The 72089-nt window shown below is 45.8% G+C and overlaps 1 protein-coding gene and 1 pseudogene across 1 annotated transcript; one reads left to right on the top strand and one right to left on the bottom strand.

Annotated features, from left to right (window-relative positions):
- Nucleotides 1-18897: 18897 nt before the first annotated feature.
- LOC109764474 (DEAD-box ATP-dependent RNA helicase 38-like) lies at nucleotides 18898-22525 on the bottom strand (annotated as a pseudogene).
- Nucleotides 22526-32164: 9639 nt separating this feature from the next.
- Nucleotides 32165-51772, top strand: LOC123494233 (uncharacterized). Its single transcript, XM_045229359.2, has 2 exons — nucleotides 32165-33791; nucleotides 51388-51772. Exon 1 carries the CDS (start codon nucleotides 32768-32770, stop codon nucleotides 33614-33616), a length of 849 nt encoding a protein of 282 aa, XP_045085294.1. The 5' UTR covers nucleotides 32165-32767; the 3' UTR covers nucleotides 33617-33791; nucleotides 51388-51772.
- Nucleotides 51773-72089: the final 20317 nt, after the last annotated feature.

Raw genomic sequence — 72089 nt, 5'->3', positions numbered from 1 at the left:
TAAAGATAACGCCATTGCCAGGTATAACCAGCTCGGGTCAGACCTAGGCTTTAACCTCGGAGCTCGCGACCTGATGCTAGAGTAGCACCATCATCGAAGCCATCAAGTGTTGTCGCCACCACTTTTCCACGGTCCCAGCAGCTATATATGATGCAACCGCCGCCGCTGCGCAATCATCCCTCTGTGTCATGTCGTCGTCCATAATTTGTATCTCACCGCCGAAGTTTTAGTGACCACCGCCATCGTGGAGCCTTAGGAGGCCGCTGCACCCCCTTTGGCCGACCAGATCTGAAACACTACCACCAAACAATGGACCGTAGCACCGTCGGTCGATCAGGAAGTCCACCACCTCACCGGCGTGGTCCACCTTCTAGCAGAGAGTCCAACGCACTCACCATGCCATGAGCGCCAACAGCCAAAGCCATTGTTGTGCAACTCCGGACCATTGGGTGACAGCGACGCACCGATGGTGTTATCTGTCACTGCCACCGGAAGAGGCCGTGCAAAGGAATCCTGCCGATGATCATAGGATGGCTTGGTGTGGACGGGCGCATGCAGTTGCCAATCCGTTCTTAGCGGACCCGGCCAAAAGAACTAGCGCAATCCGAACCTCCGCCAGGCCTCCGGTCTAAAGAGGAGCAGATCGGGCCAGTCGGACATGGCCTCCACAACACATCCCAGTGTCGCGGTAAAACCACCTGGGCCACCAGCCACGGGAGCACGAGATCTGATCAGAGGACCGGCCAGACTAGCATCCCGATCCCGATGCCTTCACCCAGCAAAGTCGCCGCGACGCCCGGACGAGGCCTGCTCAGCCCCGCTGCTGCATCCGTCCAGATGGCCAGGAACCCAAGCGGCCCGCTTGGACCATAGAGACCGGTCCAAATCTACGAGGAACCACAGCTCAACGGACTTAGGGTTGATGTAGCTTGCAACAAGGTGTCCGTCCAGCTCGGCCAACTTGACGAACAAGCGATTTGCAGGGCCTCGGTGGGAAGCCTCCCCTGCTGCCACGCCTCGTTGACAAGGTCGAACGCCATGATCGTGTCCTCTTGCTGCTCCTTGGCCGTGATGTAGTCGTCGGACAGAAAATAGGCGACTCCATTGACAATTCGGGTGACAGAGCAGGAAATGCCACGACCTGCTAATGGCACAGAAGCAGCAGAGTGCACTGGTGCGGAGGCTTAAACATCTTGTAGAGCATAGGCTTTAGGACATCCCCTTATCTAGCCACTGATTTTTGCATCGCGATTCGTGTAAGTACGTTTGTCTTTTTTGTTTCTCCCATATAGAACAACATATGAACTTCAAAATTGGCAGCTCAACAAAACATTCTTACCAGAATGTGAAAAAAAACTTTCAAATTTTTTTGTGCAATATAAATACTAATAAGTACATTTTTAATACAAAAAACTATTTCTGTATATTTATGTTTGACAAAAAAATCTATAAGTTTTTTCCCACATTCTAGTTATAATGTTTTCGTGTCCTGCAAAGTTTGAAGTTCATATGTTGTTTTATTTTGAAGAAAAAAATACGGATATAGTAAGTTAGTTGTCTAGCACGAACTTAAAGCAATGCTGGAGGGTAAGGATAAGGGGTGTCGAGAAGCCTGAGCTTTAACTTAGCAGGATGCCGTAGAGGAGGTCAAGACCACCGGAGGATGAGGAGTGCTGGATCGCCGCATATTCGGTTGAGAGAGCACGAACAAGGCGGCCCGATAATCCTAGACGTACGGGGGTTTTACGAGTCTGTTACGGACCCCCTCTCGCTAATTCGCTCGCCCCCCTAATTTCAGGGGGTGGGGGCCCGGCTGCTAATCCTAAGCCAATCAGTTTGCTCCACATCAGCCTGTACAATAAACCCTGTAAAACAAGCCTGTAGCTCTAGCATTACTCCAAGGCGGCCTGGATGGAAAGGCCTTTGGGCTCGGCTTGGCTGGTTGGTGTTCTCTTCCTCTATAGTTACGTGTTCTTCCTCTAGCCTTCTCTGCTCTCCGATCCCCATTCTCTTGAGATTTCCCCTTGTAATTCAAGTTGTAATGGAATAATCTTGTTCTTATTGATTGAATCCTTAGCGGGTTGTTAACACATCCCATTGACATCGCCCTGTCAGAACTCAAAATACTCTGCCGTAGCCCCCGCTTAGTCCTCCCTCCCTACAACCAAAAGTATTCTACTTGAAGAGAAAAAATGGTTGAACTGTAACTTTTTTTTGGAAAAACTTCCAATATATTCATCTTCAATCATGATAGTACAACGAACACTAGAAATAATAAAAATTACATCAAAATCCGTAGACCACCTAGCGACGACTACAAGCACTGAAGCAAGTCGAAGGCGCCCCGTTGTGATCGTCCCTCCCTCGCCGGAGCTGGTCAAACGTTGTTGTAGTAGACAGTTGGAAAGTCGTCGTGTTAATGGCCCATAGAACCAATGCACCAGAACAACAACCGCCGCAGATGAAGAGTGTAGATCAAAAGGATCCAACCTGAAGACGCACAAACGAAGACGAATAGATCCAAGCAAATCCTCATAAGACAGATCCGCCGAAGACACAACTCCACGCGTCCACCGATGATGCTAGACGCATCACCGGAATAGGGCTAGGCAGGGAGACATTTATTTCATCTTTAGGAGCCGCCGCTGTCTCTCTTTCCTGAGCAGGACACAAACCCTAAGAAAGCTAAAAAAAATCTAAAAATGGAACCCTCCCACCAGCAAGGGCCGAGATCTACTCCGTCTCCATGGTCCAAAGGCCACCGGAGACGGGACGGACCGGCGCCGGTAGGAGGCAGAGAACCCTAGCTTTTTGGAGGCGGCGGCTGGCTAGGGAGACCGTGCCGGGGTTGTACGTGAACGGTTCAACTGCAACTTGGAGAGTTGGTACTACCAATTCCACTTTTTTTTGGCATGTTACGATTAAAAAAAAACTTTATTTCAACCAAATTTGTTGCCAACTCTCAACTTGAGAAAACCAGCTCTCCACAGAACAAATAATCGATCAGCTTTCTACTCTCTGTCACTACTTTTGAACTTTTGGTCTTACAGGAAGATTGCAAAAAGGGAAACAACTTGCAACATTATAAATTAACACATTTAACTCTCCTTAAGAATAAAATTATAAAAATTGGAAACAAAAAGGTGGTGGAAGCAATGCCCAGGATAGCCGGTGCGAGTTGATGCTGCTGGAGATGGACCGTCGGTCTGTCGGTGGCCGCCAAACCAGTCATGCACGCTATTGGCTATCCAACTACCACTGGTACGTTCTATCTCCGAGGCCTGAGTGCAACATGCTACATGTGTAAATGCTCACGTCGTGGCAGTCCATCATCCTCGCCGCGTCGGTGGAAGTTCCGGTTCTCGGGTCATATAAACGCAAGACTGTGTTGGGGAAGGAGGACTGCAACGCTGACTTCACCCGCATCCGCATCACAATCTGCCCATCTTCGAGCACCGCCAGTGGCTTCTCGACATACGCGCGAAAGCGTGACCATAGTGGCGTCCGGGCGAGCGTATGGCCAGGCATGACGATCCTATGCAGCATGGACCAGAGAGACTGATCGGGTTCCACGAGAGACCACAACTGCACGCGGGTGCGGCGGTCGTCGTGGCACACAATGAGACGGCCGTCCAACCCGGCAAGACCAACATCGAGGGTGCCCGCCGGGCCTTTGATGGCGGCCGATCGCCATGCCTCACTGTCCAGGTGGTACCCCATGATCCAGTCGGCGGCGGCGTACTTGTCCATCCGTTCGTCGACAACTAGGAAGTAGGCGACACCCCTCGACTACGGTCGTCTCCCGGCAGGTGGTATACGACTTTGTCAGCGGCGATGCCACCTCGAAAAGAGGTTTGCCTGTTGCCCTCCAGTGCTGCTGGCCGTCGGTGAGGGTTAGGATCTTGCAGACCTGCCCCCGAGGTTGCACCAGGGTGACCACGGCCAGGACCTTGTATTCGCTAGTGGAGGCCACCCGGCCGAGCGAGTACGAGACGACCACACAGTTGCGTGGTGGCGCGGGCCTGGGTAAGACGGAGACGGCACCGGTGACGTGGTCGAGGAGGCGCAGCCGCATGTCCAAGCTGTGGACGCAGACCGCTCGGTCAGGACTCAGGGGGCCGTGGTTGTGGGTTGGGCCGTCGTGGCATAGACGTTTGATCAGGAGGCCGGTGTCCATGTCCAGGACGAGGATGCTGGGGCTTGTCCGGCCATAGCGGTACACGCCGACGGCTCGGCGCTGGCAAGGGTGGCGGTGGTCGTGAGCGGCGATGAAGTCCGGGTGGCAGAGCAAGGACTGCCACGCCCTGCAGACAGCACGGAAGCGGCAGAGCGGCTTGTCGGGGAGGCGGAGCAGGAGGTCGTAGAGCAGGTCCAGGGGCAGGATGCCATCGTTGGTTGTGCCGACGATGGGAAGATGGAGTGGAGCATGGAACGTCGCCGTCGCCGTCGCCATAGATTGGTTCGACATGTGAGGGTGCAAATACTTCTCTCCTGCTTTAATACCCAATAACAGATCAATCGAATCGAACCATAGATTCTGCTGTTCGTTAGGTCTCGTACGTAAGTAAATCTCCCATATTCCCATTGGATTTGTGTGTCCTAATCCAAGTAGAGGAAGCCACCACGACGCTGTTAGGAAATTAAATTAGCTTTGCTAACCTTTTTTCAATAAAAAAGGACGCCGATAACGCGCTGACGTTCACACTAGGGAGGGGTCGCCCCGAACGAATCGTTTGCGCTGGACAGGGGGGACGACCGAACGATTTCGTTCGGCCCAGGAGCTCTCTCAGCCCGAACACTTCCAGAAACTCGTCACTTATCACGAATGCAACAAAAAGCCTAACAAAGACGCCAACGTGAGCCTGTTGCACGAGTGACATAAGAAAAACAGGCCCATTTAGATACTGAAACACGAAAAAAACCTAGAAAAACTCTCTAAGAAAAGTTACCATGTTTTGGCACATACTAAAGTTTGCCATGGCAAGTTGGCAAGTTTGCCATGTTTTTGAACATTTTGAGATGCCATGGTATATCATTCATATTTTTGAACATCTACAAAAGGTTCCCATGTTTTTTAACATCGTAAGTTGCCATGGCAAAGTTTGCCATGTTTTTGAACAACTATAACTTTGCCATGGCAAGTTTACATGTTTTTGAACATGTTAATTAAATAAGTTTTCCATGGCATAAAATGGAGTTTAATTTTTTGCCATGGCAAAAAGTACTACTTTTTAGTACTTTTTGCCATGGAAATAAACTAAAAAAATGACATGGCTACATAAGTATATTTAAGATGCTACATAGTAAAATTTGCCATGTTCTATAAATTTAAATTTGCCATAATATTTGAATTAATATTGACATGCTCTCTACAATAAATTTGCAATGGCAACTTGAACTAAAAATTGCCATGGCGACTTAACCTAATTTTTTCCACGTGAAAATAAACGTATTTTTCACATGACGAAAATGGAGTTAAACTTGCCATGCTAAAAATGGAGTAAAAATTTGCCATGGCAAAAATGGGTTGATTTTTGGCATGGCAAAAGGGGAGTACTTTTGTCATGGAAATAAATTGAAAAATGCCATGGCTATACAAATATATGTACTGTGCTACATAGTTAAAATTGCCATGTTCTGAAAAATGTAAATTTGCCATCATATTTAAAACAAAAACTTGCCATGCTCTTTACAATTTGCCACGGTATCTTAAACTAAAAATTGCCATGGCAACTTAAACTAAAATTTGTTGTGTGAATAAAAGTATTTTTGATAAACTTGTGAATCACTACTAGGAAAATTTTTATAGACAGTAGCATAGTAGTAGCGCTTTTTATAGCAAAAGCGCTGCTACTAATTATCAGTAGCGCTTTTTATAAAAAGCGCTACTACTATGCACATACCAGTAGTGCTATGCACATACCAGTAGCGCTGTTTTAATAAAAAAACGCTACTACTAAAATTGCCAGGCCGTTGCCGGCAGGCCAGGCATAGTAGTAGCGCTTTTATGTATGAAGCGCTACTGCTACGGGACGTAGCACTAGCGCTTTCTACATAAAAGCGCTACTACTACGGGCTCCTTATCCAGCCCAACGGCCCGCGCTCGACGTCTCTCTCACTCCCCCGGCCCTCACGCTCAGTCGTGCCCCTCTCCGCCGTCGTCGCCGCCGCCCTCCCGCGCGCACCGCCGTCCCCCACGCCGGAGCTCTCGCACCGGCCGCCCTCGCCCGCGCCAGCTCTGCTCCCCCGCCGGCCACCCTCCCCCGCGCCGGCCTCCTCCTCCGTCGGCCTCCTCCACCACCGTGAGGTACTCCTCCTCCCTCCTCCCTCTAGGTTATTTAACTTAGGTGAATTTAGTTCATTAGGTTAACTAAGTTAAACTAAGTGAAGTAGCTAGGTTAATTAGGTTTACTAACTAGGTTAATTAGATGTTTTTTAGATGTTTGGTTAACTAGTTTGGTTACTAAGTTGATGTTAATTTGGTTAGGGCTGTTGTGGTACTATTAATTAGATGTTTTTTAGTTAGGTAAGTAGGTTAGGTAACTCATTAAGTAGATGTTAATTTAGGGTAGTGGTGTTTAGTTTATAGAAAAAATTCAATATAGTTTTTTACTGTTTTGAGTAAGTGTTTAGTAGAATTAGTTAGAAAATTAATAGAACTAGTTAAACTAGTTTATTTTTAGTAAGTACTAGTTTATTTTATTTATAGTAAGTGCTTAGTTGAACTAGTTGAATTAATAAAACTAATTTATTTTTAGTAAGAAAATTTAGGTATATGAGATTTGATGATCTAATTAAAATTTTACGATAGAACTAGTTTATTTTTAGCAAGAAAATTAATAGAACTAGTTTATTTTTTTAGTTAAACCAATTATTCCCGCATCGACGTCGACGATGCCTATCCGCATCCTCGTCGTCGACTCGGCGGAGGAGGCCTGCTTGATCAGATGGGCCATTTCCGGGACTGGGCTCCGCCGGGCTGGTACTGGGAGGTGCTACCTTCCGGGGGGTGCAGCTTGGTGAGGAGCCAGCCCTTCGTTGACCCGAACCTTCTTTGGTAGCGGTCGCGTTGGCCAGTGATGGTGCGGAGGCTTGAGGACGCCGCGGAGGTGGTACGTCACCGTGTCAGCGAGGAGGACGAGCACGTCCGTCGCTACATGGTTGCGTTGAAGGGCATGTTCTCCAATACCTCGCAGGTTCTTCAGGGATCTAACTGGAGCTATGATCCTGTGATGGTTCCTTTTCTTTGGGTGTCCACCACCCGCGCCGATACCCGTCGTTCGCTACGGTTTTAGCTGTATTAGTGATGTTATATGTATGATACTATTCGAGGTGTATTAGTGATAATATTCGACGATGTACGGACGAAGGAGATGATTTAGTTTTGCTTATTCAATGCATGCTAATTTGAATACTAATTTATTATACGATTTGGTTTTGCTTATTGAATGCTCATATTGGAAAACTACTCCTACTTTGAATGCTAAAATTGGAGAACACTACGCAAGGCCTATGCATTTGATTAGTTGATAGCTTATAGGGTTTTTGTTTTTGCAGAAATCAAGGAGCCCCTCCATCATCACCGCCGTCGTCCCCGTCACCGACCCCCTCCGACCTAGAGGTGAGACCCCCTCCGTCACCGACCCCCTCCGTCGTCCCCATCAAGTTTGTATGCTCATATGATGTAGATATAAACATGTATATCTTATGTTGCTCAAATAGGATATGTGCTTGCCCAAGTGGCCGACCATGTTTGCAGGTTACACCTCCAATAGTGGCCTATGTTTTGCCCGAGTGTTGATTAATTTTCGTTCCGGAAAATTTCAGGCGCTCGATATGTCCTTTTTTTAGCAAAGGTCATGCCGGATTTTTTCGTGAATTCTGGCATGACTTGTGCTAGAATATGTAGAAAATATCGAGTGGCCCGGATTTTCTAGAAAAATAATTAAACGACATTTCAGGTTGACATTAAGTCTGTTGAGGCTCCATCACCGAAGGTCGAAAATCAGTGAGGGAGTGTATCCACCATATATGAGAGAGGACGAAGAAGCCCGACTGTTGTCGTGAGTGTTGTTTCTCCTTCATTCCCGTGTGCTAGACATTTTGGTGTAATGCACTCGGGAACGAAAGGAGGAGCGACCATCACCATTGGTCGAATGTATACACCACGCGAGCTGAGAGTTTTCAACAAAAAGACTCGACAGACCAAGTCAACCCGTGATGAATAATAATGATCTAATTTAATTTTTGTAGTACATATATAGAATTGTAGAAGTTTAGTCTTTGAATTATGAACGTAGGAAATGTCATCATCGGACGACGAAAGTCTCCCGGGGGAGTGCAGCTGGTGCAACGACGACCGAGGTCTATGCGACAGGCCTCACCTGAACGAAGATCGGCGCTTCAGCATTAAGCTCCTGGAGACCTTGTTGAAACGGTACGCAATGACGACAAGTGTTTTTTAGTAATTAAGCATGACTTCAACTATTTTAATGTGTAATTTTCATCTTTTACAATCCGAGTAGCTTATCCCATGCCATGCAAGACGATATGTCTTGGAGAGGATGGATTTTGAAGACCATGAAAATTTCGAAAGAAAGAAAATTCGCCTAAGGACCCATCATGGTATGGATTTTGAAATAAATCTGCACAATTCTGAGAGCGTAACCCATTTTGGTTGCAAAAATTGGGAAGCACTTTGCAAAATGTATGGTTTTTATGAGGGTATGCTTGTCACCATGGATCTTGGTGATCTTGACATCAACCAAGACAATATGGACATTTGGGTCCTTGTTGATATGCTTCCAATTCTACCGCTATGTGAGTTTCTCAAACATAGTTATTAACTAATTTATATTGTTTATTTCAAAATAGTTGATAGCTTATTTTCATTCCTCAAACAATGTGCGGAAGATGGTAGACAGAACCTACTACACCGATGGCTCTGAGTTAATATATCAGGAAAAAATCATCTGATCGCATTTTGTACTAATCTTGAGAATTACAATATCTATTATCAAACTCCTCCACATTATGGTGAATATTTGCCACTAGTGCACGTGTTGAACCCCGGTAACATCCATGAAGATGCCATGGTAAGATTTTTTACTATTACGACATCCGTGCATCTTTTGCATAGATTCTTTTAAAACTTAAGTACATTTCTAACTACGAAGTTATTACTATGTTTTTCAACAGAAAATCCCGTCGGATTGTGTGCCTCATCTGATGTATCAGAATGGTCGCCTTGATGTTTTGAACATACAGCCAGGTCATCCTACGAGTCACACATGTGCATATCGGATTTCTAAAACCTATGAAGACATGATAATCAAAGAAAGGAAAAAATGTATGGTCAGTCGTAGGGAGGTTTTTGGAAGCAAGATTGTGCGAAAGGCAAGAATTGGAGACAGGATAATCTCCATTCTCCATAATGGAGAGGCAGGGGCTATCTTGTTTTATGCTATTTTACCTAGGAGAAGGTAGTAGGTCCTAGCTAATACTCATGATCATGTGCTAAGAACAACTAAGTAGGATTGGTTAGATGACTATGATGATGATGTGGTATCGAGTAGAAGTTGTATGATCGATGATGATGAGTATAACTTGTTAGTATGATATCAATGATGAGTTATTTATTATTAATCGATGATGCATGATGCAAAGTTGTTATATAAGCATGATGAGTTATTATATATATCAGTAGGTGAAATGAATATGGATTAGATTCAAGTGGAGGCAACATGTGACGCACATCGAAAATACTACTAATCCAAACTAGATCAAGTTTGGATTAGTAGTACTTTCGACATGCACCACATGTTGCCTCCACTTGAATCTACTCCACGTTCATTTCACCCACTGTTATATATAATAACTAATCATGGTCATAAAATCATATGATGAAACTACTGTATATAAAACCACAACGAAAATAAGCTGTATTTTTTAAAATACAGGAAAAGTTAGCAGCGGCGCTTTTCAGAAGAAGCGCTACTGCTACTTAGTACTATCAGTAGCGCTTACAAAAAAAAGCGCTACTGCAACTAGGTATAGCAGTAGCTCTCCTTTTCCAGCGCTGCTGCTACTAGTTAGCTATAGCGCCTTAGTCGTAGCGCTTGTACAAGCGCTACTGCTAGCTTAAAAACAAGCGCTACTACTAGGGTTTTCCCTAGTAGTGAATTTCTGAAATTTGCCATAAGATTTTTCTAATAATTGCCACAACATTTTAGTAAAAAATGCCATGTTTTTGTAGCGTTTATGTCTTACTTATGTCGTGGAACAAACAAACTAACAATTTCAGAAGTTTGCACAGAAAAAATGATGTTCTAACAAAAACGCGGAGACGCACACAACTAGTTTGGTCAGTTTTGTTTGCTGCTAAAAGAAGCAACATATTCTGATTGCAAATTATGACAACATGCCAACCAGTTTCAGCCAGGAAATGTAGTACCAAGGGCAGTAGGGAGTGCTGATGCATCACGGAAAACATTGAGAGGGAAAAAATGCTAGAGGGTGAGAATTAGGGGGTACTGATGAATTGTCTCTGGCTGGCGCCGATGACACTGCTAAAAATCGGTGTCCCTGCAAAGCGAGGTAGGAAAAATCGATGGCGAGCCCAGCCCTCTCCCTGGCGTGCACCACCCGTCAGCCCCTGCCTAGCCAGCAAGCTCGCGACCATTTCGAGCTCGACGCACTGCGACTCGAGCGAGCGGGAGGGGGAGGGGGCATCCCGTCCCCGACGCGGCCGACAACGCGCTCACCGCCGCCGCCTGCGTCGGCTCTCGTCGGACAAGCGACAATCTCACCTCCTGAATCGAGGTGCGCCTCTGCGCCCTGCCGTCGACGCCGGCGCCTCCTCTGTGCGGTGCTCTTCTCCCCGGCCACGACGCGACCCTGGCCACCACGACCACTCCTGTTGCTCGCAAATGGTTGCGCCCCCACCACCACCTCCCCGCAGGACGGACGCGCCACCACCTCCCAACTAGAGTTGACCAATGACCAGGCGGAGTCCCGGCGACGTGGCTGCCGATGTCGCGGCACGGCAGCAAACGCGCGCGGTGGTGAGGATAGGATAGGGCGGCGCCGGCGAGCTTGGGACGGCGGTGCCGCGATGGGGAGCTGGGGGAGTTGAGCGGATGGGAGATGATGGGATGGGGAATGCAGAGCGACGGGAGAGAGAAGGGGATGAATGGTGCGAGTATCTAGTTCGTTCAGGATGACCTCTGTTTTCTCCGAACGATATCGATCGCTGACGTGGCTCTGGTCCCATGCTTTAAGATGCATAATCAAACCCAGCGGTGGAAAGGGCGTTTGGACTGATACAACAAAACGCAGCCCGTTCGGGAGTTATTGATTCCGATAAAAAAGCTTTCCTAACCAAATAAGTAAGGCAAATGCTTCAAATCACCCGACAGAAGATAGCTCCCTCGTCCGCCACCTTCCCTGCATGCCACGTGCCTCATGGGCCATCATCACCGGATTTGCAATTGGCCCGTTGTTGCAATTTTAACATCGCAAGAACTGATCTGTTGCAGACCAAGGAGGATGAAGACGATGCGGCAACATTCAAATCCACGCAACACTGAACGAGAGATGCGTGTTACCCGACGCTTCGGCACAGGAGGCGGCAACCGCCCACCTCACCGGAGAGGAAGATGGCGGCGAGGTTGCAGCTAGGATCGGGCCCGATTGCCGCCGTTGCCACCCGCCTCCACAACGACCGTTGGCCGCGCGGGGTATGCCTACCTCGCCTTAGAAGAGGATGGTGGCGAGGCGACCTGGTCAGAGGACCGGTGCTAACCAGCAGTAGTGGGACAGCGGGGACTATCGGCACCCCTCCTCCCCTCACCACCGTTTGAGAGGAGCGTGCGGTGAACGGGCGACCTTTTTTTTCTTGCAACATCCCCCTGTTGCAACAAAGAATTCTGCAACATCACTAGTGTTGCAAAATTTTCTTCGGTAACACCTATACATAGGTGAATAAAAAAAGCTGCAACATTAGCTCTGGTGCAAAGAATAATTCGCAACAATACCTCTGTTGCAAAAGTTCGGCAACATGAACCTTGTTACAATCGTCCGAGTGTAACATCATCCTTGTTGCAAAGCTGACAGCTGAATCTGACGACCAGCTCACATTGAATCCAGTGGCTCGCGAGGCGGCGAATCTTATAAAAAGATCCGCTGGCCGACGCGTAGCGTTAGTAAACCTAAAAGTTGTTGTCAAGAGAAAGTTAGGAATTTTTTTCTTTGTCTATCAGAAACGCTACGTTTCAGCCGGCAGATCACACACGAGCGTCCTCCGCCTCCTCCGGGCCACGCGTATATTAGCATGGCTATTTCTGTATTTTTTCTGCAACATCATATGTGTTGCAAACTTTCCTTCTGGAACAACAACTATCTTGCAAAAAAGTGAAGATGAAAAAAAAATTCTGCAATTTTTTTCCGCAACATCATCGGTGTTGCAAAATTTTCTTTCGTAGCACATGTTGCAAAAAACATAAGATGTAAAAACAATTCTCCAATTCTTTTCTGCAACATTGTTTGTGTTGCAAAAAAATTTCCACAACAACACCAAAAGTGAAGCCAACCAAATAATTCCATATATCGGCTACCCGACGTGTAGCACGTCGCCTTTTGCAAGGCAAGCTTGTAAAGTACTTGACTAGCATTTCTTGGAATTTTGCTAGTAGGCCTTTGGCCCAAAGCCCAACTAAAATACTGAAATTCTCTTGGCCCATTCATGCACACATGTGAGTGGAGTGAGTGAGACTAAAGTTTAGTCCCACCCCGGAAGTTGAGAGAGAGTTGCACCTTTTTATAAGGTGAGCTCTTCTACCATTTGTATGAGCATGAGAAGAGGAGACCTACACGTGCGCTCCTCCTCCTCGCTCGCCTCGCCGCGGCGCGCCGCGGGATTGAGCCGAGCCGAGGACAGAACTATGCACGTTGTTTGTATTTTTGCTGCTCGGGAAAAATTATTGAGTCATTAATTAATAATTAACGGATGCGTTAATTACTGCTTTTGGATCTTGAGGACTCAGGTGTGGGGTTTACTCCAACGACCTACCCGGCCTGCACTATATAGTCAGACAGACGTCTACCCTAGCCGCCGCCACCGCTTCGTATGGTTTCTCACCACCGTTCCAGATCATTGCGCCGCCAAGCAAGTCTTCTCCATCCCTCCTTTCGGCATGCACCGGGAGGAGGGACAGCAAGCCTCCGGAACCCCGCCTCTCGTGATCCTGTACGGGAGAGGGGCGATCGGGTTTTTGGAGAGCGCATTCGCGCGACTGCTGGCAGCGACGACTTTGCGAACGACGACTTCTTCCCCGACCTCGGCAACCTCATCCTCGACGACATGGGCGACAACGTCAATGCTGGCGCTGCTGCTCCCGCTGCACCGTATGTGATTCTATCCTTCCTGTTCGAGATCGTGGTAGAATTCACGTTTCTAGTATGTGCCCTAGATGTGATCTGTTCATCTACTATTCTAGTTCGCATGATTACTTTAATCTCTGCTATTGCTGTCATGATTTATCCTTTGGTCATTCGGATTAAATCTCGTAGTAATTTGCTCATATTTCCAACAATCCAAAAACCTGATTATAGGCAATTTACTCCGAGTGGTTTTGCTGCGCATCTGAAGCCGCTTGCCTTTAAGGGGGCACAATATAAGAGGTGGCGCACGAGAGCAGTCTACTGGTTTCAGACCATGGGCTGCTATGACGCCACCAAGGGCAAGCCTGAGGGCGATCTTAATCTAGCACAGCTGCAAGCTTTTGAGAACATCGATACTCTCTTTAAAGGCGCTCTTCTGAGTGTTCTTGATGACTCCATTGTGGATTCGTATATGTCGTTTGACAATGGCAAGGACATGTGGGCTGCGCTCTAGGCCAAGTTTGGTGCCTCGGACGCCGGCAGCGAATTGTATGTCATGGAGCAATTCTATGACTACAAGATGACCGATGAGCGCTCTGTTGTACAGCAGGCTCATGAGATACAGTGGCTCGCAAAGGAACTCGAGTACTTCAAGTGTATGTTGCCGGAGGCATTATTGCCAAGCTTCCACCTTCGTGGAACAATTTTGCTACTTCCCTGAAACACAAGAGACTGGAGTTTTAGTTGCGGATCTCATTGGTACTCTTGATGTTGAAGAGAAGGCGAGAGCAAAGGACACACGTGCTCGAGTTGTTGAGGGAGCTTCTAGTGCCTACATGGTACAGAAGAAGAACTTCCAGCCCAACAAGTTCAAAAACAACAAGAACAAAACTCAGGGCAAAGGCAAGTTTGATACAAAGAACAAGCCGTCACATTCTACCAACTTCAAGAAGAATTCTTATAAGAAGGGGAAGGGACTTTGCCATGTCTACGGTGATCCTAATCACTGGGCTCCAAAGTGTCCTAACCACTTTGAGGAGCGCGACTATGAGAAGAGCGGCAAGTCCGGTAATGTTGTCATCGGTGATACTGATATGAACGATTCTGGGTACGGTATTCTTCCTACCATCCTTTCAGTACTTCAATCTCCTGATTGGTTAATTGACACCGGTGCCAATGTACATGTTTGTGCTGATGCCTCCATGTTTTCTGCCTACCAGGTCATAGGGACTTCTCCCGTGCTGATGGGGAACGGGTCACATGCCATCGTTCGAGGTGTTGGTACGGTCGATCTGAAGTTTGCTTCAGGGAAGACCGTGCGTCTGAAGAATGTTCATCATGTGTTGTCCATCAATAAAAATCTCGTTGGCGGTTCCCGTTTATGTCGAGATGGATTTAAGTTGGTTTTCCAATCCAATAAAGTTGTAATTTCTAAGTATGGACAATTTGTTGGAAAAGGCCATGAGAGTGGAGGCTTGTTCCGCCTATCTTTGTCAGATATTTGCAGTAAAGTTATTAATAATGTTTGCCACAATAATGAGTCTGATATTTGGCATTCACGACTTTGTCACATTAACTTTGGTTGCATGACGCGGCTAGCCAATATGGATTTAATTCCGAAAATCTCTACTGTCAAAGGCTCTAAGTGCCAAGTATGGGTGCAAGCTAAGCAACCTCACAAGTCCCATAAGACCGCAGAGGCAGGAGACTTGGCGCCACTAGAGCTTATACATTCTGATCTTTGTGAGATGAATGACGTGTTGACAAAAGGTGGAAAGAGATACTTCATGACATTGATTGATGACTCCACTAGATATTGTTATGTGTATCTTCTGAAATCAAAAGACGAGGCTTAAACTTTCTTCAAAAACTATAAAGCTGAGGCAGAGAACCAACTTGATCGAAAAATTAAACGGCTTAGGTCCGATCGTGGTGGAGAGTATTTTTTCAATGAATTTGATATGTTTTATGCGGAACATGGTATAATCCATGAGAGGACTCCTCCCTACTCACCTCAGTCAAATGGGGTAGCCTAAAGAAAGAACCGAACTCTAACTGATATGGTTAACACCATGTTAGATACATCAGGTCTCTCCAAGGAATGGTGGGGGAGGCGCTAATGACTGCATGTCATGTCCTAAAACGAGTTCCCACAAAGCATAAGACCATGACTCCATTTGAGGAATGGGAAAGGAAAATATTGAAACTCTCTTACCTACGCACTTGGGGTTGTTTGGCGAAAGACAATATACCAATTCCCAAGAAGGGCAAGCTTGGACCAAAAACCGTGGATTGTGTTCTTCTGGGCTATGCTTTTCATAGCATTGGCTATAGATTTTTGATAATAAAATCTGAGGTATCCGACATGCATGTTGGTACGATTATGGAGTCGAATGATGCAACTTTCTTTAAGGACATATTTCCTATGAAGGATATGTCGAGTTCATCAAATCAGGAGATACCTACTCCATCTAGTGAGGAATTCACTGTAATTCCTGAACCCACCATTGTGATGGAACACGTTGAGAATCCTGTTGAGGGTGACAATGGAACTCCTGTGAGGAGTAAGAGACAGAGGACGCCGAAGTCCTTTGGTGATGATTTCATTGTGTACCTCGTGGATGACACACCCAGGACTATTTCAGAAGCCTATGCATCTCCTGATGCTGACTACTAGAAGGAAGCTGTACGTAGCGAGATGGATTCCATCTTGGCTAACGGAACCTGGGAGATCACTGACCGTCCTTATGGGTGCAAACCTGTAGGATGTAAGTGGGTGTTCAAGAAGAAGCTTAGACCTGATGGTACGATTGAAAATTACAAGGCACGGCTTGTGGCTAAGGGTTATACCCAGAAAGAAGGTGAAGACTTCTTTAATACTTACTCACCCGTGGCTAGACTGACCACAATTCGGGTGCTACTATCACTAGCTGCCTCACATGGTCTTCTCGTTCATTAAATGGACGTTAAGACGGCTTTCCTCAATGGAGAGTTGAAGGAGGAAATTTATATGGATCAGCCAGATGGTTTTGTAGTACCTGGTCAGGAAGAAAAGGTGTGCAAGTTATTAAAATCTTTATATGGCCTTAAACAAGCTCCTAAGGAGTGGCATGAGAAGTTCGAAAGAACATTAACTGTTGTCGGCTTTGTAGTAAACGATGGTGACAAGTGTGTGTACTATCGCCATGGTGGGGGCAAAGGAGTTATTCTTTGTCTGTATGTCGACATCCCGATCGAGTTGACGTGACCTACAATGACGATGCCTGGAGGAGGAAACGATGTCGGAGACGCCACTATCGTCTGCCAAGACCGCAAGCATGCGTGATTTTCATCGGAAGCCTCATCGTCCCGATGTTGCGATTGGCTGGAATCGCGTAGAGCAACGCCATGAAGATGTATGCCGCTGCGGATACTCCGACAGAGATCCTCCATCCCCTCACCAGACCCCTCATCGCGCCGCCGGCCATCCGCGTGATGAACCGACGACGGATCTGGGTGGGATCCAAATCGACAGTCGCCGCCATGCCCACCATCACCAGAGAACCAGCAGGTTCCCGGCTGGCATAGGGGCTAGCACCGGTGTCGCGCGACCAGGGACACCGCCCTAGCTACTGAACACACGCTCCCCAATGGCACCGCCCCAACCGCTCGATGAAGATCGTCGCTACATCCATCCCCCCGGCCCATTGGCGTCGGGCCCGCCGCCACTGCGGCCTACGCCGACGACAGCGGCAGAAGGGAGGGCCGCCGTGAGGATCCACTGCTGGTGGCACTAGGTTTCCCCCCCGGCGGCGCCCTGGGGAGGCGTCGCGAGGGGGTCGCGAGGCTTTCGTGGCGAGATGGTGAGTGTTCAGTCTGAAAGTCTCCACGAGATGGCCCAGAGAACAATGATGTGCAAGCGCACGCCGCAATTAATGTCTGTATAATTCTAAACTAGAGCATGATGCACGCCTTGCCACGCCGTTCTTCATTCATGTGTTAAGTATTTTTTTAATTTATATGTGGTTTATTACCACTGGCTGACTTGATGTGTATAATTATCACTTACTTATCTTACACATTATTGCCAATCATGTTAAAACATCTCCACAATAGCGAGAATAGTATATTTATGGTAATACCCTCAGTATCATTGAGGTAACAACAGGGCTAATCGTTTGCTCTATGCATGATTCATACATGTTATCATGGAATGAAATGCTTCGTTGAATCAAAATTGTTCTCTTGCAATGCTAGCACGTCCTTCCTTTATGGCATGGGCCAAGTGAATCAGTGGGCCCGTTCTATATCATTCATGTTGTGTTATCTTTTTTTGTTGTTGGGAATATTCATGTTGTGTTGTCGATGGAAAGAGAAAGTATATATACTTTACAGACCAGCCAGCAGCTAGAAAAAGGTAAAAATCATAGTAGCGGTACAGGTGTACATATGTACACGGCCAGAAGTGAACAGCTCATTTACTCCCATTCAGCTCGAAATACCGAGGAGAACATCTGCTTCGACTACATGATCAATCCATCTCACCTGCAACGATCATGCGATCATATCAACTTCTTTGACTGGTAATGAATCCCTAAACCCTTCTGCTGATGTTATTTTAGTGATCTAGATGCAATCTGTTAATGACATCCTAGTGATGCAATAATTCTAACAATACGTGCCTTGCATGAGCACAGCTTTTTTTTAAAATAAATTACCTAACCGTGGAGAATTTTGTTATGCAAAAACTGTGGGGATTCTTGTCCTAGTTAGTATTGGTGTAAGAATATGTTTTGTTGATTTAAAAGAGAGACAATATGTTTTGTTATTTATTATTATTACCAGATTTAAAATATTGCATCAGGATCCATTCAAAAAACGTATGAGCATTTACGATCAAACTCAAATTTTATTTCATGATGACATTTGCAAACTCAAAATTTGGTTGTGGTTCGAATACCCCAAGGGCATCTCCAACAATGAAAAGGAAACCGCATGCAAAAATCCTGACTGACACGTCCGGACCATTTTTGCCATCCAACACGGTTCCTCAAACGTCCACGGACGCATGCGGGTGTCCGAATTTCATATCCATAGCAAATACGTCGCCGATTTGGGGGCGTCCATACCACAACCCGCAGCGCAGCGGACGCTAGCACTTCCGAGCGAGTATTTTGATTTGAATACCCTAAAGACAAATTTCTTCAATGATATTTAATGAATTTAATAAATTTAGTCTCAAAATACCGAAATAAGAAAAAAAAGAAATTAGATTGTTGAAACTCAATTTTACTTATCTTGAATGCTACAATAATCTTTTCAACTCACTACCAACAGTCAAATACACATTGGTTTATTGGCGAAGAAAAGCTCGGAAAGTGATAGTTCCTTGTGAAAGACTGCTTCATCATATGGTGTGACATCGATGCCATCATCAAAGTAAAAATGTGGCAGGTGGGAGTCCAAGAATGACAGGATTGGCCAGCGAGCACCGGCGCAAGTCTAGGACTTGAATCCGATGGTTTGGTTCCATCACAAGGTACCTAAACATCTAAGCTATTCTTAGTTCACGATATCAAGGTATATGACACAAAGTGTGGGCCTACTACTGACCCATCCAGTTTGGTACAAAAGCACCACGTGTGTGGTGGCGGCAACCTAATCATATAAGTTGAACTGTTGGAAGACAAGTGCACATCTGCTGCCTCCCGTTTCTGACAATCTTTACTCAAGTAAACCAGCATCCTTAAGAACAGTCTCAAAATTCTCCTCGCTCTCCCAGCTGGGGACCTCCTGTACTTTATGCTGGAAGTAGTTCTCGATCTTTGTCATCAAAATGTCATCAGTTTCACCGCATAGCAGGTTGAACACAGCTCCTGTCACGAGCATCGATTCAATTAGGAATATAGCCCACAAAATAAGCATTGTAATTGGACAACATGGTAGCTGATAATATGGCACGAATAATACTCGTCATTAGACATATTCTATGTTTTTAGTGTACAAAACCTATAAGTGTTCAAGTAAGTTGTGTGAACAATCCAAGAAAATCAGTTTACAATCCAAACAAACATATAACATCCATAATCGACAAGCAATGGTCACATAAGTTCTATCATATCATCATAAAGAAGCTCAGAATTCTTGCCAAATCTTATTCACAACATTACCAATCTAATTCTGGTGAGAAGTTCAAGCTCAGGCTAGAACATCATTAGGTTTACTAAAGGTAGCATGTTTTCTTATTACTCAGGTTCAGTCTGCCTTCATCCCCAAGCCATTTGCATTTGTCACGATGTGGAGTGTGGACCATCATTATGCTTATAACGGCTGCATGTGGTACTCATTACAATTTACTTGATGCAATTCTAGAATAGAATACAGTAATCATCTCCCTCTATTTGTTTTGCAAAGTATGCCATACATAAATAAATTTACCTTTTTGGCCAAAGCGCCCAGCTCTGCCAATTCTGTGCAGGTACACCTCATAATCAGGCTCATCTCTAGAATTATACTTGATTGGCATGTCGTAGTTGATGACCAGATTGACCTTTCAATGGAATAATGTTAGAATTAGAAATTCAACCTGTGTGTAAAATTGGTATGAGCTGATATGACACACATGCATAGTACCTGTGATTGGTCAAAACCTCGGGCAAGAAGATCAGTTGATATAAGAACCTTGGTGTACCCATCTTTGAATTCCTGTATTACCTTTTCCCTCTCTGCGTGGTCGAGGGATCCTTGAATTGAGGAACACACATAGTCCTCTTTTGTCAAAGCATTATGAAGATTCTTAGTACTTATCTTTGTTCTCACAAATATGATAACCTGTCCAACCTTCTGACCAAACTCAAAGATCTTGTCCCTTATGACCTCTATTTTGGCTATCTCATCGGGGACTCGGACTTTATATTGCTTTACTTTGTCCAAAGTAAGATCTTCCTTCTTCACAAATATCTGGTTTCCCTCCTTAATGACCTTTGTAATAAAATCCTTCACTTTCTCGTTGAAGGTTGCAGAAAACAGAAGCAGCTGGCATAAAAGAATTCAAATAAGTAAAAAAAGGCACCATATAAAAAGAGAAACAAACACATCGAACCAAGAATTTTGATTAGCACTAAGAATATTCATAATGTTTTCACAAAAGGCACCATATAAAAAAAGGCTAGTTTGAATAGCACATCCATGGAATTACGCCAACAGTTACAAGCATCACAAAGGATTATCTGCACCATATATGGATGAATGTAAAGTTGAAGACAATAACACCCAGTGGACGGCTGTTAAGATGATAACCCTTAAGAAGTAGCGTGGCTCAACTACTAAGTATATACATGATAGGAGTTCCCAATATGCAACTAGCCAGTTACATAGATAATGCCATAGTACATGATTTCTTTTTGTAAGTCCTAATTAAACTAGCAACAACAATGATGCCCATGGATGAATATGCATTTTTCCAAAAACTAAGAATAATATGTGTTGCTCCAAACATAAAGAGAAAATGAATATCACAGTTGGAAAAGCTGGTAAAATTGAATACAACCCATTGCATCACCAAATGACCCATTTACACGATAATCCCTTTACCTATCATTAGCAACCGGTAGAAGTTCAACAAGCAGCACATGAACACGTACATAAACAGGTTGTTTCCCTTAAGAACCCCCAAATATAAAGATTAAAAGAGTTCTCTGGAACACATGATTGCCATAACAAGTGTCACTCGATTTTGAACTATTCCAATGTGCAAGCTGTTGTACGTGATCTACTGTCAAAGTCAAAAGCAGTCGATTGACTAAAAAGAATTACCTGGCAGTCACCGGCACTGCTCTGTATATCCCTCATGATCCTTGTAGAATCACTCATAAAGTTCTCCTGCAAGAAGCATTCACCAGCACAAGAAAGCATACTCATTAAATCTAGTAGAAGATACTTTACATGAGCTAAAGCCACTATGTCGGAAGTTCATCGGCAGACATGATATGGAATTTTGGTGCGGCAAATTTTGGTTCCACCTACCTATATGTATATTTCTACTCTTGAAAACTCTACTGTAATGTATGCCGTTGGAAAACGGATACTGTTTTTTGCTTATTCTTTTCGTCCACTCAGACAAAACATGAACCAGGAGCTAACACGACTGCACCACGACGACACCCCTTAATGAACTAGGAAGTACAAACTTCACAGGTTCACTGACTTGTACTGTACTAGACAGGAGGTCCAAATAACATTTGGGTACATTAATAATTAATAAATGTGTCGAACTGTATACGTACCTCAGCAAGCATATGGTCTGCCTCGTCGAACACAAGAATCTTGATGTCCCTTGTGGCAAGCTTCTTATTGGTTATCCACTTAATGAGAGTCCCAGAAGTGCCAATCACCACCTGATCAGTCACCGGTGCCATCTTGGAGATGGGCATGTAATCCTTGAGAGCCGGCGAGATGGCGGAGGCACAGGTAATGCCGGTAAACTTGCTCATCCTCATGAGCACGGATTTATTCTGCAAAGACCAACGACGGATCAGATTCATCAAATTACAGGTGAAAAATAGCATTCAGAGGAGTATTCAGTAACTAGATGAGAGAGGGACCTGCTGCGCAAGCTCCCTGGTAGGGCAGATGCAGATGGCCTGGGGAATCCTGCGGTTGGGGTCGACGCGGCTGAGCATGCCGAGGACGAAGCAGGTGGTCTTGCCGGAGCCGTTGTGCGCCTGCGCCACGAGGTTCTTGTAGGGCGGCGTGAGGATCATGGGAAGCGTGACGGCCTGGATCTTCCTGGGGGCGGCTGAACCCCATCTCGTCGTGCAGACCCTTGAGCAGCTCCGGCGTGAGCTTCAGGTCCTCGAAGGTCGTCGCGGATTCGTACACGGTGCCGCCAGACGCCACCTGGGGAGCAACAGCAAATCACCAAATCAGCCAACCGACATCGAGACTGGTATGGCTAGCGAGGGCAAAGCATAGCAGAAGCGCCTACGGCTTGGATTTGGGAGTCGTCGTCGTAGTCATCCAGCAGAGGCGGTCCGTCGCCGCCGCCGCCGTCCTCCGGCGCCAATAGCGAGAGCGCCTCCATCTTCTTCTGGTTCTCGTCCACCGCCGTCTCGATGGCCTTCGGATCGTCGACGTCGGCCGGGGACTTCTTCTCCAACTCGGCCATTGGAAAGAGACCAAGAAAAATCGATAGCGTTTCCGGTTGCGATTGCGACCACGAGCGAAAACTCGGCAATCTTTGTTTGATGGTGTTCGTTGCCAATGTAATAGTAATATATATGCCGAGAGTTTGTGCGAAACGTTTTGAATATGTTTGGCGGCGTGCACGTGTACGACAAGGAGTCGTCCAAACAAGCTATAGCCTTTTCACTTTCGGATTGGAATCCAACCAAGATATATCCGACACCGTCTTCGTCACTAACTTAGGAAAGTTTATCAAGCAAGTGTTGATTCACGTCGTGGAGGTGCTAGCTAGTACGAGAGATATTTTTTTCGGACAATTGCTCACACGCATGAGAACATCGAGAACTAACACTGTGTTAGGGCAACTCCGACACGCCGACGCATTTGGTTCACGTGTTTCCATTTGCATTGAAGCGGATGAAAACGTTGTCCCAACAAACCGACGCGATCGCGTCCGACTCGTGTCCATGTGGACACATTTCAGACTCAAATTTGTGCGTGATTTCTGTCCAGACGGACACGAGACGAAACTGCCGCGCGTCCGCTTGGTGTTTGCCTCAGGCCCGCCTGTGAGCCGCCCAACCATCACTACAGTAATAGTCAATGCCTACCTACCACCGAGGGCCTGGTTGGCAGTAAGTGGAGTTCGGGGTCATGCAGACATACAGGTGGCAATAGGCCCATTGAGGGGCATGTTCGAACGGTGCGACCATACAGGGCCCCAAAAATCATGGGGCCCTAGATCGCAGCAAAAAACACCAGGAAAGCTCATCCCCATCGAGCGAAAACCAGAGAAAACGTCTGCGTACAGGTTCATTTTTTATCCCCAACACAGACTCGAACATAGCGTCTGCTCCGCCTGTATTCACGTTGCCATTAGGATTCAGGAGGACAAGGGCGCCTAGGGTTCCAGCTTGCCCTCCTGCCACTCCAGCGGTCAGTCTGACCAAATGTGCCTCATGACTGACTTCCGGCTCCCCATCCCCGTCTCCTGCTGAGTAGAGTTTGTTTGGAAGGTATTTGCGACAATGCCCGTACGAAAAAATGTTTTTTAATTCTATGGAAAATGACAGTACAAATTTGATCTGTCACATTAATTATGTGTGATCTGTTGCTCATGACTGACAAGTTATTAACACCTGATGAATGTCTTATACAATCGATCACTGTCGGCATGACATCAGACACGAAAGGAGCTAGCACTCCGCACTTGTACTCGCCTACCGACTCGACTTGGATTCAAATAACTCTTTAGTTATATGGTCGAGGTATATTGACTCTTCAGTATAATATATGGAGTTTTTAAGGTTTAGGGCCTTGCTTTCTATTTCGCACCGGGGCCCCAAATTCCTGGAGACAGCTCTGGGTGGCAAGGCGTCGTGGGGGAGTGGGTCAGTGATATGTCTCCAATGTATATATAATTTATGAATCAAGGACCATGAACAAAATAGTTTGCTTGAATTTTGTTGTGGTTGGTCTTTGCGCAGTTTGTTGTAGTTGGTATTTCCACGGTTGAAGATAGTTGGGACAAAAACCTTTTGGTCTCTTCAAATGGTTCACTTTACTTCCATTTATGTTTCATATAGTTCATTTTACTTGTAGGCTGTCGGTCCCAAAATGAACAACACATCAGCACATTATCTAAATTAAGTATGAACAACAACATACAATGAATAACTAAGTAATTACTATGAACATATCTCAATTAAGTAAGAACAACAACATACAATGAATAACTAAGTACTCCCTACATTTTTATTTAGTCCGCGTATTAGTTTTGGTCAAAGTCAAGCTTTGCAAACTTTGACAAAGTTTATAAACAAAAATATTAACATATAAAATAACACATCAATACCATTAGATTCATTATTGAATGTACTTTCACATCATATACATTTGTTATGGTAAATGTTTATATTATTTTCTATTAACTTGGATAAAATTTATCAAGTTTGACTTCAGTCAAATCTAATATGTAGAGTAAATAAAAACGGAGGGAGCAATTACTAAGAAGGCACAAACACACCACAACACACATCCCGACCCTGGTGACGTCTCCCCAGGAGATGACAGGGGCGAACATTCGTGCCGCCAGAGACCCTCACACTACTGCTTCCCCATCCACCGTTGCCACCAGCATAGAGCCCTGTGGCGGTGGGCCCGGCGCCAAAGGAACCGGGATATGGATGTGGAGGCGATCTCTTGGTGCAGCTGGGGCGTGTCCGAGAGGGAGTTGCCCGTAGCAGGTAGGGCGGCGCCCCTGGTCATGCGGCGGTCGTGCTACCCTCCATGACCCGCGAGATCCGAGGTCTCCGGCGATAGTGGGCATGGCGGTAGCCGGTGAGGGGTTGGAGGATCTCCACCGGTGAACTGGTGGTGGCATACGTCTTCATGGCGAAGCTCCACGCAGTTCTGGCCAGCCGTGAGATCGCGACGATGCGGCTTTTGGTGAAAACCGCGCTTGACTGCGGTCTTGGTGGATGATGGCGTCTGCTCTGATGTTGTTTCCTTCTCGAGGCATCGTTGTTGCAGGTCACGTCAACTCGATCAGGATGTTCCGGGGGAAACCCTACATCTAGGTCTACCGGATCGGACCATGACGATGCCTTCGGTGTCGTTCTCCCTCTTGGGGGCCTCGTTTTGGATCAAGTGCTTGCTGGAGGGGACAAGAGGAGGAGCGGTATTACATCGACCTCAAGGCCGACGGCGGATCCTGGCAGCATGGCACTATGGAGTTTTGGCGACGGGCGCGTGTGGATGGATACGCACATGATGGTGGCATTGTCTTGTGCCGTGGTGGCGTCGAAGGCATGCCTGGCACGGTTGGTGCGTCAGTACCTGTTCTGGAGATGGATTGGTGGAAGACAACGGCAGCGGCCTCTGAGAGTGCGCCGGACCGGTGTGTGACCGAGTCCCGGCATTGTGGCATGGATGAGCATCCGGCTTGAGATGTTAGGCCTTGGTGTGATGTTTGTTTGGTATTCGGCTCGAACATTCGGCACCCCTTCATCAAGGTAACATGAGTAGTGACAGGTGTTGCCAAGATGGTGGCTTCATATTTATAGATGTATTACTTCGTAAGGTCTTTGTGTATAATTAATAAAATGGCCACATGAATCGCCCAGATGCAGAGGCCAGGGGTATATCTTCCTTTTCTAAAAAAAGCATTACTAAGAAACAGCCAGCCCGAAAATTCCTTTCGAATAGTTCGTTTAACATCCACTAAGTAGTTGTTTTCTACACCAATTGCCGCAACAGGTCATCTAGTATAATAAAAATGGCTATGTACATCATTGGATGCAGAGACCGGGGGTTTCAACCTCATTTTCAAAAAAAAGATACAAAAAATAATCCTAAATCAATAAAAGATCTCACAAGAAAATTATATGAGACTAAAATTTAGTAAACTTCCACTTGGAATATTGGCATCATTAATAAATATACACCGGTAAGCCATCTAAATATCTAGTACAATAGTAAAAGAGTGCATGTAGTGAAGATGCAAGAGTGGCAAATTTTATGCACCCAATTTTATTCCCTGGAATTGCAATTTGGAACCAAATTAGTTTTCAATTTCAAGTGGTTTTGTCTTCATCTGCTAATTAAAGAACAATATCTTCCAAAAATAGAGAACTAGGAATTCACATACACTTATATTACATGAAAATGTCATAGAAAACAATCAGCCGCAAAAAAAAACATGGAAAACAAAACCACTGTGTCTCTTGCCGTGCGGACGCTAACCCAGACACCCTTCTAATTACACAAGTTTCTTATTGGTGGACGCACATATTAGATCTTGAGCACTACAGTCCCAAAGGATGATAGCCTACATCAATGATGTTTGTCTACTGATTAAGTACACTACTAGCTCTCTAATGCAGCTCTCCTGATCCCTCCTCTTCCTGAATACAAAATGCTCCACGTGTGCACAGTAACATGGCTGCACTTTGCTACCTGCATTCCGTCTGTGAAAGCCCTGGTTATTGGGTCGTAATGCCGCAGCACCGTGTCCAGCGGGATGCTGCAGCCTGTTGGGGTCACCCGCATCCACATGACAATCGTTCGGTCGTCTAGCACCGCTAATGGCTTCCCGAAATACATGCCAGAAGTCGGCACCGATGATGAGAGCTTAAGAGAGGGCATGACAATCTTGTGCCGCATACACCAGTCAGCCTGGTCAGGGTCCACAAGAAACCATAGCTCCATGGAGGTTTGGCGGTTGTCATGGCACACAACGAGTTTGCCTTCAAGTGTGGCTAAGGCGACATTGTACTTGCACTCCGGGCCTTGGAGCGCATCCGGCTGCCACACCTCGTTTCCAAGGTCAAACGCCATGATCCAGGCATGCTGCACATCGGGCGCGTCGTCCGGCTTGTTACAGATTTGGTTTTGCAACAAAGGTCTTCTTGCGGAACTTTTATGCAACAAAGGTCTTGTTGCAGATTTGTTTTTGCAACCAATGTCTTGGTGCGTAAACGTCTCCGCGTTGCGCAGAACTAGCACAATTGCGGTAATTGTTGCTATGGTGGGACCGGCGGTTGTGACTAAGCTCGTGGGGCGTCATCCAAGGATGTCCACACCGGTGCTACCGCGGGATGGCAGGGCGACGGCGGAAGCAACTCCCCACGGTGCAAGTGAACTCTGGTGCTCCCACGAGACGTTGAACGCGGCTTGAGATCTTGTTGCAGAGGCAGCGACAGATGGAACCTGCAAGGCGATGAGAGTTCAGAGAGAGAAAGAGAGGAAAATGGTTGGGAGAAGAAGGTGGAGGTTTCCGGAGAGAAGGTGAGGGGCACGTGGCTGTTTGGGGAATAGCAAAAACAGATGTGAATGTGTGTAAAGAACGGTTGGATCAAGATGGGATCCAACGACTGCGCGGGCGGCTGAACTCTACCCGTGATAGGTCGGCTGAAGAGAACTATTTTCCTTCCTTTTACCGCGCATATAAGATTTAACTTAAGTCAGACTTTTTATAGTTTGACCAAATTTACATTTGAAATATGAACATGATAATATTAAAGATATAGAATATAAAATTTAATTCCATTAGGTGTCTAATGATATTCATTTGACATTGTGAATGTTGATATTTTTTCTATAAACTTGGTCAAACTTAATGAAGTTCGACTTAAGACATGACATATATGCGGAGTATGAATTAATGGTGGAGTATGAACATTCACGACTACAAATTTTATTTCATGACATTTAAAATTTGGAACAAGATAGCTTTTAAATTTCTAATTGTTTGATTACTCTAGAGAACAATATCTTCCAGGATAAGTGAATTTCCTAATTTATGAAATCTAAAAATAATCATGCATTTGAGTTTGAATTGTTGAAATTACTAAAATTTATATTCAAAATTATCATATAATATATCGAATGCTTTCTGACATTCGTTCCAAGTACTTGTAAGGTGATAACATCATTTTTTCCAATTTTTGATTATTTTGAATACCCTAAAGACCACAACACTTAGTGAAATTTCATATTTTTGGGCTCGAAATTCCAATAGAAAAAGCTTAATTTACTTATCATGAAATTTGTAATACAAGTAAGATTAGCTTTGAACCATATAAATATTAGGCTTAAATTACCAAAATACTGCAACAAAACTGAAAATACGCTTATCACTAGCCGACAGGGCCTTGAGAAGTTCACCGTGAAATGTCACGACAATGCAATTACTAAAAGCGATATCGCACAACGTGACTTATGGGTGAGGAAGATATGGTTGGCCCATCACAGATGTAAAGATGACTGCACAACGACCTGTGGAAGCGTGCAGCATGATTTATGTTTGTGGTCCGATTATAAATTTTGGCTGGAAAAGGTTTCATCCAACCAAGAACAATATTTGCTTGACTGGATGAAAATCCATTCGATCGCCACAAATTTGCTACATGAGAATGACATGTAGAACTAAATCACGCGTGCTCCCGTGCGCAGCGACAAAATAACCCCATTGAGCATGAGCTTCAAGATGTCCAAAAGCTCCGTGTTGGGCGTTTCTTTGTCCGTCACCCAGATTGATCCTCAAGATTGTCATCCGTGGACTAGTGCTAGTCTTGCCACCCCTGTCTAATGCACCTCTCCGTCATAGATCCACATCATTCTGCCGCTGCTCGACCACATGGTGCGACATGACGATCCTCCCGACATCCACATGAACATGTGGTTCAACCAAGCTGAAACCCCATGGCTAGCTTTGAGACTCGGAGTTGGGTAGAGCATCCTAATGCCACGCCTCACTATCAAGAGTGAACGCCATGATATAGACGTGGGTAGGCACGGAGCACCTGGGAGTAGGTGTGGTATCCCATTGACGACGACGATAATGGAAGCCCATATTTTCCCATTTAGCTCTTACAGGATTAAAATCCCAAAATAAATGTGCATTTAATTTTAAAAAAATGTTGAACCCTAAATACCTGGTGCACCTGGGAGTAGGGGTGCATTTAATTTTCCCATTTAGCTCTTACAGGATTAAAAGCCCATATTTTCAAGAGTGTTCAAGGAGTTTCATAATACCGAGCTCAGAATTACCAAAGATGCAAAAGTGCATATTACTTCGACGTGGCCAGATGATAATGAGTACTCATCCACGGGTGAAATTGTGCAGCAAGCTAGCTCTGCGTTGTTGTTGGAAATTGATAGTCATCCAAACAATATGCAACAACAACAACAAAAAAGTATCGATGAGTCGTGCGGAGGTTCCTTCAGATGATGGAGCAGCTACTGACGGCACGCGCCCGGCCCGCCAGGACCGCCAGCCCCGCCCAGCCCACCACGACCGCCAGGAACGCCCGCCCCGCCAGGCATGCCGTCGCCACCCTTACCGCCGGAGCCATCGCCGCCGCGGCCACCTACCCCGCCAGGCGCGCTAAAGCCTCCCTCCGCGCCGCGTCCACCTTCCCCGCCGATGACGCCATCTCCACCCTTACCACCAGCGCCGCCGCGCGCCTTGTAGCCTCCTTTCCCGCCTTTACCGCCCGCACCGCCACGAGGGGTGCGGCGGACGCCGAGAAGGCCACGGATGCAGCTGAAGCCGCGACTGCCACGGCCGGCGTCACCTCCATCACCGCCGCGGCCACCGTTCCCACCACGACCACCATCGCCGCCGCGACCACCGTCCCCACCAAGACCGCCATCGCCACCGGGGCCACCGTCCGGAGCACGTACGCCATTGCGGCCGCGACGACCGTCCCCACCACGACCACCATCACCGCCACGGCCACCGTCCCCACCACTGACCTCCATTGCCACCGTGACCACCGTCCCCACCACGTCCGCCATGACCACTGATGCCGCCGTCTCCGCCTTTACCGCCAGCGCCGCCATCCCCACCTTTCCCACCGTTGCCGCCGTTGCCGCCACACCCCCCGTCACCTCCGGCGCCGCCTTCTCCGCCAGAGCACCCATAGCCTCCGTTGCCGCCCGGTTGGCCGGGCTGTCCGTGGGCGGTGTTGTTGGCGGCCATGCTGCAGGTGGTGAGAGCCGGCAGCGAAAGTTTGATGAGGTGAGAACGAGGCGAAGAGGCGGTCGTCGGATTGGGATAGAGCTGATCGTCGAGGCCGGGGGCGGGCGTATATATATAGGTGGAGGCGGCGGCGTTGACGGGCCCGACCTTGACTCCGGTCGGGTCTAGTAGCGCGCGCTTCGTATGGTAATTGCTACTTCCTCCGTTTCAGTTTACAAGTCTTGCGCGTATACCTAGGTTGCCAATTTTATCACTCTAATATAAACTATATAATACAAAAATTATACCGCTCTAAAATAGAACATCCGAAGTTTATATTGATATATTTTTTGTAATATATGACTTGTATTAAGTTGGTCAAATTGACGATCTAGGGGTACGCGCACGCCCTGTAAACTGAGAGAGGGAGTACGTATATATGGTAACGTCTGGAGTGATTGATTGGTAATTAATTACGGTGCGCATGATTTCTCTTGTTTTATTTCTTGTGTCTAAGGCAACAATGCAGATATTAATTCATTTGGCTCATGGCCTAAACACATACACATATACACCGATGGCAGGGGAGCTTGCCGGAGGACCCTCCTGCGACCCACCTATGCGCTCCTGCGACCCACCCACCCACCGCCACTACACCGCCGCCGATCCCCTCCTCGCCTGCGCCCCCAACCATGCCGCCGCTGCGGCTCCGCGGATCGGAGCGGCAGGCGCCGCCTCCCCGCGCGCCTATACTGCAGGAGGTGGGGTTCCCCCTCCCCTTCGTATACGAAGCTTTCCCGGAGGCGTCACGCCTAATCCGCTCGGTACTGGACGAGATGCTGCGGGCGACGAGGGAGCAGAGGTGGATGGAGCGGTCGAAGCGGATCAGCGACGACTCCTTCTCATGGATGCAGTGCGAGAAGGAATGGAGGGAGGCGATGGAAGGTGCGCAGGCGGAATCAGATCCAGATCTCAAAATGTTGAAGGAGAGGTATGTTCAAACTTGTCGGATCCAAGCAGATCGAGAGATGATGAATCTATCAAGGAGGATTCACTTCGAGGGGTCACCGGAGGAGCGAGCTCGGATGCCGCCGTTTCCCACATCGCCAGCGATAGCGACAATCCAGTGGGCGCAGGGGGAGGGGCGCTCGTCTGATCCGCGGAGGAAGCGAAGATGGATTTCCCTGATTGGGCACCAACCAACAAGTGTCCCTCCACCACCGGAGGCAGTGGATCCTCTCCCATATCTGTCGCCGGAATTCTGAATCAATCTGATGGCGAACACAGGAGCAAGGTGGGTAAGGAGATGGAGACAGAAGATGAATTTGACACTTTCGATCCGGGTGGAACACTCAGAGTGTGCAGAAGTGAGAAGAGAGAAAAGCCAAGAGGAAATCAAATTGGGGGCAGATTTTGGGTCCTAGAGCAAAGTGATGATGAAGAAGAAAAAGAAGTTGTCTCTGAAGATGTTCAGAGAAGTCCATACCTGGCCACCATTGCTGATGCTTTTGCTTGTGCCAAGAGAGGAAGATCCAGGAAAAGCAGAGGTGCGAAGATTGGGAAAGAAACGAAGACAGGGAATCATCATTGGTGAAGCCATGCAACAACTCAGCGAAGAAACTCCCAGTAAAGCGCAGAATGCAAGGTACTGATCGCTACAGAAACACCGATTTCCCTCATGTTCATTGCAAATTTGTTCAGAATGATAGATGGTATCAAGTAATTCAGGGTAAGAATGTTGATGCTGGAGTTGGTTTAGAACCTAACTGGGTGCTTATGGGACGTGGACGGGAGGCGAAGATCAGATTAACGAGGTCGTTAGCTGATTTTCCCCTTTCCATACGATCGCCTGCACGCCAGGACGGGGAGACAGGGGATGATTTTGAACAAACAGGGGATATTCATATTTCTATTCGCACTATGGGCCGACGGGGGGGGGGGGGGGGGGGGAACAGGCCGGCCCATGGGCTTGCAATGGGGAAAGCCCACACGACCTGAGAGTAAGGGTGTGGCTATACATCCTGACCAGAGTCAGGGCGTGGATCCTACCCAGTTCTTAAGGTCTAGGGTTTCCCACCTGTGGTGCGCTCCCCCTCAAGCCGCCGCAGAGAGTAGCGGAGAGAATCAAGAAAACATGGCTGATCGTTTCAGACCTGGTCACGGTGGTGGTGGGAGAGATGGAGGAGGCGGGAGCAACTGGAGGCTGACGCATGGATTTGGGAGAGATCCAGCGTACGATCATGGCTCCAGGCGCGTCCGAGACCTCCTTTCAGAAATTTCCCAGGTAACCAGCACAACCAATCTTATGGAAGAAGGGAGGGGTTTGGAGACTGGAATCAGAATAGCGGGAATTGGGATGCGCGTCCTCCTCCCCGCAGGCCTTTTTTTCAGAGTAATTTGCCCACAGCGGCCAGTACTTATCAGCAGAAGGTGAACACAGTTGTCAGTGGAGGAGGAGGAGGCAGCGACGCTCAAGTTTCCAAAGCAAATTCAACTGGTGCTGTGTTGACAGGGAATCAAGGACCTGTGGTCGTTTCTGAGAGTAAAACACCAACCAATGACAAGATCGTGTGTCACAAATGTGGAAAGAAAGGGCATAACTCCAGGGGCTGCGAAGCAAAAGTTAAGTGCGTGATTTGTTCCAAAGATACTCACATCTTTGACTTTTGTGCCTGGCTTCATCAGAAAAAACCAGTTGCCACGTTGGTTGGATTTGGAGGGGAAGGGCTCGGCATCTTTGTGGCTGAGCACGCCAAAGAGATGATGGGTGCTGGTAAGAATGACGCAGTGGCCCTGGTGAGATTAAGAGAGAGTTGTGATCTGGAAATTGAAGCTGAAACCTTGATCAAATGTCTGGCGAAAACATATCCGTGGAGATGGGACTGGAAAGCTAAGAAGGTTTCTGATGGGGTGTTCTTGGTAAATTTTCCCTCAACTGCAAGAATCAACGAAGCTGCTGTGTATGACTGGGTACCTCTGAAGGGTGGAAACATTACAGTGAACGTCAGGGTTTGGAATGATGACGCAATGGCAGTGGGCAAACTATCAGTGGTCTGGATTAGAGCAAAAGGAGTTCCAAAAAGCATGAAGAATTACCATGGTCTGTGTGAGGTTGGATCAACTATTGGTTACCTCCAAGCTGTCGACATGGAGCTGATGAGCAAAACTGGTCTTGTCCGACTCAAAGTTGCTGTGGTAGATCACACCAAAATCCCCAGATGGACCAAACTGACAACTCCAGACCTCATGGTATTCAGAATTTTCTTTGAGGTTGAAGAAGTGGTGGAAAATGGCTGGGCTAAAGATGAAGATGAACTATCACAAGGATATGAGGAGTGGATGGATTTTCAGCAAGAAGAGGAGGAAAGCAGAGAGGCTAAAAAAGCAAAGACCAATGAAGAAGGAGTGGCCAAGAACCAGTTGTGTGCAAGCACAAGGACCAGGATAGCTGCGGAAGAGAGAGATACTGCTCTGAAAGAACAGGAAGCTGCTAATATATTGATGTATAGCAAAAATGTTAACAAAGACAAGTCGGGTAATATGGAAGAGGAAGTGGGATCAGCGTCTGTTAATGGGGAAGGGGAAAAACTGAGGGGGAAAAGTTGCTAAATGATGGATCCGGTGAGGCTATGGAAGAGGAATATGAAGCATCTCAGTCCATTAGTCTTGGCACTAAACTTGGGATAGCAAATCCAGAGGGGAGGAATAAAGAAAATGAAAAAGTTAACAATCTTTGACAGAGCCATGACTTTAGCCAGAGCCAAAAACATGGTTCTATCTGAAGGTATGTCTTCCAATCCTGATAACTCTAAAAATATTTATGCCAAAAATTTAAAACTTATTGATGTGGCTGATGTTTTAGGCATAGATTTGGGGGTTACTTTAGACATGGTGGAACACAATTTGGACTTGTTGTCTTCTTTAGAACAGGCTAGGAGAGATCTCTTTTTGGCCAGTTCTAGAGAAAGCCCTAACAATCAAGAGGAAGATCTCATCTTAGAACCTGAGGATGTTAATGACATACTTCAGGACCTTTTAAGTTTGAGTAAAGATGGTGATGATGATAATATGGATGAGAGGATGGATAGTATTTTTGGAGGGATTAGGAAGGGGCTTAAAGCCAACAGTGCTCAATTTGAGGCTGTAGCTGTTAAAATCCCAGTAAAAACTGTCCTGAGAAGAAAGAAAAAAAAGGAGTATTCACTAATCCAAAGTTGGAAAAAGTGTTTGGTACTCTTTTATTGCTTTCTTTTCTTTGGGATATAGTCATTTATAGATTGAGGAAAAAAGGGTGGTCTTATAGTACGCTCGGCTAAGATGTTAAGTGGTTTATTTTGGAATTGTAGAGGGATTGGAGAGAATAAGAAGAGAGACTTTATTAAAGAACAAATTGGGAAGAACAATTTAGATTTTATTGGTATACAAGAAACTATGAAGACAGATTTCAACAGGTTGGATTTTTCTGATCTTAGTGCTTCAAAAAATTATGAGTGGGTTTTTTTGCCATCTCAAGGAAGATCTGGGGGGATCCTAGTTGGCATTAATAGTGCCACTCTCATTAAGGAGAAAGCAGAGCAGGGGCAGTATTTTGTCAAAATTAAAGTTAGAAACATTAGGGATGGGTTTTGCTGGGACCTGGTTGTAGTATATGGAGATGCTCAACCAAAAGGCAAGCCAATATTCCTAGTGGAGCTGGTCCACGTATTCAAGAATTCGAAACGTCCCATGCTGGTAGGGGGAGATTTTAATATGACTAGGAAAGATAGTGATAAAAACAAGCCAGGTGGTTATAATAAATGGAGCATGCTTTTTATTCAGTAATTACCTATGGGGAAATGATGGAACTTCCCTTAGTGGGGAGGAAATACACCTGGTCTAATAATCATGAGGACCCCACTTATGCTTTATTAGACAGAGTGCTAATTTCCACCTTGTCGTGGTTTTGTCACGGCAGATGTCCTAGAGAAAGGACTTAGTCGTGGAGCCATCGCTACGGGTTAACTTAAAGGGGTTAAAGCGGACAAAGGACGCAAGAGAGTTTTATACTAGTTCAGCCCCTTACGATGAAGGTAAAAGCCTACGTCTAGTTGTGATGGAATTGCTGGGGTTTCGATGACCAGGGAGCGAATACGCTTTGCCTGAGTCTCGAGTTGTTGTCTGTTGTCTTTGAACCGCCACTGGGTCGTCCCCTTATATACATGGGTTGATGCCCGTCGGTTTACAGAATCCCGAGGCCAGCTCATAATCGTGTCCGGCTCGGTCTCTTCTACTTCTATCTTACAGCACAAGTTTACATATCAATGCCGGTTTATGTCTACAGGCCTTAAACCGGCTTTGGGCCCTGGGCCTTCATAAAGCGTCACCGTCTGTCTTCATGGACTTCAGATACGGATGAACTACTTATGGGGTTAACCCGGCCTCTCCTGGCCGGTTTACGCCCAGTGGTAATATCCCCAACATTAGGCCCCAGATTGATTTGAACTGGTTCATGTCAATCCTCAATACTTAAGAAAATTTCTTCTTCAACATCTTCACATAATCTTATAAACCGCCGTGACCTCATCTGTTATTTAAAACTGTGTATAATCCACCTTCATTAATGAGCCTCCAACAATCGAGGCGACAGCTCCGCCTCATATCCAAAATTTAGCCTCCTCGATTTTCGCACCTGACGCTTATCTTTCTTCCCTTATAAATAGAGCCAGGGGGTCTTTCCATTGCCCCCCCGTATCTCTTCACCTCATCTTCTTCCTTGCACTGCCCATCCTTTGGAGCTCCGCCGGCACCGTCGACCTTCGTTTCTTCCTTCGCGATGGCCGCTGCATCAACCTGATCGGACCAGAAAAACGCGGCAATCCTCCGCTGCTTCCTCAGCACCAGTACGTTCCTCCTTTCTTACTCCAGATCGACCATTAGGGTTCGTCGTTCTTCGTAGTTCTTTGAAGTTCTTGAATCTGTTTGTTTCTCTTTAGCAGTACCAATGGCTAGTTTAGATCTGCTTTTTCCAAAGCCTTTGTACTTTAAACTCCTGCTTCCTTGTTAGAACATCTGCCTTGTATAAAACTCATCTCAACTTGGTGAACCTTTAACACGCTAGAAATTAGGTCAGAATATATTATGTTTTTCCAACGCGCGGTAGATCTGAAATTACCATGGCGAGATGTGAAACTTGTTTCTTCCTTCACTTATACGCTTTTAATACCAGATTGGGCGGTTTAACTTCATATACAAAATGATGACACAGTAGATACCATTAGTCCCCTGTTGAACCGCCAATGCATTCATCATTGTACTGTTTTCATTGTCAGACTCCGTTTTACGAATAACCAATTCCGGTTTAACAATATGCTCACATCCTTATACCGCTGTATAGTTGTCCATTGTAAATCATAAACCGGCAATAATCATGTTTCAGATCTTTCATTGCCATGGCCAAGCAAATCTATGAATGCAATTGGGCTCCTTCTCGAGTAACCGAAGAACAGTTAAACAATCTTGTTAAAACGAGCGCTTTAGCCAAGAAAGATGTCATCCACTGGAGGGTCCCTAGCCCGGAAAATCCTCCTACACCCAAGGACGGAGACGTAGTCGTGTTTGCTGACCATCTGAGTCGAGGTTTTAGCCCTCCCTGTTTGAAATTTTTTCCGAGATGTACTAGCCAATTTTCAGCTGCGCCCTCAAGACATCGGTCCCAATTCTGTGACCAACATCTGCCACTTCCAAGTCTTCTGTGAGGTTTATCTGCAAGAGGAACCTACAGTCGAACTGTTTAGGGATTTCTTTCACTTAAACCGTCGCACAGATTTCTCGGATGGACCCAATACCGAACTGGGCGGAATGGCGGTTCAGAAAAGGAAGGAAGTCACCTTCCCTCATCCCAAACTCCACAGTCACCCCAAAGAGTGGAACAAGACTTGGTTTTATTACATGGATACATCTCCACCTGATGAAAACCCCCCTGTCGGGTTACCGCCCTGAACGCCTTAGCAACACACATCCTTTTCCTCAGAGGTTGACGGCAAAAGAAAGGGCCAACTATGCTCCCCAATTATCAAAGCTTAGAGCCTTCATGGCGAACGGTTTGACGGGAGTTGATCTTGCTCGTTCCTGGAAAAGCTGGAGTATTCTGCCCTTAAGCCGACGCTCCGGTTTGATGTGTTAGTATACGGGGAGTTTCAAGGATGCTCAGCGGCACATTGACATTCAGCTTACAGATGCAGAAGTCACTGAGGCTGTAAAGAAAATGCTGAACGAACCGGAGGCCGTCTGTGCCCAAACCGGACTACTCCCTTTCTGCAATTTCAACAAACCGCCAGCTGTAAGAATCATATAATCTTTTTATCTGAAGTTGCTTTTGTCCAAATATTCTTTGAAAGTGTGATTATTTTCTGACAGGGTGATGATCCATTCTGGAACAAGAAACCACCACAAGACAAACCGGTCAAGCCGCAAGATAAACCGGTCAAGGCAGTTCGTCCAAAGACCAAGGTTATCAAAAAAACCTGCCAAGAAAAGGACCACTGCATCCTCCGAGCTACCAGCTGATAACGATGTGGGTAATCCGGAATCAGAGGTAGAACTTGACTCTCTTGGTTCATTTTTCGTACCTCTCATTGACAATGATTATTATCAGGACGACGCTGAAGGCAGTCATGCTGATGACGTAGAGGTAACCATTCTTTCCTCCGATTCAGATCCTCTGCCAACATAAAAAATCCGTCAAGCAAACTGGAAAGTAAAATTTCTCACCCCCTTGCTTACTTGGACCCAAATTTTCTTTTGAAGACGCAGCAGCACGAGGCTCGCCGCACAACCCGGCACAGCGGCCAGGTAGTTACCTCCGCCGGTTTACCGAACAGTCCGGTTCGGAAATGCCAATCAGAGTTCTCTTATCCCATTGATACTTCATGCCCCAAAGCAGGTTGTTTCCGCCAGCCTCTTAACCCGTCTGATTCAAATTATCAGGGTACTTCTCACTCATCTTCTGGCGAGTCGTCGGCCACAGAACTTCCACCCCTCAAAACGGTTCTTGGGTGACCTATACACTTGTTGTTATCCTTGATGTTGCTATTTTGGTATACTGTACTGATCCTCATGTTTATTTTTCTCAGCGCCAAGCCCAGACCCAGCAAGAAAGCTCGGTTGAATAAACCGGCTGATGAAGACGTGGCTATTGAACCGGGGAAAACTCCAGATCCTGAAGAGACCAACATTGATGCCATACTGAATGACCCACCGCCTAAAGATCATGACTTCATTGCTGAGCAGGCAGAAGTTGACACCACAAGCCATGCTGACCAGCCAACCAGCCCTGTCCGAACTGACAATAAACCGGCAAGTCCAGTTAAAAATACTGACAAACCGCCAACCCTAGTAACGGCTGCTGATGACAAAGATGATGACATTATGATTACTGGCACTGGCCATACCGCTCCGGGCAATCCTGTCTCTTTGTCAAAGCATACTTCCAAAGAAGAGCTCTCTGCAATTGGCAAAGGCAAATGGAACGCCGATTTGTCAAATTATGCCCATCTGAATGCTCAAGACCTTCACTCTGGCTTCCTGAACCGTCTGTACACCAGCCGTGACTATGAAGCCGGTTTGGTAAATAAGATGAAGGAGCGCTATGAGGTAACTTCATAAGTGTTTCTCTCTTATATTTAATTGCAGCTTATCAACTCCAGTAGCCCCCAAGTGATGGTTTAAGATACCAATTTAAACCGGGACTTAGTAACAATTTCATGTTTGCAACAATGCATCTTAACTTCACTGATGTAGCCCCCAAGGGTTGGTTTAACTTTAAAAATATGAACCAGGACTTTGTGGAAGAATTCCCATATCAGCATTTTATGAGCAAATACACATTAGCCCCCAAGTGCCAAGCTTAATACTTGTATTGTGCTTGGGAATTGTAATTTTTTTTGATAAAGAGCAAATATGCATTAGCCCCCAAGTACTAAGGGCGTAACTTGTTATGTACTTGGGACTTCAAATATGTACTGTAAACTTATTATATATCTGTCTCTTTATAGGCTGAACTGAGCAAGAAGGAAAGCCAAACCGCTGATCTGCAAGAGAACCTCAAATCCCAGCAAGCTGAAACCTCCAAAGCGAAGGAAGAATTGATCAGCGCTCTAGGCGCTATGGAGAAACTGAAAGAGGGCTTCCACAAAGAGCGGGCGGATTGAGAGACTGAAAAATCCGCTTTGATAAAAAGGGCTGAAAAAGCAGAAGCCGCTCTTAAACCGGTGGTTGATGAACTGACCGGCGTAAAGCGGCAGATTCATGCCATGACTACTGCTGTGTTCGGTAAAACATCTTTTCCTTAATACTTTCAACATATCTCTCCCATGTGTTGTCGGTTTACTGATGTGTACAATGGTGCAGGAACTCGCATTAGCCATCTGGGCTCTGATGTACAGAAGAAGTTGAAAGTTGCCTACACTCTGATAGAGTAGCTGTATACCAGTGCGCAGCGGATCATCTATACTGCTTCACATAATAATCCTCCTCCCACTTTGATCAAGGATACCTTAGAAAGGTGTATCTATGCTTCCTGCCCGGGTAGACGAGCTAAAAAAGTCTGCCGCTAGAACGGGCGCTTTGGCCGCACTAACCCGGGCAAAAGCGTGGGTACCCGACTTTGATCCAGTGGAGGCGGCCCAAGGCTATCCCAGTTTAAAGGAAGACGGAACATAATTTGGCAATGATGATCTCCGAATCATAAATCGGGAAGTACACCCATTGGCTTGTCAACTGGTTGAAGAGGCAGATCTTTCATACTATCAGGCGAGTTATGATGATAAGAACAGACAGGTTGCGGCACCAATTCCAGAAGCGCAAAATCTTATCCCACCAATCCATAAGCACACTTATGCCCCTGACATTGAACCGTCCATGCTGATAAGCGATGAAGCAGTATTCCAAGCCCTAACTGGGATTGACTGGGCAACTGTTGATTTCCAGCCACTGGGTAGAGAGGAGGGAGTTGAACCGGTGCGAGATGATCCGCAGCCGTCAGGCCAAGCTGGTGACCAACCATGAACCGAAGGCCGGTTTAGTCTTCTACATGTTGGTCTGGTATGCCTTCGTCCATATTTATCTGCGACTCATGCTTGCTTAATCCGACATGCTTAAGATATGATATTCATAATCCATAGCCATTTATTCAAGCTGTTCCTGCAGATAAGAAGCTTAAAGCACCCTGGCGGTTTACCCCCAGGCGGGTCATGATACCCATATATATATATGATCAAGGTCTGTAACCAAGGTTGTAAAAGATAACCAAATATGGAAATATATAATACCTGCGACCTTTAGGCATGATGTTGGCTGGCCAACTTTGTAGTGAGGGCCATAACCCTACTCTGGAGGATAAGTAACTCCTGATATATGATGCCGGTTTACAATAAAATCGTTCCGGGTTGTGAGAAACACCGGTTTATTCCATACTGGTGCCTTTGAGTCAAAACCAGACCGGGCTGATAGTATCCGGATTATAATTTGATCGTGTACTGACAACTTGTAGTTGACAGCCTAACCGGGTTGATAAACACCGGTTGTAAAAACATCACAAATCTTATGAAACAAAGAAAACTTAGCAAAAAGCAAATAAAAACCGTTGTAGTCGAGGCTTTTCACGGGCTGCCCTGCCCCAAATTCGAGGCTTTTCATGGGCTGCCAGGCCACTGTGTTAAACCATTTTTGCAAAGCCTTTTAAGATGGTCCTCAATCCTTAACCAATCATCGTTTTAACTTGACAAGTTCAGGGTCTTCATTTTAGAGTAACTTGTCAAATTTTGAAGGGTCATACCAGGTTTACCTGGGCGGAGTGACCTACTTAAATAGGCAGGTTAACCCGGGGTTTTAGGTGTATACACCAGGCTTCCAAGCCATGGCTTGATAGCCTGTTACAAGTGTAGATTCTTAGTTCATTTCGAGAGCAAAGAATCCCCAAGCAACATTGTGAGCTGTGCTCAGTGGGTGCCTATGTTTGAGCTGTTGTTTTACAACACTCTCTTTGGCCCCGGATTGATGTGGCTTTGAGCCGATCAAGAGGTGTGACTGTGGTCCGGATACGACCAAGCCCCCAAGTGATGATGTGGCATTGCGCCGATCAAGAGGTGTAGCTATGGTTCGGATACGACCAAGCCCCCAAGTGATGTTGTGGCATTGCACCGATCAAGAGGTGTAGCTATGGTTCGGATACGACCAAGCCCCCAAGTGATGTAATATAAAGCTTTGAGAAGCTAAATCAAGGGGTAAACCGGACGCCGCTTTGTAAGCTCCATGTAACCACACATGATGTAAGAAAAACAACAGATACCCCGCTTTTAGCTGAGGTTCCGGTTTATTATATTGATCATAATATATACAATGTCATAATATGTACCTAAGCAGAGCCTATAGCTCAAGTATAGTAGGGCCAAAGATGAGCAATATTCCACGGCCGGTTGGTCTCTTCCTCCGATTTACGTGAGTCTTTGCGCTCTCGAACATCGATTAGGTAGTATGACCCGTTGTGTAGATTCTTGCTGACCACAAAGGGTCCTTCCCAAGGGGGGGGGATAGCTTATGCATATTCGTCTGATCCTGGATGAGCCGAAGCACCAAATCACCTTCTTGAAAGGTTCTAGTTCTAACCCGGCGGCTATGATAACGACGCAGATCTTGCTGATAAAGCGCCGAACGGGCTGCCGCCATGTCACGTTCCTCATCTAACAGGTCAAGAGCTTCCTGCCGTGCCTTCTCGTTGTCAGCTTCAACATCTGCCGCTACACGAGGCGAGTCATGATGGATGTCACTAGGAAGAACTGCTTCCGCTCCATAAACCATGAAAAATGGTGTGTATCCTGTCGATCTGTTGGGTGTGGTATTGATGCTCCACAACACAGAAGGTAACTCCTCAACCCAACAACCCGGCGTCCGTTGCAAAGGAACCATAAGCCGGGGTTTGATGCCTCTCAAGATCTCTTGATTGGCCCTCTCCGCTTGACCATTAGACTGTGGGTGAGCCACTGATGACACGTCAAGCCGGATGTGCTCACGTTGACAGAACTCCTTCATGGCACCTTTTGACAGATTGGTACCATTGTCTGTTATAATGCTATGTGGAAAGCCGAACCGGAAGATCACCTTTTTGATGAATTGAACCGCCGTGGCTGCGTCACACTTACTAACTGGCTCTGCCTCCACCCACTTCGTGAACTTATCAACCGCCACCAAAAGGTGGGTCTTCTTGTCCTTGGACCTCTTGAAAGGCCCAACCATATCCAGCCCCCAAGTTGCAAATGGCGAGGTGATTGGAATCATCCTCAATTCTTGAGCCGGTATATGAGCGCGCCTTGAGAATTTCTGACAGCCATCACATCTTTCGACCAAGTCCTCGGCATCAGCATGAGCTGTCAACCAATAGAAACCGTGACGAAACGCCTTGGCCACCAAAGATTTTGAACCGGCGTGGTGACCACAATCTCCTTCGTGGATCTCACGCAAAATTTCACGGCCTTCCTCAGGAGACACACAGCGTTGAAACGCCCCTGTCACACTACAATGATGTAACTCTCCATTGATAATAGTCATGGACTTGGACCGCCGGATTATCTTCCTGGCCAAAGTTTCATCCTCTGGTAACTCGCCCCGGTTCATATACGCCAGATATGGAACCGTCCAATCCGGGATAAAATGAAGTGCCGCCACCAACTGAGCCTCCGGATCAGGAACAACCAAATCCTCTTCACCAGGGAGTTTGACAGACGGATTATGGAAAACATCCAGCAAGACATTAGGTGGAACCGGTGTACGTTGGGAACCCAGGCGGCTTAAAGCGTCCGCCGCTTCATTCTTCCGCCGGTCCACATGATCCACCTGATAACCTTTAAAGTGACCTGCAACAATATCCACCTCACGACGATATGCTGCCATTAGTGGTCCTTGGAATCCCAAGTGTCGGACACTTGTTGAGCCACCAAATCTGAGTCACCGAAGCACTTAACTCGGCTTAGGTTCATCTCCTTAGCCATCCGAAGACCATGGAGTAAAGCCTCATATTCAGCTGCATTGTTAGTGCAAGGGAATATTAAACGGAGAACATAACAAAACTTATCACCTCGTGGGGAAGTTAATACGACTCCAGCCCCCGAGCCCTCCAATTGCTTGGACCCATCAAAATGAATAGTCCAATAAGTATGATCCGGCTTCTCCTCTGGCGCTTGTAATTTTGTCCAATCATTGATGAAATCCGCAAGTGCCTAAGATTTGATCGGCGTTCGGGGTATGTATTTCAACCCATGAGGCCCGAGATCTATAGCCCACTTAGCAATCCGGCCAGTTGCTTCCCTGTTCTGGATTATATCTCCCAACGGAGCAGAGCTGACCACCGTGATGGGATGACCTTGGAAATACTGCTTAAGCTTCCGGCTTGCCATAAAAACCCCATACACCAATTTTTGCCAATGCGGGTACCTCTGCTTGGACTCAATAAGTACCTCACTGATATAGTAGACCGGCCGTTGAACCGGATATTCCTTTCCTGCCTCCTTGCGCTCCACCACAATAGCCACACTAACAGCCCGAGGATTAGCTGCCACATATAGCAACAATGGTTCTTTGTCCACTGGAGCAGCGAGAATTGGCGGATTAGCCAGCTACCGTTTTAAGTCCTCAAATGCTTCATTAGCGGCGTCACTCCAGACGAAGTTATCCGTTTTCTTCAGCATCTGATATAAAGGGATGGCCTTCTCGCCAAGGCGACTGACAAACCGGCTCAACGCGGCAATACGGCCTGCCAGGCGTTGAACATCATTGATACACATCGGTTTAGCCAAGGAGGTGATGGCTTTGATCTTTTCCGGATTAGCTTCAATGCCCCTGTTAGATACCAAAAAGCCCAAGAGCTTGCCTGCAGGTACACCAAAGACACGCTTGGCTGGATTAAGCATCATTTTGTAAACCCGCAGGTTATCAAAGGTTTCCTTCACGTCATCAATCAATGTCTCCTTCTTCCTTGATTTTACCACAATATCATCCAAATAGGCATGAACATTGCGGCCGATCTGTTTATGAAGACAATTCTCCACACACCGTTGATAAGTCGCCTGGGCACTCCTGAGCCCAAAGGGCATGGACACATAGCAGAAGGCTCCAAAGGGAGTTATGAAGGCTGTCTTCTCCTGGTCCTTAACTGCCATTTTGATCTGATGATAACCAGAATATGCATCCAATAATTTGATCAATACGGGGAAGGGAAAAAGGATCTACTGGACAAGCTTTGTTGAGATCTGTGTAGTCCACACACATACGCCAAGTGCCATTCTTCTTGAGGACCAGCACCGGATTAGCCAACCACTCAGGATGGAATACTTCAACGATAAATCCAGCCGCCAAGAGTCTGGCTACTTCTTCTCCAATAGCCTTGCGTCTTTCTTCATTGAACCGGCGGAGAAACTGCTTGACTGGTTTATACTTTGGATCAATATTGAGAGTGTGCTCAGCGAGTTCTCTCGGTACACCTGGCATGTCAGAAGGCATCCACGCAAAGATGTCCCGATTCTCAGGGATGAACTCGATGAGCGCGCTTTCCTATTTCGGATCCAAGTTAGCGCTGATGCTAAATTGCTTGGACGAATCGCCGGGCACGAAGTCAACAAGCTTAGTCTCATCAGCCGATTTGAATTTTAGGGCCGGATCATGCTCTGCAGTTGGTTTCTTTAATGAAGTCATGTCTGCGGGATCAACATTGTCTTTGTAAAACTTCAAATCTTCTGTTGCACAAACCGACTGTGCATAAGCCGCATCACCTTCTTCACACTCCAGAGTGATCTTGCGGCTTCCATGCACAGTTACAGTTCACTTGTGACCCGGCATCTTGAGCTGCAGATAGACATAACAAGGTCGTGCCATAAACTTAGCATAAGCCGGCCGTCCAAACAGGGCATGATACGGGCTTTTGATTTTCACCACTTCAAAGGTCAAAGTTTCTGATCTTGAGTCATGCTCATCTCCAAAAGCCACCTCCATAGCTATCTTACCAAGAGGATATGCCGATTTACCAGGTACCACACCATGGAACACCGTATTGGACGGTTTAAGATTTTTATCTGTTAACCCCATGCGACGGAAAGTTTCATAATAAAGGATATTGATACTAGTCACTCGATCCATGAGTACCTTAGTGAACTTATAACCTCCCACCTGAGGTGCCAGCACCAGAGCCAGATGACCCGGATTGTCAACCCGGGGTGGATGATCTTCTCTACTCCACACAATCGGCTGCTCGGGCCAGCGCAAATAACGGGGCACCGCTGGTTCAACGGCATTCACCGCCCTTTTATGAAGCTTCTGATCGCGCTTGTCCAAGCTAGTGGTGAAGACATGATACTGTCCGCTATTCAACTGCTTCAGGTTGCTCTGGTAACCCGACTGCTGCTGCTGCTGATTGCCCTGATGATTATAGCCACCTTGGTTACCCTGATTACTTTGATTGTTATGTCCACCCTGATTACCGTGGAAGCCTGAACCGGAATTTCCTCCACCATAACCCGGCCCATGAGACCCGGGGCCCGAACCACCTCCTGGTCCATGATCATACCGGAAAGAATCAGAATTTTTGAACTCTTGCATGATGTAACTATCTTTCCAGAGGTGCGTGGACAAGATCTCCTTCGTCCCATGCTTTGGACAGGGCTGGTTCAACAGATAAGACAAACGGCCAGGATTAGGACTTGGCCCTCCACCGCGCTCGGCCGGTTTACCCTTACGCCTCTGGCCCTTGTCATGTGTATTAGTATTAGCCACAAAGTCTAAACCATGGTCCGCCTTACGCTTGCCGCTGTTTCCATGACCCGCCGGGTTGTGGTGCTGCCCCTTGGCGTTGCCGCTCTTTTTTCCCTTCCCTGTCTTATCATCGTCAGACTCGGGATCCTTGGTACTATCAGAGTCGGCATACTTCACCAGTGCAGCCATGAGGGTTCCCATGTCATTACAATGACGTTTGAGCTGTCCCAACTTCAACTTCAGGGGTTCAAACCGGCAATTGCCTTCCAATGTTAAAACTGCGGTGTCAGCGTTGATGCGGTCCGATGAATGCAAAATCTCCGAAACCCGGCGCACCCAATGGGTTGTTGACTCTCCTTCCTCCTGGACACAGGTAGCTAAGTCCACAATTGACATGGGCTGCTTGCATGTATCCTTGAAATTCTGAATAAACCGGGCTCTCAACTCGGCCCATGACCTGATAGAATTAGCCGGTAAGCTCTTTAGCCAAGTGCGGGCCGTCCCTTCTAGCATCATGGTGAAGTATTTCGCACATGCCGCATCATCGACATCCAGCATCTCCATGGCCATCTCATAGCTTTCGACCCATGTTTCAGGGGATAAATCGGCGGTGTAATTCGGCACCTTGCGCGGGCCCTTGAAATCCTTGGGCAGGCGCACATTGCGCAACGCCGGGACGAGACACGGCACTCCCAAAGAACTAGAGGTAACTCCTGGTTCCACCGATGTGGTTGGACGAACCGGAGTAAGCTGACGGGCTTCATGCTGCGCCGCTAACTCGGCCTCTCTGCGTGCCTGAGCCCGGTCCACCACCTCCTGAGCATCACCAGCACCACCCGCCGGGTTATTGCCACGGGGCGGATCACGGTTCCGCGCATTGCTTGACACTGCCGGTTCATCCATACGCATGCTGTAACTCCGGCTTGGACGGGGAGTGGAATGAATCCGACCGCGATGATATGAATAAGCCTCCTGTTGAACCAAGGCTGTCTGAAGAAGCTCCTTAACCCGACGCGTCTCGACCGCCGCCGGAGAATCGCCTTAGATCGGGATGGCCGCCAGCCGTGAAGCGGCAGCGACAATGTTGTCCATCGGGTTAGAGTAATGACCCGGCGGCGTGGGGACATGCGGTGTTACAATGTTGTTCTGACGAGGCGGATCCACCAAACGTGGCTGAACCGGCGCCCCTGCTCCAGGTGCCTCCGCCCGGTTTACCACCGGCGGATTACTGGTCCCTGCTCCTGGGGTGTTAAAGAGATTTCTAGCGTCATAAACCGGCGGCAGACGATGTCTGTACCTCCTCTTCAAGACTTCGTTCAACGCACTCTGATCCAGCATAATCCGGTAAGCTTGTGCATCCAAAGCGGCCCGCTCCACGGCCATCTTGGTACCCTCAGCTGCTAAGTCGGCTTTGTCCTGGGTGATCTGATCTTTCACTTTCGCGATTTCCGCATTGTGTGCATCCTGATCCACCGGGTTAACCTCCGCCATCAGCGTTGCCAACGCATCAAACAAATCCGATAGAACCTGAGCTGGCGGTCGCACAGGGCCTCCTGCCCCGGCCGCTGTTGCCACTGTTAATCCGGAAATCATCGCCGCTGCGGTCGAAGAGTGGAGCACCGGTTGTGTACCGGCCATGAAGATCGCAACCCGGTCTGGCAGATCAAAGGGTCCGGAATACTGTCGCCATCGGAACAGCCCCCAATCCGGCCATCTTGTAACTGATATAACGACTCGGTCTCTCCGGTCGATGACTCGTCGCCGGAATAAATGACGGTCTCACCACCAGATTCCGATCTATCCTCAGATTCCCCTCCATGGATAACTCCCACGAAGGCACGCTTCATGACAGGCTTGACCCGGGCAGATCTCGCACGCTGAGCCGATTCTACGAGGTCGGTGCAGATGTCCGGCTCAGGGCCCGGTTCGCCGATCTTGCCAATGAAAACGTGTATGCCACCAAAGGGGACCTGGTACCCGTACTCGATTGAGCCGGCCTCGGGGCCCCAGCCTGCATCGTCGATGTAGAGCTTGCCGCGACTACTCTTGGTCATCCGGCCCACAACGTAACCCTTGAGTCCTTCGAAGTTGCCCTCCAAGAACTTGAAACCATTGTGCGATAGCCCCACGGTGGGCGCCAACTGTCGTGGTTTTGTCATGGCAGATGTCCTAGAGAAAGGACTTAGTCGTGGAGCCATCGCTACGGGTTAACTTAAAGGGGTTAAAGCGGACAAGGGACGCAAGAGAGTTTTATACTAGTTCGGCCCCTTACGATGAAGGTAAAAGCCTACGTCTAGTTGTGATGGAATTGCTGGGGTTTCGATGACCAGGGAGTGAATACGCTTTGCCTGAGTCTCGAGTTGTTGTCTGTTGTCCTTGAACCACCGCCGGGTTGTCCCCTTATATACATGGGTTGACGCCCGTCGGTTTACAGAATCCCGAGGCCGGCTCATAATCGTGTCCGGCTCGGTCTCTGCTACTTCTATCTTACAACACAAGTTTACATATCAATGCCGGTTTATGTCTACAGGCCTTAAACCGGCTTTGGGCCCTGGGCCTTCATAAAGCGTCACCGTCTGTCTTCATGGACTTCAGATACGGATGAACTACTTATGGGGTTAACCCGGCCTCTCCTGGCCGGTTTACGCCCAGTGGTAATATCCCCAACACACCTCATGGGAGGAAAAATATCCTTTGGCCTACATTGAAGACTTACCCAGAGAGGTCTCAGATCACACTCCACTGCTCATAAAAACTGGAAAGGCACCTGTGAAAACTTCTGTTTTCATGTTCGAAAACAGTTGGTTTCAAAGGCCAGATTTGGATGAGATAGTCAGGAAAGTGTGGGAAACAAAATTCCCCGGGGGCTCCATTCTGGACAGGGTTCATAACAAAATAAAGGAGCTAAGGAAAGTATTAAAAGGATGGAATTTGAATATTGAAGCAATTTTTAGAAGAAAGAAAAAGGAAATATTGGAGGAGTTGAATAGATTAGACAAGATGGAAGAAGAAGGGAAATTATGTGATAATGACAAGGAAGTAAAAAGGGGTTGCCAAGAGTCTCTGAAGGAAATTCTTAAATAAGAAGAAATCAAATGGCTTCAGAGATCTCATGACACAGAGCTGTTGAAGGGAGATGCAAATACTAAATATTACCATGCAAAAGCGAATGGCAGGCTTAGGAAAAATAGAATTATTAAGCTTGTGCAAGATGATGGGGTGATTGAAGGGCAGGATAATTTGAAGAAATATATCACCCATTTTTACAAAGAACTTTTTAATGAACCTGAGATCAAGACTTTAAACATGGACCCCAGTGGTGTGGAGACACTCACTGCGGATGAACAGGAATTTCTTGTCAAGAAATTCACAATGGATGAGCTGAGAAAAGCTGTTTTTGAAATGGAGAAGAACAAGGCGGCTAGTCCGGATGGGTTTAATATTGAATTCTATCAACATTTTTGGGAATTGGTTAAGGGTGATCTGTTTGCATTGCTTGAGGAATTTTATGAACATAATTTAGACCTAGACAGGCTGAATTATGGAGTAATTTCTCTTTTACCTAAGGGGAGTGATGCGGATAGGATACAAAAGTATAGACCAATTTGCCTCTTGAATGTTATCTTGAAGATAATCACCAAAATTTTGGTGAATAGATTGATTATAATAATTTCTGGAGTAACCAGAGCCTCTCAAACTGCTTTTATAAAAGGAAGGTATATATTAGAAGGGGTTCTGGTGCTACATGAAACATTGAATTCTATGCACAAAACGAAGAAAACAGGGGTTCTTTTTAAGATTGATTTTGAGAAGGCGTTTGACAAAGTTAAATGGCCTTTCCTTTTTCAAACTCTTAAAATGAAAAAATTCCCGGATAAATGGATTAATTGGGCGATGAAGACTGTGGTGGGGGAAAGGTAGCTGTCAAGGTGAATGGAGAAATTGGGCCTTATTTCAAAACACGTCAGGGATTGAGACAGGGCGGCTCGATGTCGCCCTTGCTCTTTGATCTCGCGGTGGACAACTTAGCTATTATGATGGATAGAGCGTTTGAAGGGGCCCTAGTCTGTGGCCTGGCCAAAAATCATAAAGAAAATGATATTTGCATTCTGCAATATGCAGACGACACTATTCTCCTTTTCCAGGATGACTTGGAACAGGCTAGAAACATCTAAAGAATCCTAAGCATTTTTGAAATCATGTCGGGGCTGAAAATCAATTTTCATAAAAGTGAAGTGACATTTGTGGGTTTAGAGGATGATAGAGCTAAACTTTTTGAGGAGATCCTCACTTGCAAGAGAGGGGCACTCCCGTTCAAATATCTTGGAATCCCAGTTGATGATCATAGGCTGAAAAATAGTGATTGGAATCCTTCTGTTAACAAAACTGAGAAGAGAATGGGAGGTTGGCTGGGGAGGTTTCTTAACATGGCTGGGTGCACGACCCTGATTAACTCTTCCCTGACTAGCCTAGTCCTTTTTATGCTCTCCTTTTATGAGTTACCAAAGGGAGTCAAAAAAAGATTGGACAGACCCAGAGCCAATTTTCTTTGGAGTGGTGAGGGGAACAAACATAAATATCATCTAGTTGCCTGGGAAAAAGTGTGCGGACCAAAAGATTTAGGCGGTTTGGGGATTTTAGATTTGGATTTCATGAATATTGCACTGCTGTCTAAGTGGCCGTGGAAGCTTTTTAATGAAGAAAGCTTATGGCAAAGATTGTTGTGGGATAAATATGTTAAGAATTCCATCTTCGGACAGGTTAATAAAAAACAAGGCGACTCGCATTTTTGGCAGGGACTGCTAAAATGCAAACCCTTGTTCTTAAACTGTTGCAGATTTAAGGTGGGGAATGGAAAAAGAACTAGATTTTGGGAAGATATATGGATTGGGAAGCAGAAGTTGTCTGACACTTTTCCTAATCTATATAATGTTTCCCTAAATCAACACATTACAGTGCATGAAGTTATTTCCTCCCAAATGTCTACTCTCCATTTCAGAAGAGCGCTGGTAGGGGGAAGAGAAAATCAATGGCAAGATATGGTTGAACTATGTAGATTAGTGAAGTTAACTAAGGAGAGTGATAAACTGCACTGGATTTCTGATAGAACAGGGATATTTAGTGTGAAATCTTTCTACTCTATTCTTCAAATAGGGGACAAATGGTCTAACAGTTTTCTTTGGAAAGTAAAAATTCCTCCGAAAATTAAAACTTTTGTCTGGTTGGTCTTGAATAAGAGTATACTAACTAGAGATGTCTTGTTACATAGAGGAGGAAAATGTGAGGAGAAATGCCTTTTTTGCAACGAAAAGGAATCAATCAATCACCTTTTTTTCCGATGTCCACTTGCCAGATATATGTGGAACGTAGTTAGTTATTGCACTGGTTTCAGATGTGATTTCAGTGACATGGACACGTGCATACACATCTGGCTAAACGCCTTTGGGAAGGAAAATAAAAAGAAAGTTTTTGTCGGGGTAGCAGCGCTAATATGGAGTATTTGGAAAGCTAGAAACTCAGCGTGTTTCCAACATATATGGCCTAATGATCCTTGTGTCTTGATGTTTAGAATGTCGCATTGGATTAATGATTGGAGTGGCTTGCAGGTGAAGGCGGACGCAAAAATGGAGCTGCAACGGGGCGCAAAGCTGCTGGATCGAGTCGCCAGTGATGTTTTAGTCAAGACAAGGATGGGCGACTTGGGTGCCAAGATTGGAGAATGGTTGAGGCCGAAGTCTGGATAGTTTGCTACTCTTGTTGTCTGGTGGATTTTTGTGTCTCTCTCGCTGTAATAAGACAGTCTGAAGAGTTGATGGTGGTCTTTTCTTCCCCTTGCCTTATGTGCTGCTTTTAGCGCATAGGTTTGATGGGGGGGATGCTATGCGCTTATGTAATAGGGCATGCTTTTTAGAAGGCGCGTTGTGGAGGTCGTTTGATGTGTTTTGGATGTATCAAACTACTTGGTTTCTTTAAATGAAATCGGGGGAAAGATCCCTTTCTTTCAAAAAAAAGGCAACAATGCATTGAGGATCACGTCCGTCTCAAATTAGGAAACGCTTCCTGGCAGACGTATGGTAGGAACAATCGTCGGACCAGTCGCGGAGAGACGACCATGCATTTTTCTTCTCACGACCAAGATTCATTCTAATATCCGTCGACATTTTCCAAACTGTTTTGCTAACTCTCAGTCGATGACTTGGTTATATATGTCTCACTCAATGCTATATTAGTTCGATCTTGTGTCGAGATCTGTGCAATTTTTTTATAGCTTGTCCTTTCTTTTTTTCTTCTTATATGGTATGTCATTTGACTAAGATTAGGTTAAATCTCAGTTGATTGAGAACTGGACGAGACTTGCCTGCTCCCCGCGCGTGCGCCCATCCGTGCTCTCGCATACGTGGCTTGATTTGATTGGAACAAAATAAGGTCCGGTCCCACCCCCTTAAAATCATGGGGGGTGATTAGATTAGAAAGGAAAAAGGAAAAAAGACAGCCGTAGGATGAGGTGGGAGCACGACTGGGAGCATGGGGAGTGAGCAGGCAAGCCGAATTAGGTTAAATCTCAGTCGATTGAGAACTAGCCACGCCCTCTTTCAAAACATCCACTTCTATCCCTGTTTTTACCCATAACGCCTTCTACATTCATTGTACTTTCCCCAAATGCACCCCTCATTCAATCGTTCCCATCTACTCCCTCTGTACCATAATACATAAGACATTTCTTGACATTACGACGGTTGCAAAAAACATTTTTTTGTGGAGTATCTTATATTATGTTATAGGGGTAGTATGTTGATATCTTGCCCACTGATTTGTGCGATCTCACCAAAAGTCCAGGACAGCCATCACTTTTGATGAAATGGTTAGTCTAGATCTCCAAATTCTGTACTCACATATTGATGCTAAGCATTGGTAGTTCTCAGTTCCAAAATTTTGTGCTTCCATTTTTTTATGTCCTATCTTGATAATGCACGATTATGACTGTTCCCAAATATCCATACTATTTTTTATGCAAGGCCTCTTCCCTCCATTCCCTTATACAAGGCCACTATCAAAAATACATTTTGCATCAATGCAAGGCCACCAACAGTAACCGAGGCAAAAATTAATGATGTTTTCTCGTACTACCAACTTTTTAATACTTACATGCATGTAGTCATAATGACACCTAGCTACTTCCTTCCCATTCATTCGTTGCACACTTGTGTCGTATTAATTATCCCGGTTAACGAAAAGAAAAGTTGACTTTCAAAGTAGTCATTAAATTTTATCTTGGTAGCTGTAATTTAAGTTTGTGGCCTTGTATAAGGGAATGGAGGGAGTATACATCATATATACATGTGCTTCTTCACTGTGTGCGTTTTCTAATCAATAACCTGTTTTTTCATCAAATATCTATTTCCGAGCCCAACCTCATCTGCACCTGGTCAAGAAAATTTTAACAAAATAACAAGCAAAAAATTCATTTGGTGCGTGAGGTGTGATCCAACTTTCATATCATTTGCACATATGAGTAGCTCTCGTTTCACACCAAATTTGTCTTTTTTGCCGAGAACTACTCAAATGTCAATTTGATTTGAAATTTGGAGTGCATCTTACGCACCAAATTATCTATCATGCAAAAAAAAGAATTTTTCTATTATTTGTTTTGATTTTTTTTCTTCATCGGGGGTGCAGATGAGCCTCGGCACCGGATCACTGCTACTTTTTTCATGTTCTTGTTTCACTCCCTCCTTACGGGTATATTTGGCATCTTCATATTTTGTGCCAAACTTTGACTGTTTATATGAATATAAAGTATATGCTACAAAAATTATATGTTTCGATTCGTATTCGGAAGAGGTTTCCCATGGTATAATTTTAGGTACATATAGTTTAGATTTTATTAGTTATAAATCTATAGTCAAACTTTGGCCCAAAATAAGATGGGGCCTAATAAACCCGGATGGTGGGAGTATGTTGAGATAGCATGAATTTGAAGCTTCCAAATATCCATGCTTCCTAAGCATCGTAGATGTGCTTCTTCAATGTACGTAGCTTGAGTCCGTAATCCTAAGTAAGCTTGAAAAATTACTTTAACTAAAAATAGTGCATTCTTATAGTCATGCTTATGATTACATTAACAAGAGTCTATATTCATATTAGCTAACATTTGTGTATCCTAGTTTATTCATGAAGCAAAACTTTATGCATCTAAACATGTTCGCAATAAAAAAAATTATGCTTCCGATTTATTCCATGATCTTTCCTTCAAACCATTGTAAGTCTATGCCACTTTTATTGCACAAACATTTTGCTTCAACCATTATCAAATACTACTGTATACGTCAATCATTGCTGGGCGTTGCTTCTATTAGTAAACTTATCGTACAAAACTTTTGCTTCTTTTAGTAAACTTTTGTGTCAACATCTGCTGTGTCTGCTTAATTTCTTTCTTACTAGATGCTTCCATTGTTAAGATACTTTGTAGTACCAGGTTCGACTTGTACTTCTTTGTTCTAATGTGCTGAGTGCGTACGAGCTGAAATAAACCAGGCACTGCCCTAAGTTGTTGGTTGTAGTAGGAACGATGTGGAGCTCTTGTCACGCGTGGATCTTTTCATGATCAGATTTTCAAGCGCCTGCCACTACACAGACAGGGTGGGCATTCAGGAAAAAAAATAGGTTTATACAATTCATTTGTTTCTCAAATTTAGTTAGAAAAAGAAAAAACCAAATATGACATGCCAAAAGAACTAATTGATAATTGAGTTAATCACCAATTTGGTTTCGTTTTCAATTTATATAGAATGACCTAGAAGAAAAAAAGAATAGTCTCACTGACAAGCAACAACGCAACTGCGAGTGCTACTTCATAGGGGTTCCTATTACCCATGACCTAGAAGAAGAAAAAGAACAGTCTCACCCCGTGCATTGCCTCTTCCAGCGTTGATCCTGGCGGCTCGCCATCATTAATGACCTGATGGTCGTCGGTGTGTGAGGGCAATCGGGATCCATGTGTGAATGTGTGTGGCAGTAGGCCTTACGTGTAGGTTCTAGTAGATAGGTTTTCCACATCCGGCCTTTCTGCTCTGACAATTATAACGACATTTTCGAATAAAATTTCTTCAGGTTTCTTCCGGTGCGGTGATCTTCCTCCTTGGCAGTGATGGATCTTGGAGTTCGTTTTCATCGCTTGGCTTATCTTGAAATTGGGTGCAATTTGGCTATTTGGGCAGCGACATTGAGGTACGGCAATGGCGCCACTCAGGAATAATTTCTCTGTTATCCTGATATGTCGGCCCTGAATGTAACAAGTTACACCTGAATATAGTCACATGGCGTCCATTGGACATGCATTTCTCTCCCATCTATGTCTATGTACTTAGGTCATAGATCCATTTGTATTGTACCATGGATGCCGAAATCGGGTCCACAATATGACTACCACAAAAAAGTTTACCTTGATTAAGAAACTACCATAAAAATGTTTAGATTGATCAAGAAATTACCATGCAAATGGTTACCTTTCACATTGAAGCTGCACTGGTTCTTGCAAGTGTACAAGTACATGCGTAGTTATAAGGTTTTAGGTTCAACTCCTATGAGACAATTAGGAAGAAACAACATCTTGAACAATTCTACGGTTGCCCTCATCTTTCCTCATGGACATGATGCTTCATAATGAGACACAATATATAAAATTACAATTTTTCTATAATGATAGATAACCAATGATTTGTGTTTATAGTATTGTGATTGTAGCATTCCACATAACATTTCATCAGTTATTTCTTCTTGGTGGTTGCTTTGATCAATTTGATTAATTGCTTGGGTACAGAAAAACTCACACATTGAAACCACTAGAGACAAATAGTATACACAGAAAGGGCAAGTATATAGCCGTATAAAAATCAGCATCATCAAACATTGAGACAATATCCCACACTAATACTCGAACAATTTTTCTCAAGCATCTAATAAATATAAATTGTTCCAGAGGAAAACCATTTTTCCATTTGCAAATATATTTTTATAAGGCATCACAAATTACATTTGATGCGCCAATAATTGTGTTGAGGGCTTAAACATGATAAACATGGGATATGTTAATCACTTACGTCATACGATTAGCGATATGTGAAATAGAGATATTAAGCAGAGAGCTCATATACTGTGCCTGCCAGTAAAATGCATCATCTGTGGATAACGTATGCCCTTCAATCTTGCAAGAACAATTAAGCATCAACGTCATCTTCATTGGTTGAAACAACTTAGCAACCACTTCCGCCAACATAGTTCCTCTGCGTACCACATTTACATTGTTCTCTAAAAGAACTTCACCTTCCACAATGATAGTTTCACTGCATAAACCAAGGGCTTGAGAGGCGTGTTACTTACACGAAAATTCATCCCTATCGTCACCGAGCAAACCAACCTGGAACGGTCGGCCTTTCAACACCATGCCACACCGCGGAGGGGACCGAGAGGACCTGAACCTAGGTGTCGCGTAGTGGGGAGGCTGTGTGGGCGGGAGATGACACATCGCTAGCACCAGCATGCACCTGCTCACCAGACGACGGTCGTTGACGTGCATCTGTGTGTGCATTAGGATGGATCCGGGAGTGAAGGAGGCCGGGGTTGCCTCCTCGCGATTGAAGCACCGCAACAACGACGAAGAGGAGAACGTACGCGCTTAATTACCTGACGAAGATGGACGGTGATCCCTGCGCCGACGCTTCAATCGTGCCCTTGTACAGGCTAGCGACGCGGATCTGCGTCCCCACAACTACGGACGGGTCGGAGCTCTCGCGCACGCACTGCCGGTGAACATTGTGTAGAGGGCACCGCTAGTGAGGCTTGTGTAGAGGGTGCCGCCGGCCTCAGCTCCTATCTTGGGTCGATCCCCTCCTTCCTTTGTGCGCTGCACCAGGAGGGGATTGTCGGTTGCCTGGATTCGGATGCCGTCGTCGTTCCCTGTGTCCAGTCCGTGCGCCCCCGCCCCCCTTTGCAGACATCACTCGATCGGATCGAGCGAGAGAGCCTCCTGCCATACGCTCGTTGACCCGCCTCGATCCGGATTGATCGGGATGATTGCTGGTTGAATACTGCAAAAAATAGAGTCCTTTTTGTAAGAACAAAACGTTTTCTGAGATATCCACTTAAAAAGACTACGAGTTCAATTACCAAAAAGTACAAGGACTTTTTTGCAAAAATGCCGCAACGTTGAGCCCGAAGAAGCGATCGGTGCTTTATTATTAGATTAGAAATAAAAATAGTTATAGTATAAAAATTGATGGCTACAATTTGTTTTTAACGCACCACTCTCTATTATGACTGATAATTTGTGCTAGAAGCCATGAAACACATCTTTATTCAACACATCACTGCTTGAAAATTTTAGGCCTTGTTAAGGTGGTGCATCGGGTAACATTTGACGGAAATATGCCCTAGAGGCAATAATAAAGTTGTTATTTATATTTCCTTATATCATGATAAATGTTTATTATTCATGCTAGAATTGTATTAACCGAAACTTAGTACATGTGTGAATACATAGACAAACAGAGTGTCACTAGTATGCCTCTACTTGACTAGCTCGTTAATCAAAGATGGTTAAGTTTCCTAGCCATAGACATGAGTTGTCATTTGATGAACGGGATTGATGTGATTGACTTGACCCATTCCGTTAGCTTAGCACTTGATCGTTTAGTATGTTGCTATTGCTTTCTTCATGACTTATACATGTTCCTATGACTATGAGATTATGCAACTCCCAAATACCGGAGGAACACTTTGTGTGCTATCAAATGTCATGACGTAACTGGGTGATTATAAAGTTGCTGGGTGATTATAAAGGTGCTCTACAGGTGTCTCCGATGGTACATGTTGCGTTGGCATAGATCGAGATTAGGATTTGTCACTCTGATTGTCGGAGAGGTATCTCTAGGCCCTCTCGGTAATGCACATCACTATAAGCCTTGCAAGCAATGTGACTAATGAGTTAGTTGCGGGATGATGTATTACGGAACGAGTAAAGAGACTTGCCGGTAACGAGATTGAACTAGGTATTGAGATACCGACGATCGAATCTTGGGCAAGTAACATACCGATGACAAAGGGAACAACGTATGTTGTTATGCGGTTTGACCGATAAAGATCTTCGTAGAATATGTAGGAATCAATATGAGCATCCAGGTTCCGCTATTGGTTATTGACTGGCGATGAGACTCAGTCATGTCTAGATAGTTCTCGAACCCGTAGGGTCCGCACGCTTAACGTTCTGTGACGATCGGTATTATGAGTTTATGTGTTTTGATGTACCGAAGGTTGTTCGGAGTCCCGGATGTGATCACGGAGATGACGAGGAGTCTCGAAATGGTCGATACATAAAGATCGATATATTGGATGGCTATGTTTGGACATCGGAATTGTTCTGGGTAAGTTCGTGCATTTACCGGAGTACCGGGAGGTTACCGGAACCCCCTGGGGAGTGTATTGGCTCTATTGGGCCTTAGTGGGAGAGGGGAGGAGGCGGCCTAGGAGGGGGCGCCACCCCCAAGCCCAATCCTAATTGGGAGGGGGGCCGGCCCCCCTTTCCTTCCTCCCTCTCTCCTCCTTCCTTCCTCTCCTACTCCTACTTGGAAGGGGGGGAATCCTACTCCCGGTGGGAGTAGGACTCCCCTTGGGGCGCTCCATGAGAGGGTCGGCCCTCCCCCTCCTCCACTCCTTTATATACGGGGGAGGGGGCCACCCCATAGACACACAAGTTCATCATTGATCTCTTAGCCGTGTGCGGTGCCCCCCTCCACCATAATCCACCTCGGTCATATCGTTGCAGTGCTTAGGCGAAGCCCTGCGCCGGTAGCTTCATCATCACCGTCATCACGCCGTCGTGCTGACGAAGCTCTCCCTTGACACTCAGCTGGATCGAGAGTTCGTGGGACGTCACCGAGGTGAACGTGTGCAGATCGCGGAGGTGCCGTACTTTCGGTACTAGGATCGGTCGGATCGTGAAGACGTACGACTACATCAACCGCGTTGTCATAACGCTTCCGCTTACGGTCTACGAGGGTACGTGGACAACACTCTCCCGCTCGTTGCTATGCATCACCATGATGTTGCATGTGCGTAGGAATTTTTTTGAAATTTCTGCGTTCCCCAGCAGTGGCATCCGAGCTCGGTTTATGCGTAGATGTTATATGCACGAGTAGAACACAAATGAGTTATGGGCGATAATAGTCATACTGCTTACTAGCATGTCATACTTTGATTCGGCGGTGTTGTTGGATGAAGTGGCCCGGACTAACATTACGCGTTCGCTTATGCGAGACTGGTTCTACCGACGTGCTTCGCACACAGGTGGCTGGCGGGTGTCAGTTTCTCCAACTTTAGTTGAATCGAGTGTGGCTATGCTCGGTCCTTGTTGAAGGTTAAAACATCACATACTTGACGAAAAATCGTTGTGCTTTTGATGCGGAGGTAAGAACGGTTCTTGCTCAGCCCGTAGCAGCCACGTAAAACTTGCAACAACAAAGTAGAGGTCGTCTAACTTGTTTTTGCAGGGCATGTTGTGTTGTGATATGGTCAAGACATGATGCTAAATTTTATTGTTTGAGATGATCATGTTTTGTAACATTTATCGGCAACTGGCGGGAGCCATATGGTTATCGCTTTATTGTATGCAATGCAATCGCCCTGTAATTGTTTTTACTTTATCACTAAGTGGTAGCGATAGTCATAGAAACAATAGTTGGCGAGACGACAACGATGCTACGATGGAGATCAAGGTGTCGCGCCGCTGACGATGGTGATCATGACGGTGCTTTGGAGATGGAGATCAAAGGCACAAGATGATGATGGCCATATCATATCACTTATATTGATTGCATGTGATGTTTATCCTTTATGCATCTTATTTTTCTTTGATTGACAGTAGCATTATAAGATGATCTCTCACTAAATTTCAAGGCACAAGTGTTCTGCGAAAGTTCGTCGTGCCGAGACACCACGTGATGATCGGGTGTGATAAGCTCTACGTTCACATACAACGGGTGCAAGCCAGTTTTGCACACGCAGAATACTCGGGTTATACTTGACAAGCCTAGCATATGCAGATATGGCCTCGGAACACTGAGACCGAAAGGTCGAGCGTGAATCATATAGTAGATATGATCAACATAGTGATGTTCACCATTGAAAATTACTCCATCTCACGTGATGATCGTACATGGTTTAGTTGATTTGGATCACGTGATTACTTAGATGATTAGAGGGATGTCTATCGAAGTGGGAGTTCTTAAGTAATATGATTAATTGAACTTTAATTTATCATGAACTTAGTACCTGATAGTATTTTGCATGTCTATGCTATTGTAGATCAATGGCCCGTGCTACTGTTCCTTTGAATTTTAAAGCGTTCCTTGAGAAAGCTAAGTTGAAAGATGATGGTAGCAATTACACGGACTGGGTTCGTAACTTGAGGATTATCCTCATTGCTGCACAGAAGAATTACGTCCTGGGAGCACCGCTAGGTTCAAGACCCGCTGCAGGAGCAACACTGGACGTTGTGAACGCCTGGCAGAGCAAAGCTGATGGCTACTCGATAATTCAGTGTGCCATGCTTTTCGGCTTAGAACCGGGACTTCAACGATGTTTTGAACGTCATGGAGCATATGAGATGTTCCAGGAGTTGAAGTTAATATTTCAAGCAAATGCCCGGATTGAGAGATATGAAGTCTCCAATAAGTTCTATAGCTGCAAGATGGAGGAGAATAGTTCTGTCAGTGAACATATACTCAAAATGTCTGGGTATAACCACTTGATTCAGCTGGGAGTTAATCTTCCTGATGATAGTATCATTGACAGAATTCTTCAATCACTGCCACCAAGCTACAAGAGCTTCGTGATGAACTATATTATGCAAGGGATGAACAAGACAATTCCCGAGCTCTTCGCGATGCTAAAGGCTGCGGATGTAGAAATCAAGAAGGAGCATCAAGTGTTGATGGTCAACAAGACCACCAGTTTCAAGAAAAAAGGTAAAGGGAAGAAGGGGAACTTCAAGAAGAGCGGCAAGCAAGTTGCTAAGCCCAAGTCTGGACCTAAGCCTGAGACTGAGTGCTTCTACTGCAAAGGGACTGGTCACTGGAAGCGGAACTGCCCCAAGTATTTGGCGGATAAGAAGGATGGCAAGGTGGACAAAGGTATATGTGATATACATGTTATTGATGTGTACCTTACTAATGCTCACAGTAGCACCTGGGTATTTGATACTGGTTCTGTTGCTAATATTTACAACTCAAAACAGGGACAATGGATTAAGCGAAGATTGGCTAAGGACGAGGTGACGATGCACGTGGGAAATGGTTCCAAAGTCGATGTGATCGCCGTCGGCACGCTACCTCTACATCTACCTTCGGGATTAGTTTTAGACCTGAATAATTGTTATTTGGTGCCAGCGTTGAGCATGAACATTATATCTGGATCTTGTTTGATGCGAGACGGTTATTCATTTAAAATATGAGAATAATGGTTGTTCTATTTATATGAGTAATATCTTTTATGGTCATGCACCATTGAAGAGTGGTCTATTTTTGTTGAATCTCGATATTAGTGACACACATATTCATAATATTGAAGCCAAAAGATGCAGAGTTGATAATGATAGTGCAACTTATTTGTGGCACTGCCGTTTAGGTCATATTGATGTAAAGCGCATGAAGAAACTCCATTCTGATGGACTTTTGGAATCACTTGATTATAAATCACTTGTTACTTGCGAATCATGCCTCATGGGCAAGATGACTAAAACTCCATTCCCCGGAACAATGGAGCGAGCAACGGATTTGTTGGAAATCATACATAGTGATGTATGTGGTCAGATGAATATTGAGGCTCGCGGCGGGTATCATTATTTTCTCACCTTCACAGATGATTTGAGCAGATATGGGTATATCTACTTGATGAATCATATGTCTGAAATATTTCAAAAGTTCAAAGAATTTCAGAGTGAAGTGGAAAATCATCGTAACAAGAAAATAAAGTTTCTATGATCTGATCGTCGAGGAGAATATTTGAGTTACGAGTTTGGTCTTCATTTGAAATAATGCGGAATAGTTTCGCAACTCACGCCACCCGGAACACCACAGTGTAATGGTGTGTCCGAACGTCGTAACCGCACTTTATTAGATATGGTGCGATCTATGATGTCTCTTACCGATTTACCGCTATCGTTTTGGGGTTATCCTTTAGAGACGACTGCATTCACGTTAAATAGGGCACCATCTAAATCCGTTGAGACGACACCTTATGAACTGTGGTTTGGCAAGAAACCCAAGTTGTCGTTTCTTAAAGTTTGGGGCTGCGATGCTTATGTGAAAAAACTTCAACCTGATAAGCTCGAACCCAAATTGGAGAAATGTGTCTTCATAGGATACCCAAAGGAGACTGTTGGGTACACCTTATATCACAGATCCGAAGGCAAGACATTCCTTGCTAAGAATGGATCCTTTTTAGAGAAGGAGTTTCTCTCGAAAGAAGTGAGTGGGAGGAAACTAGAACTTGATGAGGTAACTGTACCTGCTCCCTCATTGGAAAGTAGTTCATCACATAAATCAGTTCCTGTGATCCCTACACCAAATAGTGAGGAAACTAATGATAATGATCATGAAACTTTAGATCGAGTTACTATCAAACCTCGTAGGTCAACCAGAGTAAGATCCGCACCAGAGTGGTATGGTAATCGTGTTCTGGAGGTCATGTTACTTGACCATGACGAACCTACGAACTATGAGGAAGCGATGATGAGCCCAGATTCCGCGAAATGGCTTGAGGCCATGAAATCTGTGATGGGATCCATGTATGAGAACAAAGTGTGGACTTCGGTTGACTTGCCCGATGATCGGCAAGCCATCGAGAATAAATGGATCTTCAAGAAGAAAACTGATGCTGACGGTAATGTTACTTTCTACAAAGCTTGACTTGTTGCGAAAGATTTTCGACAAGTTCAAGGAGTTGACTACGATGAGACCTTCTCTCCCGTAGCGATGCTTAAGTCTGTCTGAATCATGTTACCAATTGCTGCATTTTATGATGATGAAATTTGGCAAATGGATGTAAAGACTACATTCCTGAAAGGATTTCTGGAAGAAGAGTTGTATATGATGACACCCGAAGGTTTTATCGATCCAAAGGATGCTAACAAAGTGTGCAAGCTCCAGCGATCCATTTATGGACTGATGCAAGCATCTCGGAGTTAGAATAAACGCTTTGATAGTGTGATCAAAGCATATGGTTTGGAGCTTAGTTGGTCAGGTGAGTGAAGGGGGAGGGGGTCGTCGACTGTGCGGGTGGGGGCGGCGGCGGATCCATGTCCGTCGGAGGGAGATGGTTGGCGCTCCCAGACACCTGGGAGCAACATCCGGGCCAAACCCACAGCTACAAACCCTCCATGTAGATCCGACGCGTCCGTTTCGCCCCTTCGGGTGCCGGCGGCGGCGCCGTCCGTGAGGGGGGCCACACCTCGGAGACGCATGCCGCCTCTTCGGACATGCCACAACACCACCCCGCATGTATGAGGGGTCGGTGCGACGCTCCGGTGGCATTGCTACCCCCCAGGGCCCCCGTCCCGCCTAACCCTAGAGCGGTTGACCACGAGATCTAGCCCTTTGACTTCCTACGGGCGGGCATTGAACAGTGGACCTCTCCACCTGGTTGTGTCAGGTCAGCACAGAGGGACACCTGGGAGCAACATCCGGGCCAAACCCACGGCTACATCCCCTCCGTGTAGACCCGACGCGTCCGTTTCCCCCCTCCAGGTGCCGGCGGCGGGGCCGTCCGTGAGCTGGGAGGCCACGCCCCGGAGACGCGTGCCGGGCGTTTGCCACCGCCACAACACTTTCAGACTTGTGAGAAGCAGCGTACGCAAGATTGGCGGCATGCTAGCCCACGGAGGCCGCCGGCCACAGTCGTAGACATGCCAAGGGCAATCCGCGTAGAGGGAATTGTTCGGATACTTCTCCATCACCAAAAATTATAAAAATTAGCATCGTTCCTATAGCACATGTGCCCACGTCGTGTAAAAAATTCATGATTTTATCGCGATCCGAGTATTTAATAATATTCACGCCGCACCGTTACCGCAGAACGTCTACTACTATGTCATCGCCGTCCGTGAGGGGGGCCACACCCCGAAGACGCGTGCCGCCTCCTCGGACATGCCACAACACCACCCGGCTTGTATGATGGGCCGGTGCGACGCTCCGGTGGCATTGCTACCCCCAGGGCCCCCGTCCCGCCTAACCCTGGAGCGGTTGACCACGAGACCTAGCCCTTTGACTTCCCACGGACGGGCTTTGACCAGTGGACCTCTCCACCCGGTTGTCTCAGGTCAGCACATAGGGACACCTGGGAGCAACATCCGGGCCAAACCCACAGCTACATTCCCTCCGTGTAGACCCGACGCGTACGTTTCCCCCCTCCAGGTGCCGGCAGCGGCGCCGTCCGTGAGCTGGGAGGCCACGCCCCGGAGACGCGTGCCGGGCGTTTGCCACCGCCACAACACTTTCAGACTTGTGAGAAGCAGCGTACGCAAGATTGGCGGCATGCTAGCCCACGGAGGCCGCCGGCCACAGTCGTAGACATGCGAAGGGCAATCCGCGTAGAGGTAATTGTTCGGATACTTCTCCATCACCAAAAATTATGAAAAATTAGCATCGTTCCTATAGCGCATGTGCCCACGTGGTGTAAAAAACTCATGATTTTATCGCGATCCGAGTATTTAATAATATTCATAACGCACCGTTACCGCAGAACGTCTACTACTGTGTCATCGCCGTCCGTGAGGGGGGCCACACCCCGGAGACGCCTTCCGCCTCTTCGGACATGCCACAACACCACCCCGCATGTATGAGGGGCCGGTGCGATGCTCCGGTGGCATTGCTAGCCCCCCCAGGTCCCCCGTCCCGCCTAACCTTGGATCGGTTGACCACGAGATCTAGCCCTTTGACTTCCCACGGACGGGCTTTGACCAGTGGACCTCTCGACCCGGTTGTGTCAGGTCAGCACAGAGGGACACCTGGGAGCAACATCCGGGCCAAACCCACAGCTACATCCCCTCCGTGTAGACCCAACGCGTCTGTTTCCCCCCTCCAGGTGCCGGCGGCGGCGTCGTCCGTGAGGGGGGCCACGTCCCGAAGACGCGTGCCGCTGATAATCCCCAAGTGCAAGGAATCATCGTAGCAATTTCCAAAGGTGGAAGTGATAAGTATGGAGTGTCGAACCCACAAGGAGCTAAAGGTAAGATCAATATTCTCTCAAGCCCTATCTGCCACTGATACGACTCTACGTGCACCGAACGTTTGCTTTCAACTAGCAACGAGAAATAAAACTATGTTGTAGGTATGAAGAGGATAACTTTGTATGATATCGGAGAGCTAAAATATAAAAGTAGGTGCTGTTATCATAAAGTTAGAATATATTACTAAATATTATAAATAGCGAGTGTGGAATAATGGTGGATCGGTGTGCGGAATTGTCCTAGGCAATTGTTAACAAGACCGGTATCACTATTGTAGTTTCATATGAGGGAGAGGCATAAGCTAACATACTTTCCCTACTTGGATCATATGCACTTATGATTGGAACACTAGCAAGCATCCGCAACTACTAAAGATCATTAAGGTAAAACCCAACCATAGCATTAAAGCATCAAGTCCTCTTTATTCCCATACTCAACAATCGCTCTTACTCGGGTTTGTGTTTCAGTCACTCACCAACCCACTATAAGCAAATCATGAACGTATTGCAACACCCTATAGCGGGCGCGACACGGAGGGCACCATAGGACAGCATCAAAGTAAAACATACAACTCATACCAATCTAGATCATCAATCAACCCAAAGACAAAAGATATCTACTCAAAACATCATAGGATGGCAACACATCATTGGATCATAATATGTGGCATAACGCACAATGTTCAAGTAGGGATTACAGCGGGGTGCGGGAGAGTGGACTGCGTAAAAGAGATGAGGATCGTGATGATGATTGTGATGTTGATGAAGACGATAACCGTGGCGATGATTCCCTTCCCGATGGCACTCCAGCACCATCGGAAGAGAGGAGGAGAGGTTCTCCCCCTTGTGCTTCCTCCTCCATGGCCTCCACCTTCTGGTCCTTGCCCTTCATGGTGATGATGGCCCCTCCGGGATACTCCTCCATGGCCACCGATGATGATGGCCCCCTCCGGCAGGGTGCCGTAGAGGGCCTAGATTGACTTCTCGTGGCTACAGAGGCTTGCGGCGGCGGAACTTCCGATCTAGGTTTCTTTCTGGAAGTTTGGGTATATATAGAAGAGTTTTGCGTTGATTTCACGTCAGGGGGGTTTCCGGGCTGTCCACGAGGCAGGGGGGCGCGCCCCCACCCTCGTGGGCAGCCCGGGACTCTTCTGGCCTGCTTCTGGTACTCCGTGGGCTTCTTCTGGTCCAAAAAAGATCTCCGTCAAGTGGCACGTCAATTGGACTCCGTCTAGTTTTCCATTTCTGCAATACTCTAAAACAAGGATAAAACAGAAACTGGCACTGGGTTCTAGGTTAATAGGTTAGTCCCAAAAATTGATGGGTAACGCAGCAGAAAACAAAAAATTTCTGACCTACGCACGAGCCCAGGACCACTATGGAGACTGCATACAAGGTTTGATCTTTTTCGTTACCGACTCGTAGCGCAGCGGGAAGTAGAGTCGATGATGATCGACGGTGCAGATCCCAGCAGCTAGGATTTACAACATCCCAACCGCGAGGATGTATACCCTCATCTGCTCCTCAGACAGCCCTCCGGGAGGCAGTCGAACAGTCCCCCGGACGGTGTCGCGGACAGCCCTTCGGGAGGACCTTCGAAACTCGAACGGTCACTCGGACAGCCCTTCGGGAGGACCTTCGAAACTCGGATGGTCACACGGACAGCCCTTCGGGAGGCACTGACGAACTAAGACTGAAACTACGATCTCTCTACAGAGTTGCACACATACGGTGTCATCTAACCGGCAGGGCTTCGCCGTCCAGAACTAGTTCCCACCGGAACCCAGACAGCCTTTCGGCTCTACAAACTATTTTGCTGGGAGGGAGAGAGAAGCCAGATCATGCATGGCACTTGTATGTGAGTAGGGATGAGTGTGGAGGGCTGCCCCTCCACCTCTACTTATAGGAAATCCCAAGGGGTAGGGTAGTTTCACACAAAAACCCAAAATGCACATGAAAGAAGTCCTTCCACAAGGACCTAGGAGTGAAACCAATGAACAAGAGGGTCCCCAAGGGGGGATACCCCATGTGGCCGGCCACACCCCCATGAGGGACCCAAAAAATGGCTCCTATCCATCCATGTCATCCCCAAGATCTTTTGGAGCAAAGCCCCAAAAGGTGGCTTTCCATAAACTATCCATAAAGCTGATTTTCACTATTCACGACGACATTTTTCAGCGTCCGTTCGAACTGAAAATATTTGTGTGGGCTTAGAACATTTCCAGTACGCACCAAAATTATTTTCAACGCGTTCCGAAATAATTCCGGTTTAGTGATTTTCATCTGCGAAAAGCATCTGAAGTGGTTCCGGCAGCTCCGGAGCATATCCGGTTATTATCCCGGAAAATTCCAGAAAGCTTCCAGAATGATTCTGGCATCCTCCAAGAATTATCAGGCATGTGCCGAAACCAATTTGACTTTATGGTATCCCCTGAAACAACTTTTCAGTTTCACCGGAACTCATCCAGTGACCTCTCTCTGCGGAACTTTTCCACTGTCCGAAACTTTTCCGGTGTCCGAAAGTTTTTCGGTGATTTTCTCTCAGACTCCCTGTCTAGTATTCAGCAGATAGATGACCCTTAAGCGTGTGACCCTATAGCTTCGGTGAAGTATAGACATGACCTGGAACCCCTTCCGATCAATGATCAACATCGGAGCCGTGGACACCCATATTGACCCCTATACCCACACGAATGAATATTCGAGTGAACCTCCAGTTGAGGTGAGCTATTCTTGTTGCTTCACGATATATCACAAACACCTGAGGTGAGATTTATTGCATCCCCGTGGGCCAACACTTTGTCCACTATGCATGTTACCTCGTTACCGGTTTTGTTCTCTTTTCTCGTTTCGTGTTCCGGCATCCCCGTGATCAAATCACAAAGTGTCTGGCCAGACGATGATGGACACCGTAACACCGAGAGGGCCCGACTATATCTCTCCATCATCGGAGGAGCAAATCCCAATCTCGAGCTATCAAGTTACTTAACGTACTTTCCCATGAACCCGTAAGCCGCCGTAATAGCCATCCAGTTACGGATGACGTTTAACAAACCCCAAAGTTCATGAAGCAAGCATGAAGAAACTCGATACTCTCATGGTCTAAGGAATTATGCAAACATTAACTATCTCTGTGTTATAAACCATTAACTTGTGATGAATGTATCTCATAGCATAACATCAATTCGGGTCGATTCAACACAAATGTCCTTCCTGACATTGTGCCCTTAAAGTTGCTTGGCATAGACATGCCCATGATTGGGAAAACATAATCATCATGCAACACTTGAGCTAGTCTTAGAGGCACGACTAGGAATACATTTTACCGTTTATTATTCCACACGTGCATATGGGTTCTCCCCAGAGCCTTTATGGATATACGGGCTCGGGAACCACAGCAGTTATAGCATGGAACATAAACATAATTATGAACAGGGAGATAATCAATAACATTTATTATTGCCTCTAGGGCATATCTCCTACAGACTCCCACTTGCACTAGAGACAATAATCTAGCTTATGCTAATGCACTTCACACCTGTGGCACACTGGTGTAAATATGCTTCGCTTGTGGTATAGCCTGATGTCCAACGGATCTGGCGACTTCAGCTCCTTGTGTATCTTTGCATGTCCTCGCGTTTTCACGTTTTCACAAAATCCATATTTTGTGTGGACTTGGCTTTGTATGTATGTGAATCACAGGTCGAACGTGGATTCCTCAGACTGAGTTATGGAGCAACTATCTGCAGTAGTGTCCCATTGTCAAAAGCCATCTTGGAACCATACTAAGTTCATGAATGAACTATATGATTCAACATCTTCTTTGTCACTTCTAAAGCGTCAACATATTTAGCCCTTGTTATAGAATTCGCCATAGTAACTAGTTTGAACAAATTCCAACTAACTGTGCCACCACATTGTGTTTTACACAAAACCCTTAATTTAAATCGAAAATCGCATGGATAAAAGATGAAGACTGTATCGATGTAACATTTTACAACGAACTCTTCATGATCTTTGCTTGCGAGAAAACCATGTCATCAGTACTTACTCTAGTACTCTGTGACATCTTTCACTGTTGTCCCATGATTAGTAATTTGATCACTTTGGTATCCATACTCGCAACACCTTGGGAGTATCGGACATATCTGGTTGTTTTACATACCATGGAATACATGATTAATCCAAACACAAGAGTGTGTGGAATCTCCATCATGTATTTTACTCATCAGTGTTTTGGGACACCGAGTCTTGCAAAAACTCTTTCCATGTGACTTCGGCAAGAATCACTCCTTGGCGTTTTAAATGCTAAAAGGTTTTAGCATCTTGTCAATATGTATTCATTGCTTAGCCCCATTAGGTAAATCTATCTCCATAGATCATCATGCCTAATATTGAGGCTATTTAGCCTAAGCACTTCATCGAAAAACTATTTTCAAATGAAGTCCTAATTCGTGTCAAGAAATTTATTTCCAATTACCAATGTGCCAAGAACATAAGGTTTTTAGAAATATTATTACGCTCCCACTTACTTTCTTGAATTACAAGCATCTTCGTTACCCATTGATGAAGTCAAACCCCTTTTACCATTTCATCAAAGCACGAAGATTCCAACTCCATTTTGCTCTGTTCTGTCCCTAGCTGGAACTCTGAAGTTTTCACCCTTACTAGCATCCTCTGGATAGACAAAATGCCTTGGACTGTAACACATGCAAGTCCTTGGTTTCATTTCCATCAGATGGAAATCCTATTGTCATCCATGTTTCATATCTCATGATTGAAATATGTATTAATTGCTAGTTCAACCCAAACCGACTTTAAGCATCGCTATGATGAAAACAACCTCGTCGTAGTGAACTCTTGAACTTGTTATTTCAACAAGTCGAGCTTTATGGATAAAACATTTTTATCCGTATCAGTTTTAAGTTCCATAAATATTCGTTTGACTCTAAGTCTTCCGAAAGGTGTATCAAGGTTCTTAATCTTGAATCACTTATATGGAAACTAACTCGGGTTGTATTGGCATTTAGCCAATTCTTGAGTCAGGGCCCATCAACGTGTGTATTAGGTATAATGTTGTATAACAACAATGTCTCGTTTGCGCACCAGAGAGGTTTGCATGACCCTTCCCTACGTGGTTCAGCTGCAAGTTCGACCGAAGTTCATACATTTTATTGTAGAGACTTCCGTATCTGTCGCAGTAGGAAACTCTGGAATTACTTCCAAGGTCTCTTTCCTTTGATCTGATGACGAAGATACTGTTTATCTCGTCAAGTTGCACTATTCTCCCACTCGCCTTTTTGAAAGAACCATTCTCTTTAAAAGCACACCGTTTCGCGGCAAAACTATTTGCCTCGGTATAGTGAGGAAGGAGTACCCAACATTTTGGTATAACCTACAAAGTAGCACTTGTCTGATTTGGAATAGGTTTGTAACCTTTTACACAAGCCCCATATTCCAAATGTTAAGAAAAGATATAACATGGTTGGGCGTACCATACCATGGCTTCGTTTCAACAGACCCGATGTAGCTCTTTTCAGTGTAAAAGCTGCAGTCTCTAAAGCATCACTTTAAAAAGGATAATGGCAAATTTATTTATGTCATCTTTGACCTTACCATGTCATAAATGGTTAGATTACATATCCACGGACTTTTCACTTGCAGTGGTGTTCCGGGAGGTGCAAGTTATGAAACCCCTTTCACAACTCATCAGACATTTGCTAAACATGTAACTCAAATATTCCTTTGTGCAATCAAATTGCAGAAACATAATTTTCTTGTTACAATAACTTCTACTTCATTTTTGAAAACCTTTCGAATGATTTCAAAAGATCCAGACTTACGTGTCATCAAGCAAATATCCATATATCTACTTGAGTCATTTCTGAAGATATATAAATCCACTACTTGCAACAACATTTATTGAACTACACACATCAAAATATGTGATCACCAATAAGTTTGTTGCTCGTTCCTTATGGCCTGTGAACGGTATTTCAGTCACTTCACTTTTCGGAGAAAAGTTGCAAGTGTCAGATGATTCAAAATCAAACGACTTCAACATCCATCATAATGGAATTTTTCCATGCGGGTTTCTCCAATGTAACCAAATACAGTGCCACACATGTGTGGTATTCTCATAGTCTTGCGACATTTAGCGTCAGTGTTATGGATGTATTATATTACCATCAATATTCATAACATACATCCATCTTGGATGGAAGCATGGCCCTTCATGTTATTCATAATACTTAACAACAATTGTTGTTTTTATGAACAACTCTTTTGCAACAAACATTGTGCAATGGTCTAGAGTTTATGAAACTCTAAAATGAATTATGAAAGTAAACCCAGAGGTATTGTATTATTATCAATATTCATAACATACATCTCATTCATAATGAAAGTATGGCCCTTGTGTTATTCATAACATCGAACATAAAAGGTTCTCTTATGAACAACCTTCTTGCAAGATACCTTATGCAATGGGATAGAGTTTGTAAAACTCTAAATGAATTATGAAAATAAATACAGACGGCAATACACCGATGGAAGGTATAGTAACATTTACTATGTTCCCTGTGTATACCTTAACCTCATTTCTGGCTAGCCTTTTAGGCCATAGTAGCTCTTACATTGATTCGTAATAGAATGCAATCGAGTGGGTATATTGTGATTAACTCACAATACCCAAGAATTAGTGATTAACATGTTTAACCATAATTCCCAAGAACTATATCTTTGACCAGCCTACTATACATCAAAAACTTGTATGACATTCATACATGAGCTGGATATTCCAGTCATCTTTCTTTCTGCCTTTATACTTCTAACAGTTTAACTTTTAGTATTTCTCCTACTTGTAAAAGAAGCACCCAACTTAAGAGTGGCGTTAGCCCCGGACTTCCTAGGCGCGTAAGTCATACTAACACCCTTTGGACACTTCCTTTCTCTTTAAGTTGTTTGTTTTATTCACCTTTCATTATATGACAGGCGTTCTTCTGGATCCCTCTCTTATCAGTCTAATGCA

The sequence above is a fragment of the Aegilops tauschii genome, chromosome 5 (genome assembly GCF_002575655.3).
Source record: "Aegilops tauschii subsp. strangulata cultivar AL8/78 chromosome 5, Aet v6.0, whole genome shotgun sequence".
NCBI classification, from domain to species: domain Eukaryota; kingdom Viridiplantae; phylum Streptophyta; class Magnoliopsida; order Poales; family Poaceae; genus Aegilops; species Aegilops tauschii.
This window is presented reverse-complemented; position numbering and strand designations above follow the sequence as displayed.

What these genes read in the sequence shown, in the direction of transcription:
- LOC123494233 (XM_045229359.2), top strand. Translation starts at nt 32,768, where the DNA reads ATGATGGGTGCTGGTAAGAATGACGCAGTGGCCCTGGTGAGATTAAGA.